The 72089-nt window shown below is 36.0% G+C and overlaps 1 long non-coding RNA gene across 1 annotated transcript; it reads right to left on the reverse strand.

Moving 5' to 3' along the window:
* Positions 1 to 19959: 19959 nt before the first annotated feature.
* Positions 19960 to 42663, reverse strand: LOC149801138 (uncharacterized). The gene is made up of 5 exons (XR_016420442.1): positions 41657 to 42663; positions 41022 to 41143; positions 30179 to 30293; positions 20698 to 20804; positions 19960 to 20245 (listed from the first exon to the last, which is right to left on the reverse strand). It is a non-coding gene; the product is annotated as an uncharacterized LOC149801138 (long non-coding RNA).
* Positions 42664 to 72089: the final 29426 nt, after the last annotated feature.

Below are 72089 nucleotides of genomic sequence, written 5' to 3' on the forward strand. Positions count from 1 at the left end.
CAGTGGCATCAAGAAGGCTCTAGGCCCTACAGTGAAAGGGGTCGCTCCCTTGAAATCCCTGACGGGAGAGAAGATCACAGACCGTGGGCAACAGATGGCCAGATGGGTGGAGCACTACTCAGAACTATACTCCCGAGAAACGTCAGTCACTGATGCAGCCCTCAGCAGCATAAAGAATCTGCCCACCATGGAAGAGCTCGACAAAGTGCCAACCTTAGAGGAGCTCAGCAAAGCAATCGACTGCCTTCCAAACGACAAAGCACCAGGTAGTGACAGCATCCCACCCGAAGCTATCAAATGTGGAAAACCAGCATTGATTAAACCACTGCACGAGCTACTTTGCCACTGCTGGGAGGAAGGAGTAGTCCCCCAAGACATGCGTGATGCCACAATTGTGACCCTTTACAAAAACAAGGGCGACCGCAGTGACTGTAATAATTACAGAGGGATCTCGCTCTTGAGTATTGTTGGTAAAGTGTACGCCCGCATCATACTCAACAGGCTGCAGTTGCTGGCAGACCGTGTGTACCCAGAATCACAGTGCGGCTTCAGAGCAGGCAGGTCGACGACAGACATGATCTTCTCCCTACGACAACTCCAAGAGAAGAGCAGAGAGCAAGGTCAACCACTCTACATGATGTTCATCGACCTCACCAAGGCCTTTGACTTGGTCAGCAGGAAGGGCCTTTTTGAACTTCTGAGTAAGATCGGTTGCTCCCCAAAACTCCTCAGCATGATAATCTCTTTCCATGCAGATATGAAGGGAACAGTCCTGTATGATGGATCCTCCTCAACCTCCTTCCCAATTAACAGTGGTGTGAAGCAGGGCTGCGTGCTGGCACCAACACTTTTTGGGATCTTCTTCTCGATGCTCCTGTCCTACGCCTTCGACACGTCCACGGATGGCATATATCTACACACCAGGTCCGACGGGAGGCTGTTCAACCTGGCACGACTGCGCTCAAAGACCAAAGTGAGAGCTGTTCTCATCAGGGAGATGCTTTTTGCAGATGACGCAGCTCTTGTGGCCCACACTGAGGAAGCCCTCCAGAGACTGGGAGACCGTTTTGCTGTTGCCTGCACGCAGTTTGGTCTCACCATCAGCTTGGAAAAAACAAATGTCAGCGTGCAAGATACCACCATTGCCCCTTCAATCAAAATCAACGGTGTCACCCTGGAAGCAGTCAACAACTTTACCTACCTAGGGTCAACCATCAGCAACACTCTCTCGATTGATATGGAGCTGGACAGAAGGCTTGGAAAGGCAAATACCATCATGGCTCGATTAACGAAGAGGGTGTGGGAAAACAACGCGCTGACAGAGCACACCAAGGTCCGAGTCTACCAGGCCTGCGTTCTCAGCACCCTTCTATATGGAAGTGAGACCTGGAGTACCTACATGAGGCAAGAACGCCGGCTCAACTCCTTCCATATACGGTGCCTAAAACGCATCCTGAAAATCAGCTGGCAAGACCGTGTTCCACACAACGAGATCCTGCAGCGTGCAAGTACCCCCAGCATGTACTCCCTGCTAATTAAACGCCGCCTTCGATGGCTGGGTCACGTCCGACGCATGGAGGATGGAAGGCTGTCAAAGGACATCTTATATGGACAGCTGGCCACTGGCATGAGAAGAGTCGGACGCCCCTCACTCCGTTTCAAAGATGTGTGCAAGAGGGACATGAAGGCATTAAACATTTCACCCGATTGCTGGGAAGATCTGGCCGAGGACCGAGGCACCTGGAGACTGATGGTAAACAAAGGCATATCAGTCGCTGATGCGAGGAGGGGCCAGTTGGCGGCAGAGAAACGTAAGAGAAAGAAGAACGCAGCAGCAACCACAGTAACGCAGACTTCCCAGTATGTCTGCACCAACTGCAATAGGGACTGTCACTCACGTATAGGCCTGCACAGCCACAGCAGACGATGCCAACAGAGACAGACAACACCCCAAGGGCGCTATTCGCATGGTCTTTAGAGACCGAGTCGCCAATGATGATTCCTCTTCCTCTTCTCTCTCTCTCTCTCTCTCTCTCTCTCTCTCTCTCTCTCTCTCTCTCTCTCTCTCTCTCTCTCTCTCTCTCCAGCCTCTCTTTGTATGAGGCCGAATTTCTCTTTCCTCAAATTTCAGTGTCCCTCAACTTCCAGACATCCGTCCCTTGGACAATTTATAACGAGAAATACTTTTTATTTCCCGACACTAAGAACTTCTTGCCTCCCTGTAGAAACTCAGACTGCCTACTGTCGCGAGGGAAAATACTTAAAGCATTGAATTTCGTCTGCGAAACGCACACCCCTCGTTTAGCTCAGCCATTCAGGATTAACTTTATCCACGTTCCGCATTTATGAATAATCATTTCTGGAAAAGCCTATTTTAAGACACTTATTTCCAAATGGCACAAATCGTCTATGGGTTGTATCCACGTTTTCGTTTCTCCTCCAGTTAACCCCGAGTTAATATATCTGTGAGATAGTTATCCCAACGGATTCTAATTAAAAATCCTTCATGCCCCCAAACAAGAGCATCAAATCCATCGCAGGCTAGCGATTCATCCCCGGTGTAGCTCATACGTCAAAGTAAAGTGTAACGTGTCACGCTGATCGCGACAATATTGACTCCTGTATGTGCTGCAATAACTATTTGTGCGGTAAAACTATGGAATACTGTGTAGAATGAAAACATTAATTCCATGATCATGCTGTTTTCTGTGGTGCTAAACATATGAAAGATGTGCAGAAGATGTCACAAAAACCGGAATAAAACAACACAAAAGAATTATAACTTTCATAATGGTCAAAAGCTGAGAAACCAAACAGAAGAAGAAGCAGAAAAGCAAAAAGTTAACTCAGAGATACAATGTCGGGTAAATGTCTGCTAACAAAATAAATGCTAGGCGTCGTGCACTGGGCTTACAAAAATAGCAGATGAGATATTGTAAGTAATGAAATAAAGAAGTGGAATAAATTACAATGCACCGGTAATATGTCCTTGTGTAAATTACAATGCACCGGTAATATGTCCTTGTGTATGTCCATGCATGAATAACGGGTACAATGCACCGGTAATATGTCCTTGTGTATGTTCATGCATGAATAACGGGTACAATGCACCGGTAATATGTCCTTGTGTATGTCCATGCATGAATAACGGGTACAATGCACCGGTAATATGTCCTTGTGTATGTCCATGCATGAATAACGGGTACAATGCACCGGTAATATGTCCTTGTGTATGTTCATGCATGAATAACGGGATATAGTTTCATTGGAAGAAAGTTTGTAAAGAAATTTACAAATTCTGTTTTCTGTTTCCTTTTCTTGTTGAAGACACAGTAATGATTTAGTAAGATTTCAAAAAAGTATAAATGTATTTATCAACCTATCTATCTATCTTTAATCTGAATTATTTCCTGTGTTAATTTAATACAGGTAGAAGATGTGTTACATTGTGCACAGAACTTAATATAAAATATGGGTTCTGTCATAAAAGCTTGCAAAGTTTCATATTAGAAACTGTAATGTTTATTCTCGCAATTTAAAAGCCACAGTAGTATTAGTGTTGTGCCTGATGGTATTGTCGATGCGGTTGCTTTTACTACTAAACCGTCTTTGTATCCTTATGGGCAGGTAGACCTTCTCTTTAGTTCCAATTAGAAAAGAAATACCGTCGACACTTCCATCCAGATAAAAAAAATCCCTTAATCTATCAACACAGTTCAACTCAAGTTTCGTATATATTTCAATGACAAATCTTGAAATCCGCCGCAGTTTGGCGCTTTGACAGACCTGGTCTCATGCAAGTTACAAATTAGTCAAAAGAACAAAACAACTCTTAAATTAATCATCAGCACGTTGTTTCACCATATTGTGATCTTCTAGCCACGCGGTAGCTCAGTGGTTAGCGGGTCGGACTCATGACTGAAAGGACGCGGGTTTGAATCCTACAATCGGATAGGCCCGAATCGTCTACCGTGGTGTGTCCTTGGGCAATGCTCTTTACTAAATTGCCTCGGAACAGAATTGTCAAACTGTGTTGCTATGCTGTAAAACACCAAACACCAACATTGTGGTATATTTTAACTTTCCATTTTCCAGTCCATCAATTTCAGGCGACCACGCATTTTGACATATCATTTGAAAACTAACAGGATTTTATAAATTTCTACACTGGTCATTTCTAATTAAAAGCAGTTACTGGTCAGTCTGACAGTTTCACGGACTAATCTGGTGTATTTGTCTGCAATGACAAGAATTTGGTGTTCTTGAAATGTTGTAATAGTTATGCACACATTTTGTGATTTGTTCCCATCTGAAATACAATTACAGTTCTTAGTACCAAACACGGTATGTGTTTCTAGATCGCATATAACTCAAACAGTATAATTACTCTTTCTTTACTGTAATTATAAACAATTATTAACATGGAAATTAACCACCTGTTTTAAACCTATTTACGCAATGGAATATATATTTCTTTTCATTTTATGTTAGGTCGTGGTTTTCCAAGAACAATTACTGTGATAATTCACCTGAGTGAATTACGATAAATAATATCACGGTCGAGTGGATAAAAGGATAATCGTGAAGTTCGAAGTTATATTTAGAAATGCATACGTATCCATCCGAGAGGTAAAATGGTTGCCTTCTGCTAAACAAGACTCGAGTTCAAATCAAATAAGGCGCAACTTATTTTATATCTTAATGTGCTATTTTACATTGAATTGGGAAGGAGAATTATGTAACTGTTTAAACTTTCTGTGTCAATAATCACGAAACACAACTAAAAATAAACGGCAAACACAACCGAAAATAAACGGCAAACAGGGGATTGAACAATAAATTTGCTATTTCAATCTGTTATACAGTACAACTTGCTAGCCAATACATTTTAGCATAAAATAAAAAGGAAATTGTCTAGCTACGCGCGAATGACGGATATATTTCATCTCATATGGGAAAAGATGGCAGAAGGGATAACATTCCCGTTATTCATTCGTTATATTACAAACATTGATGACTGATATATGTGTATGTATATATATATATATATATATATATATATATATATATATATATATATATATATATATATATATATATATTGTTGTTAAGGGGGTTTAACGCCCTTTTTCAGCACATGATAGGCTATGCATGGCGGCCAGTATTAATGGTGGAGGAAGAACCCTGGAAAACCCCGGGAAGAACCACCGACCCACGAGAAGCTACTGGCAAGCTTTCGCACATACCCACATTGGCTGAATCCTCGACTCGAACCCACGCAGACAGAGTTGAGATGGCAGTGATTCGGAACGGTGAGCGCTTTAGATCACTCGGCCACTCGGGGCCCTGATATTTGGAAATAGTTAAACTTATACTAAATCTGAATCACAGTTATCTGGAGCTATAGTTTGGGGCCTCCAAATATCTGATTCTTTTGTCTTCTTCTGGTTTTATAACGAAAAATTCAAACAGGACCTTTCTATCTTGTCAGGAAAAGGCTAACGACACGTTGTACATAACTACTGCATTCAACGTTTAGCAAGGTATAGACGTAAACATGTACAATTTTTGTTTCCTTTTTTGCAAATTAAATAGGTGAAATCACCAATAAATACATGGAAGGGCACGGAAATGGCACATCCATGAGTTTTCCAATATGAGTATTAAAGAATGGAGGAAACAATAACACTAGGTACCGTCTTCTGCGAAGCCTATATTACCATCATTGATTCATGACTGCCCAGTATATTCAGTCTACAAACAACATAGAAATATAAGCGGATAAATCTTATGTCGCTTCAGTGAGTAACTACAAAGTCATTAAATAGGTCTGTTTTGTAGTAGCAAGTTGAAACAATAAAGTAACGGATCTAACCTTTTTTTATTACACTTCATCATTTAACTTGTCAGCGAGCGGCGTAAAAGAGGAAATGGCAACCAGAAAATGAAGGTGGAAGCGTTGCTGCAAAGCCCTTCTTGACAGATAATTAACACACTAACATATCAAGTGTTTTCCTCATCTCGCCTTCTGTCATGTGTTCCACGATAGCATCTCTTTATCACCTCCCTCCTGCCATCAATCAATTCAATTCACAAAATATCACCTTGAAACAAAAGAAAAAAAAAGAAGTATAAAAAGATAGAACCAAGCACTTGTTAACTAACTATAATTACGGTTGCAGCAAAGAAAGACTAAAAAAGAAGCAAACCTAATACAAGTTCAAAGCAATCTCTTACTACGGACCCGGGGGGGGGGGCGCTTTTTAATCTCCATTGAGAAGTCGTTAAAGAAAATGCTGGTTTTCTTAATTTGACAAGAATTTAATGACTAAAGCTGAAATCGTGTGTGAGATTGCAAGGTATGTGCTTGCGATTTGCATAAACACAGAATAGAAACTATATGCAGAACAAAAGCATTATCAATGAAAGAACACACAATATTCAGAATGTTGTAAATCCACGTTGTTTTCAGTCTGGTCAAAAGTGGAGAAACACCAAGAGATATTTTGATAGACACCAACCTATGTAGCTTGGTCTATAGACTTTACAACCCTTACAGTCTACATACATGGCTGAAACTATCGTAAGGCTGACATTGAAGTAAACCCACCAATATTTCCGTAATCTTCCATTATTGCATATATCACTTTTTAGTGAATTTTAGCCAACAACTTGTGCTCGATTCTGAATCTGTACTTACTGGTCTTATATGTTTTAATTTATAGTTTATTTTAGGTTTCATCAATTTTAATTTATAGTTCATTTTAGGTTTTATCAATTTTAACTTCTTTACTATTCATCTTTAATCTGGTAGTACTCCATACTTACATTTATTATGAATTGTTTATCTTTCTATTTGTTTTCTTGTTGCAATTTTTTTATATACATTGTTAGCAACTAACTTTTTATGGGTATAATATAGAGCCATATGTCTGTCACTGTGTCCTCAAACTCATACATGGCATATGTATGTCACAGTGTCCTTAAACCCATGCATTTCATATATCCTGAATCTCTATATGGAATCTTGAACTCAGCTCAATAAACGTTTGGTGAAAAGGGAAGTTTTTTCTAACCTATCACGCTTAAGGAAAGCAAGATGACGCAATAAAGAAATAGAAAGGAAGTTCGCATGATTACCATTAATCTCATTCTATTAATAGCTTTCACTGCTGTCTGGTTCCCGCATAATGAAGATATCAAGCTGTGAATAGATTATGCATAGACTGTGTTACGGTTGATCAGTATATGAACTATTAACATAAAGTAAAGATGCATATTTTCTGTTTCATGCAAAGAAAACTATTTGTTCTATGCTAATTGTCTTGTGCAAAACAAAACGTCTGCTTGTATAAAAAGAAGTTTTACATTGTATAATCACGCAAATAGTTTTGAGCACGCACAGGAGATCGTATTCCACGTGTTCCATATATATGTATGTATGAATGCATGTATGTAGGTATGTACGTACGTACGTACGTATGTATGTATGTATGTATGTATGTATGTATGTATGTATGTATACACGAAGTTGGTTAGACGATATTGTTTAGGCAGTGATAATGAAAGGGTGACACAAGATCAAGCCTCGGTCATTCAGTATGGTCGCTGATTCGGTAATATTTGTGTTTGTATTTCCTAGATGGAACGAGAAAACGTCACACACAAACACGCACACACGCACACACACACACACACATGTGTGTGTGTGTGTATTCGCTTTCAGCTCTCAAATAGTACTACTTTTGAAGATAAACATCAGTCTCTTCTCCCATTCAACCATCATCCAAAGCATTGCATTTGGAACATCACCTACTGCCAGGCACTGAGAATACGTTGTATTTTCTTCGACGATAAAAATATTCGACAATAAGCCCAGAACAGTTGTCTGAAAAGTTGATGAAGGGTGTTTACGATAGAGACATGATAGCGAAAAAATAAACTCTGGGTTTACAAATTACAAACGTTTGCGCTGACGGAACATGACGGGATTAAATAATCATCAGCTAGACTGAAATTTAATCAAGGGGTTGATGTACGAATCATAGTTGACGGGCGGCAAACTATATATTGCCATTTCATCGATGGAGTTCAAACCAATTAGAAATGATATCCACAATTTCGAAGTAAATCTTCTTAAATCAGGTTAATTCTCATGTAAGGGTTTGTAACGTCAACATTTTCTTTAGTGTTTATTGTTCATCTTGTTAGCATCAGTTTCGTAAGATTGACATCGACAAAGATTCTAAGTCTAGTTAACAAAGTTAATTTTGCACTGATGATAGACAATTTGTTTACAATTATCGTAGTCATTTTCCGACACAAGCAGTCCCTTGTTCAATCCATTGCATTGGCATTGGCCATGTGACTCGTATTCTTCATATAGCTATTACGACTCTATGGTCTTAAAATAAGTAATAGAATAGAGCGAAAAGCAACATGCTTTGTAAAATTCAACAAATAATTTATTTCCATAGAATGCAAAATGAAAATGTAAAAAGGATTTACGATATTGTGAACTCGACCTCCAATATTCCTAGAATTGCAAACACTAGTCCTACTGAATACAATTCTGAATAATCTTAGCCTTATTCCAAATAACTTCCAACATTGACGATGTTGATAAGCGTGTCTAATTTGCTAATGTACCAACTATAAGATGTGCCAACTGTCTTTTGGTGAATCACAGTAATATAATCCAAGGTTTCCTTGTTTGAATTTACTTTAATTCAGAGTCAATGTCACTTCCCAAGAATATTATAGAGAATTTTTTATTTCCAGCGAAGAATAATTTGAATTAAACAATTTCAGCTCAAATCAAACACTAAAGATCTTATAGCTCGAATAAATAATTTTCCCCATAAACGAGATTATAACGCAATCTACCTAGGTCACAATTAACATTTTCTAAAAACAACTAGTACCTAGCGGTGAAAGTGCATCTGCTATTAAATTGTATTTTCCGTTTATTTTGCCTGATGACAATATTGTATTTCTGCAACACCAAACTCAATCTTAATAATCTCTGCTTTTTGTTATTCATCTTGCTGATACTAAGCACAGAAGGAACTGTATACACTTTAAAGTGTTAAAGTGTTGCAAAGCCAACATCAGAGGCAAACATTCCTTCTTGACTGTAGAACAATTTCTCTGGTAATTATTTAATTTCTTTGATAAAAAGCACACTGGATGATCTACACTATTTATGACTTGTTGAATTAATACTGTACCAACCCCAAAATCACTTGCCTCAACAGACATTTGAAATGATTGGCTGAAATGTTGAGCTGAAAGATCTGGTGCGCTCATAAGTATGGCCTTTAACTTGTCAAAAGTCTAATGACAATTTTCAGACCAATAAAACTTGGTTTTCTTACTCAAAAAATTTGCGAGGGGTTAAAAAATTAATGAAATATTGGAGCAAATGTCGGATAATATCCAGCCATACCTAATCTCACCAGTTGCTTTTTTCTGATAGGCATAAGGAATCAAAAGATAGCCTTGACATTAGCATATATAGGTTTAACGTGTCCATGTCCCACGATATATCCTATAATTGTAACACAAGCACGGAAAATATCACTTTTGGATAAATAAATTGTCAAATTTGCATAACTGAGTCAATCAAAAAAACTTCCGAATCGTCTCTATGTGATCTTTTCAAGTATTATTGTAGATGATGACGTCATCGATATGAATATCACAATAATCTTGATCAGATATAGTCATATTCATTAATTGTAGCAATGCACGCGAACCATTCATCCAAAACGGCATTACATTATTTTGATAAAGTCCATCTGGAGTTACGAATGCCAAAATTTACTTAAATTATCCGTCAAAAGTATTTGCTAGAATCCTTTCAAGAAGCAAACTTAATGACATGTTTGGCATTTTCGATTTTATCAATGTACTCGTCGATTCTTGGCATGAAAATGATTGTGTTTTGGTCACAAAATTAACGTTTCTGTAGTAAGTGCACACGCGGAAAGTTTTATCTGGGTTCGGTACAAGAATACATGGTGAACTCCAATCAGTTTTGCTAGGTTTTATAAAATCATTCTCCAGAAATTACTGGCTTTTTCTTTTCCAACAGTCTTGCTTGAGAGGGTTCATTCTGTGTGTGTGTGTGTGGAATTTCGTTGTCATGGTAGATTGTATTTGTTCCTATTGAAGCATCTAGGAAGTAGTGCTCATATTCAAGTCATATATGTTTAGTTCATTCTCTTTTTTTTTTTTTGGGGGGGGGGTCAATTTTACTCGGTTCTATGAAATTATTTTCCATATATTATTAATGATATAATTCAAATCAAGTACTTTCTTTTCAACTGTACAAGGTCCATAGTACCTAGCCTAAAGAGTTTTTGAGGTAAAGACTAGAGAGCGAGAATTCTATCGCCAGGGTGAAAACTCTTTTCCTTTTTTTTTTTTATCATAGTTTCGTTTTTGACTCAGTGGAGAGCAGATTAGTGCTTGTAACTTCACAAGCCGTTGACAACTTGTATTCAAAATTAGGAAGATAATCGCGAAGATTAATTTCTGCATTTATATTTGAAAGATGTTTCTCTTTTAACAACTTTCAAACGTTCACGGACAGTGTGTCCAAAACCTAGTTTAGGGAACTAAATCTAAAAGATTCTTGTACTGATTCCCTAACTGCAAACAAAAGTAAATGAATACCTTCGTCCCAATATCAAAACAATATGGCTGAATCATATTTTTCAATGTTTGATGAAATCTCTCTAAATCCCCCTGGCTTTCAGGGTGATAGGCAGAAGACTTAAATTGCTGAATGCCTAAGTCGTACAGAACTTGCTGGAAAATTCCAGACATAAAATTTAACCCTTCATCAGACTTGACAAGTTTCTGCAGGACAAACTGAGTAAAGAAAAACTTTATCAATGCCTTTACTTTGATTAAGGTCAACAAGTATTGGTTGCATGGCTTGGTCTTAGACAAGGGACCGACACAGTCTACTATTATTTTATTAAATGATTGATCAAATTCAGGGATGAGTTGCAGATTCGCCTTAGATGTCTTCTGACTTGGTTTTCCTACGTTGTTATTTCCAGAGAAGAAGAATTTAAATTAAATAATTTCAGCCCAGATCAAACACTGGAATTTAGAGTTTTGCGTTGTTGAACTTTGTACTCAGGAGAAAGGTAGAGTTTTCCGTTGTTGAACTGTGGATTGTGTTCCGTTGTTATGGTTTAGTTTATTAGAGATGGAAGCAAGGATGGCGTTAGGGGCGGGTGAGACAGGACCTGAAGCGACGGGAAGGAGGGCCACATTGCACGGAGTTTGCGGTGATTTTTGCCAATAGGGGCGCCGTTGCGTCCTAAGCAAACTTGCCACGGCCATGAGTGAAAGAAAGGGTGTGAACTATGTTCTGAGAGATTCAATCATTAATTTGCTTTATAAATAAATATCTCATTCATTTGATTGTGTTAAGTGTCTTCTCTAGATTCAAATCCATCCGAATCCTCGTGTTACCATTTGGTGAAAGATAAACATTAAATGTGATTTTCAGTATGTATTAACCAGGGTGCATAGAAACACCGTAACACAGTGTAAACACCAAATTTCCGTTAAATTATATTGTGTATACCAGAGTTTGTCATAGACATTGTATTTATAATTCATTACTTTGATAATTTACTATCATTTATGTAATGTAGTAATGTGACTTTTGTCACTGACGAAACGTAATGCAATAGCAAATTTTACAAGAACTGAAGAACCAATTAAGAAGAAAATGTAAATTGCCGAAAAAGACGCGAATTTCCATAGTTATGAAAGAATCATTGCGTAATTTTTAAGCAATTAAAGTTTAAAGCTTAATATTAACAATTGCTTAAAGTTTGTATACATGTTTGTTGGGGTGTATACATATATATATATATATACATATATATATACATATATACATATATATATACATATATATATACATATATATATATATATATATATATATATATATATATATATATATATATATATATATATACATATATATATATATATATATATATATATATATATATATATATATATATATATATATATATATATATATATATAGATATAGATATAGATATATATATAGATATAGATATATATATAGATATAGATATAGATATATATATAGATATAGATATATACATAGATATATATATATATACATAGATATATATATATATATATATACATATATATATATACATATATATATATATATATATATATATATATATATATATATATATATATATATATACATATATATATATGCATATATATACATATATATACATATATATATACATATATATATATATACATATATATATACATATATATACACGTTTTAGGTGCGTTGTGGGCAGTCATCCCGAAAGTGGGTTTACGGGAAGGACATGATATAGTTTACATTTCAAATCAAAATACATATACATAGGTTGTATTTCTTACATAGTAATTATGTATATGTTGAAAATAAGTATATACACTTATGTTATAGTCCTATTCATGTTTTCGGTTCGTGGGCAGATATATATATTTCATGGGCAGTTTTGACCTTTAGGTTGAAGATGACAAAGTAACTGCCCAAAAATACGTTCACGAAGAACAAACATATAGCATTCTGCCCGTGAATACGGTCACGGGAACAATATATAGCGTACTGCCCACGAATACGTTCACAAGTAACAAATATATAGCATGACTTTCCGGTGTGCGCGCGCAAAATGGTTGTCAAGACACGACGATAAACATTAATCTATTAAAGCATCCTTTGCAATGGCCAGCGTACATATAGCGGACGTGAGGTTCGTTTTTCACAGCTTGTTTGAAATAAATGGATGATTATATATCCAGTGTAACAACTTGTCTTGACAGCTTATGGATGCTAATGTTTGACATTTATTGTGAAGATGATTGTTCACTGCTTGTTGATGAATTCGTAGCTTCTGTTAATCGATGCTATAGCTCAATTTAACTGTCATACACTGATATGTTTAAGTCTGCTTGCACAGTTAACTATGCAGAGTTATGGAAATATAACAAATTGGTTTTAATAACTTTCAGAGTTTGTTTTACTATTACTCAATATTTGTTTCAAGTACTATAAAGGCTGTGATAGGTTGGGTGGCTTAGATTACAAATCAGGCCCTTCTCACTTGGGGGTGGGGGTGGGGGGGGGGTACTGCCCATTATGAATATTACTGGTCCTAGATGTCCAACCTGATATTTATGACATATAGGTTCAACATCTTACTGCCAGCAGAAATGGTGTTCTGTAGTATTTTTCCCAGTCAATAGTTTATGGATATATTATGTCATGTACTATGCTTGTTTAATTCTCTCATCTCAGTTCTGACGTTACCATTGAATGCTATAATGTTCCCAGACATCCGGTATTCTTGGTTATTAAAATTATATATATACACAGATAACTGAAGGTGAGTTCTCATTATTCCCTAACAATTGTAATTAGTGGGGCTGTAGCAATTGATGGTCTGAGAATTCAAGTTAACTGGTTCAAAACTTGGGTAAACAACAAACTGTTTTCTTCCTTTGACAGGCATCATAAAGTTTTGCATCTTTGTCTCTCTGATGACTGTGGTACACAAGTTACAGACTTTGCCTTAGAATGAGCCTGATTTTTGATACTTGTTACTGAATGGGGTGGGGTAGGGAAGTAACAAAATTATTAAAGGTGGAATGTATGCAAACCATGCTGGAAATAGATATGTGCCAGCAACTGCAACATGTAAGCTTCAATCAATTTGGAAACTATAAGCTTTATCCTGTAAATATTAACAGTTCACACCCTGTATAAAAGGTGATTTTGTGTTTGATTAACTGGAACTGTTAATTTATTATGTTAAGGAATTTATTGTTTTAACCCTAGTAAATGTAATATAATTAGGTCAAAAGTTCCAGTTTGTTTATTGTTTCCAGAGTTGATTATTGTAACTGGAAGAACCTGTTTCTAAGTGTTAAATGAAACGAAAGAGATATTGTTTACTCAAGTGATATAAAATAAAAGTTTAAAATGAACTGAAAGAAATATTGTTTATTCAAGTGATACAAAATAGATGCAAAAGTGTATATTCATTAAGAAGTGTATTGTCAATTGCAAATAAATGAAGATTTATCTTATTTTGTTCTTTACTTGTGTACAAAATTATACCTGGATTGGGCAATAATTACTTGGACTCCATTTGGAAAAGAAAAATCTATATGTCCTAAATACCTAATGTTCATATCATAATGCTCTTTTAATGGATGATTATGCTTTTCAGCTGACGTTACCATATTGCCAAGTGAACTAATAGTATGGCCTTCGGTGTGGCCCACTAATCACATTTGTAAATGAATTATGCATACAATAGAGAAATAGCTCTTAAAATATCTTATGAGTTGAACAATGTGTGTACAGAAATAAACATGAAGCAAATCTTTGAACTTGTATGCCACACATGCAAGTGAATTGGTGGTTTTCATATGTAACTTGTGTACTCTTATGGCTTTTGTCTATATTACTTTTAGCCATTTCTATTCACACACCAGAACACAACCTTTTTTGTCTGATTCAGGTACTAATGCAAAACTTATTTCAGCTGTAACTGAAGTATACAGAATTTTTCCTGACGTTGAGGCCTACTGTGTAGACAGTATAGCTGTAAGTCATCAAATCAAATGGAAGACAACAGTGTGCAGTTGAAGAAAATGATATATACCCAGTACCATTTAGAGTTATCTTAAAGAAAAGTCACAATGCACACTGATACAAGTAGTTTTAGAAAATGCATTTGTTCCACATACATTTTAACTTAACCCAAAAGTTCAGTCTCTTGCCTAAAATTCAATCAGATGTATGCATTTATTCCATAAAACACAAAGATATAATGAACCAAATCATTTTCATTATTGAGTTAGGTAGTAGGCTATGTTAAAGAGTGCAATCACTTTATCGATTTTTTTTTCCATTACATTTTTATTTATTATAAAATGACATTTCTTAGTGGAGTGCTAGCAACTGTAACTTGAGGAATATTTTGTACATGCTGGCCTAAGTGTCATGAATATACTGTGCTACATTTTGCTTTATTAGGTATAATACTATCATGAGACTTGCTTGATTAAATCCTGAATTTGTCAGTTACACTTACAAGTCCACTGGTAGAATTTAAAATCTGTGACAGTTTGGGAACTTTTTTTTGCAGTAACTGCAAATCACTTTGCCTTCACAGTCAATGAATTCAAGCCATTGATAATTGTCAAACCATTGTGACTGAAAATGTGATTGTCTCTTAGTTGTGTCCTATTTGATAATTTTGCTGCCACAGAGTCTGGATTGTGTCTCTGAAGAAATAGTTCATCTAGACTCTGTTGCAGTATTACATTTTATATGTTCAATTTAATGAATTTTCTTTCTTTGAATCATTCTTATGTCATAACTTGCGAAAATAGTTTAGTTAACAATATTTATTCAAACAGAAAAGATAACCTCACTTGACAAATCATCCTACTAAAGTGATCATGGCATACACTTTTATCTTTGAAATTCAAATATTGCCCACTCGTTAATTAACATAACTAATATTGCACATTGAAGGTGATCATATGTATCATCAGTTTTAAAAAAATAAAGACATAATACTATCATTTAATCACTGCATACAGGAAACAGACACTTGTGTCTGTAAAATGCCTTTCATTGGATTACTTTGGTTTATTAAAACCAAACAGCAATCCACTCAGGATTTTCTAGGATAGATACAGAGAATATATTATGGTCATTCAGAACGCTATCAATACATCAGACCAGATTGTTTTTATTATTATTTAGGCAAAATAACTTAGTAAGTCAGATGGCAAACATGAGGATGGTGATAGGTTATGTGGAATTTGCATTGAATCATCTGATCCCAGAAGATTTGATACAATGTCACTGGCTGTGGTAATCATCAAGTGCAGTTGCACGGCACCATAAGACTTATCAAGATACCATAAGCTAGAAAGATGAAGAAAATGAAAAACGATGACCCAAAGACAAATCCTGCAAACTGTGTGCAAAAATGATTCCACAGATTATAGATGAAAACTTTACTATATTTAGCTTCAAGATATTAATAAATTCGGATTACTTCCTCCAGTCTGCTACAGTAATTCATGCCCATTGCACTCATAAATTGATTATAGTCCTTGCAGTATTTTGTGTGGGCCACAATATTTTAATTGATGCAGCTGATGCTCCATTCTTCAGTTCAGTGTTGATTCAAACATAGCAATGTCCCTTTGGGATGTGTGCATAAATAAAGAATGCCTGTCCCTTCATTACCACACTTGTTGAATTTATCGTGTCTCTCTGAAAACTGTACCATGTGAGAAAGAATTTTATAAACAAACTGGACATAAGTATTGCTAGACATATACTCAGACCTGAGACTTCATAAAAGACTGCTTACTTGTGAGGCATTATTAGTGCTAGGGCTTGAGGTAATAACTTGCTATATGTTTGGTAAGGCAAAATAAGGGGCCTTATGACTTAAATTGAAACTGTGAAAAAACAAAAGGTTCAAATGCAATAAACTTTTGTTTTTCCTCATTTGTTATATTACAGTGCCATGAAAGGTCATTTCTTTTATCTTTTTAATCCCTTGCCAATTTTAAGTCATCATCACTAACCAAGTCTCTAAATCAATTCTTGGCATATTTAGCTAAAATGGTGTCTACTGTTCCATTATATCACTGATTGTTTAGCTTGCTTGTATGGAGCTTAACACCATTTTTCAGGACATCATAGACTTTACATGGCAGCCAACATATTTATTGGAAGAAATCAACACACATAACGCTACTGGCAAGCTTTCTCATATACACACATTGGTTGGACTAGAGAGAGTTGATTAGTGATGTGTATGCCTAGACCATTCTATAATCCAGGGCCCCATGATTGAATACAGCTTAAAGAAATTAACCCTAATTCAATTTCCTTGTTGCATTTAAATCATAACACCCACCATGCAAAGTGACACATGTCTCAAGATTTTCAAATTTGTATATGTTTTGCAACTTTTAATTCTGAGTTGATGCATGTGGATGTGGAAATTCAGTTACTGAATACTTAGCTACTTATATAAGGAGCTCTCACACTGGTAAAAGCATGCAATTGGGATTGTATTTGCAAGAGGGCAATTAATTGTTCAAAATACTGTTTTAGCTAACTACATATGCGAAGGGTTGATGTATAAAAAAGAGGATCAAGAAATCCTAGCTGGTAAAGATAATTGTATCCAACTTGACAGAAAGTGAGAAGGCCTTTTAATTTTGTACAGCAGTTTCATTAAGGAACCAACTATAATACCATTAGAAGTTTATGAGCAGCAAAAACCACATTTAGGACCAACTAGACATCAAAACCATATGCATAGTTCCATTTACGGCCAACCAGACATCAAATAGGTCATCTAGTGAAAGCACAATGTCAAAATGACCAGCCATCTAGGAGAAGTAGCAAGGAAGGGGTTTTCCAGATGCCCATTAAAACAGCCATATTGGAGGTTAGATTGGCACTATTTTCATTTACGTCCAACTAGACATAAGAAGTCTTTCACTGATATGACGATTCATTCAGGAGAAGTAGTTATACCAAGATTTTCAGGATGGCCACATTGGTGGCCTTATAGGATGTCTGTACAGCACCATAATTCTCATTCAGGACCTGCTAGACATCAACATAAGTATTTTGTACACATGTTGCCACGCTGACACAATTATCCATTCAGAAGTAGCGATAAAAAGTTTCTTAATATGGCTACTGTGGCAACCACATTGTATGTGTGAGTGGCACCATCTTGTTTTTTCTTCCAGATATTTTCACACAAATATCATATTTAAAGATAACATGAATTCATACAAGATCTTGTCAGTTTATTTCATAACAGATTTTTCCCTCATATTAATATAATCTTTAGAAAACATTTATACATTATAGTTCTAGAAATTTTTCATGCTCTCAGAAACTATTAAAATCACAGCAGAAAGTGTTATGTTATATCTTTATTCAGCACTGAAAAATATTTATGAACTCTTAAAGTTTTTTCCCCTATATTAACTTAATTTAATGAAGATTTTCAGACTATAACCTTTCCATTGGATTTATTTTTTCAAACATGGCGTAAAAAGTATGTTATAGTAACCAATTTTTACATTGCCTTCACCATTGCAGAAATCTCTATAATCAATTTCCTAGTAAAGAAAAGCCAAGAAAATAAATGGACAGTTAATATTCACTTCAGGATCACAGACCTGAGGCAAATATGTCATTGTTAAATCAAACATTTTTATTGTGTTTCCTTAGACCTAAATATATATATATACTTGCTGTTACTCTAAACGAAGGCTGGTGATCCAGTTGATAACCTTTTGGGGGTTTTAAGGATGTCTTTAAAATTAAGGCCTTAAAAATGTTGAGATCTTATATTAAAAATGACAATTTGAGCCTTGCAGATTCATGTCCACAGGTGCCCAAATAAAAAAAAAAGGGGGGGGTACAAGGGGCAAGCTTGTTGGTGTGTTATAAAATAACTGACTTATCATCGGTGTGCTGACAGGTGATGTGTAATTAAATCACTGTTGTAATATTAATAATGAGTGAGTCTGCACAAAGGAATTTCATACAGCTAAACTAGCTCAACAACTAGAGGCAATTAAGAAATATATCCACATTCGTGATTCTGTCAAATGGCAGATACAACAGCATCAGGAAGCTCAAGTGGCATTTACAGAAGGTAAAGAGCCGCTATACTTGTTATCCTTTTAGGGATGTGCTTGGATTTTGCCCTCAAGCTGGAGCAGTCATAGGATATATAATAAATCGCCACGGTCGGAATTTATCCCCAAGCTGGGGTAATCGATGGGTAAAGTCTTATCCACAGTCGGGGTTTTATTCAAGCTTCAGGTGCAAGTTTTTGTGCATCTCCATGCCCTTGCATAAAACACAGTTACACATTTTTTTATATAGATATTTTTCAGTTGTAGACAGGAATAATAAGTATTTGCGAGTGTTTGAAATGAATGGGTTCATTATGAATTGAGTGGCACTACATTTCAAAAGCAAAATTGGATTGAAATGCAAGAACTGTAGTACGGAATTAGTGTTGGTTCTGGATCGTAGAATGGAATTGTGTGTGTGTGATTGGATTTTTAACGTAGCTTGAATAATTTTTCAGTCATATTGCTACGATGTCTGCAGTGTGGCAGTTTATAGTGATGTATAGCACTGGGGCATCATGCTGCAAACATGTAGTATGATGTTGCACCCAGTCACATTATCCTGACACCAGGCCGATCAGTCCTAACACTAACCTCTTAATGCTGAGCATCTAGCGAGGTAGCTGTTAATACCATTTTTGTAAGTCTTTGGTATGACTTGGCTGGGGTTTGAACCCATGACCTCCCGCTTCTGAGGCGGACGCTCTAACCACTAGGACACCGGAGTGGTCAGAATGGAATTGTAACAATTACAACGGAAGCAATTTGTTTATGCTTGTTGGGGCATTCCTCACTGATGGCTGTCAGTGACATCATCATGGGAATGTGTAACAGCCACATTTTGTAAGAACAAGGTGTAGTTGGTGAACAATACAGACACTTTTCTGCCATTTCCACTGGCATCATCTCATATGATGTTATTTAAAAAAACTTCCTACAACATACTCACAACATATAAAACCTATATGCAAATCTGATGAAAGCTGCTTGTGTTTCTGAAACACATATTCCATACTGGTGGCAAGAATGTCCAAATCTACATTACAAAAATGAAAACATTACCATCCATCTAGGAGTTGCAAATGTATGAAATCCTCTTGTTGGGTAGTTTTACTAACAGGCTTTACAGCAGGGCCTTCCATTAGATTTAAATGTGGCAGGTAAGTTGACAAAGTAGGGTGGGGGGTTGGGGGGACCTACCCCAATGGGGATAATTCATTTTTTTTTTAAAGTAGCATGGTGTAAAGTAAAAGTAGATGGGCTGATAAGGAATCCACTGAATTTACAGGCTAAAGGTTCAGACATTTGTTTTTAAGAGAAAAATGAAAGAAGGAAACAATACAACAGATATTTTAATATGACTTTAATGTTTATTTTCTAGATTTAATTAAGATTATGAATCAGAATCAGTCTCCAACTCCACTGTAAAGTTTATCTATTACTTCTTCTGCTCAGGCACCTGCAAATTAAAACAAAATTGTAATGCTTAAATAAAGTCATATCATCTCAGCACTAGTTACATATGCAGAAGTCATGTTAATCAGCATTATAAAAATGTATGAAATTTTCTTCACTGCACTTGTGCTTCCCTTACTATCGTTAAGCCATGATACAAGATAACTTTGCACTTACTTGTCATTTCTGGCAAGTGGATGGTGCAATCAATTTGCACAAAGATGAATTTATTTCATCCAAATATTTCATGTGAATAAAAATTCCAAATGGAGGCACTTGTCCGATCAGACAAGATATATGCATATTGTAGTTAGCTGGACTCTAGCTCTGATAGTCCTGGGCAATAGGATAAGCTGATTTTGTTATCAGTTTAGAAATGCATCCGCTTTGCAAATACTATGCTTTAAAAGACGAAACTGAATCCAATATTGATGAAATAAGAGTCATTTGGATTACCTTGTTTTTTATCATTCTGCGTTGGTTGGGTGCATATTTGAGGGTCTCTGATATGGTCTCTTCCATTCCATTTGCCTTTGCTTTGCCATTAGTTTTCAAGCAGGCTTCTGCATGAGTAATACAATGTTTTAAAATAAGTTTCACAACAAAGGATGCATTGCATTTTTCTAAATGCCAGCAATAATCAATGGAATATTTTTAAAACATGTACTTTGAAATGTGTCTCAAGTTACTTTACCAATTCATTTAAAAATCTCTGGCAAGTCACATGAAAAACACAATTTAAATCAAGCCATACTTACTTATCAAAGACTTTCTCATTCACATCCTTTACCTCACACAATAAATATCAGCAACACCAACATTAAATTCACACAATCAGTACAAAACCTAGGTGTTACTCTGGACAGTACTCTCACATTGCACCAACATGTCATGAACATATGCAAGGCTGCGTATCTTGAGCTGAGACGCATCAGCTCCATTCTCAGATATCTTTCAGTTGATGCCACTAAAACACTTGTGTGTTCATTACTGCTTTCAAGACTGGACTATGGTAACTCAATTCTGTCTGGTTCATCTTAATATCTACTGCAGAGACTTCAAAAAGTTCAAAACATAGCTGCTTGGATCATACTTAGAGTACCACAATCAGAGCACACCTCCCCGCTGCTCTGTACCCAACACTGGCTATCCATTCGATCCAGAATCAAACACAACATTAGTTCTCTGTGCTACGTTTCACTGACAGACTCTAGTCCAACATACCTATCCGACCTCACCTATGTGTACACACAAGCAAGATACTTACACTCCTCTTCCGACAATCATATACTCATTATTCTCACTATGAAAACAAAGTCACATGGACAGCATTCTTTTGCATACCAGGGCCCAGCAACATGGAATGAATTGCCCACTGAACTTAGACACAAAGACGCAGTGATCCCATTCAAGAGTGCTCTCAAAACTACTTATTCTGACTACAAAAACAAACTTAATGACTTAATAATGTTAACTACCTTAAATATTCTCAGCATGTTTTTTATGTTTTCTAATTTCATGGTGTTTGTTTTTGTAATCATATCATTGTGTATGTTTTTATGTTGTCTAATGTTGCAAAGCGCTTAGAGCTTCTAAAGATTAGGCGCTATACAAAGTCCTCATTATTATTATTATTATATTTAGCTTGGATGAATATTTTTTAAATCAGTGGCCATAACTAAAAAATGGGATTTTGTTTTATGATCATAAAAGTATGTTGGACACCATCCATGATGTACAATGCTGTCTGACATTTCTATGCACCTAAGGTTTCCATCTCAAATATTAAAGCAAAATGCATACAGAATTTGACAGATTGATGAAAATAAAAAAAAGCAATGCTTACCATTTGAAAAGAGGCAATTGTCACTAGAATATTCTATTCAAAATGATATTAATTTTGGACACAGGGGATACCACCCCCATGTTTTCCTGACTCGTGATATGTCGGCCTATTCTGTGCACAGCTTTAAAAGATGTAATGTTTATCCATCGAGCTATAGAAATGAAATACATTTACTGTAGACTGTTTCTGTCAGCAGTTAAGTTGAGTAATTAGGTCAGGTTTATAGCTAGTTTACAAAATTCAATGTAGAATGCCAATAAATGACAAGATGTATTTTTGCAAACTAAAGTGATCTTGAAAAAAGATTAGTAAAGTTTAACATTTTATAAAAAATAAGCTATTATGTGGAAAAGAAACAACAATGAAATAGGATGCAATGTGTTTACGTCTAGTTTTGGAAGGTACCGTCTCTAAGGTACCGTCATAATTGTACCGTAGTTTAATGGGTGGAAAGGCCATTGAAAGGTAAGGGCAGTGCGGAGACCATCGAGTATGTTCCAGAATAGCTGAATCTTTGTAGATACATAGATCCATTCATAACTTCAGTCCGCAAGCGAAACACTGTACTTCGTATCCCAATCCTGACTCGGGTCCGAAGTAGACAAATCTTGTTCTAGCTAAAACATACGAAGAAGGTAATCCTTCCCTATCCGTAGGCCATTTTTGAAACATGTCCAATCGACGGGCACAATCACAATAGTCAGGTAAGAAGACTGGAAAATGGTAGGGTTTGAACTTGGAGTTCTCACTGGATTTCTCACTCGATTCTTGCTGTGGCGAAGTCATCCTTCTGGTGGGTGGCTATCCTCTTACAACCAATGTTTTATACCGACATGTCCATACGGCAAAGTAAAGTGGGTGGGAAGCCGCACTCGCTTCTGCTACACGATTTGATAGACTTTTTCCAAGGGTCGACTGACGATGTGGTGTGTGGGTAAACGTACAATCTTGTTGGGTTGATAGGTGGTCACTATCTCTAGACTGCAAGGCTTCTTTCAATATGCCAAAGTTGACCACTCGACTGGTACGATAATTCAGAGTAAGTCCTTTCACTTTACACTTCGTGTGCACTTCTCCTTGTTTGGCCCAGTATTCGCAGCCGTAATTTTTGGGACCACCACTAACGAAACTTAGAATCTTGTCATCGGGGTGCTTGTCTGTCCAGGCTCCTAAACGGTCTCCTTCGATGTCAGGGTGCTGTTGACTCGGGTGATCGATATAAATGCAACTGTCCATGTCAAAGTACAAGACACGTTCCCCTAACAGTTCTAAAGCTTCGTACAATTTTAAGCGAGCATGAGCTGTCATGTAAGCTGCAATGATGACATTTCCAAAGGGGTCATCTTCTACAAAGTTCAGATCTTCTTCATAATTCACCAAGATCAAATCCTCACGAACGACGTCCACGTGTTTCATGAATTTGGCTTTGTCGTGAATCATCTGAAAGTAGCGGGAAGGTTCGGTCAAATACTCCGTCTTGGGTAAACACGGTCATTGTGCCATTTTACCCCACAAGCAATTTAACATCACTTTGGCAAACGATCGCCTGCCTTCGTTTTTCTCAATGTGATCTGAAGTAATGCCTTCTTGTGCCCAGAATTTCTCTCTGAATGTCTTTTGGTCTTCGGGAGTGTGACACCAGGACAGATAGCCACTGGCTTCTTGCTCAGTTTCAAAAAGGCATCCACGTAGTCTGCGAAAATGCCTTTCTGCGTGGGGTCACCCTTGTGGAATTATTGTGTCTTGGGAAAGTGGCAAATTTCGTACACTTCTAACAGTTGGTATCCCATGTTCAGAGCTTTGAACAATTCTACGCTGACCCATGTCCCCGTCAAGGCCCGTTCTTCCTGGGTGTGATGACAAGGTTGATCTTGGTTGCACGTTTCAGCACAAGTACGGCACAAAGGAAACATAAGTTTGCTTTGGCAATGGCGAGGTAAGACGGGATGGTATAGGTTCGTGGGAGGCAAAACTTTGCACTTGATCAAGCCTTCGTATTGTCGAATGTTTTTTAGGTCGATGTGTTCGGTGAACAATTGTGGGTGCCCTGCAGGAAAGCAACAATATTTGCACACGTAGGGATACAGTGAACACACGTCCAAGTATATGATTTCTTCTCCTTTCTCTTCGTCAGCTTGGTACAGCAAACAGGTGGCATTGGTCCTTCCTCCGTACAAACTATTACTTGGGTTCAGGGGGTCCATGAACTGGTAACTTTCCATGAGGCGTTTAAACTCGGGATCGGTGTTCAAACGGTGATTGTATTTGTGTTCCCACATTTCCACCACTTGGTATCCTTCCTGTTCTAACTTTAGGCGTGGCTGACAAATGGCCTGGTACAAGTCTTCCATGGTTCGTTTTAAGAACTGATTTTTAGTGCCGCGGTCAGGGTAACAGACGGGACATCCGTGAAATAAGCAACCGTTAAACTCGTACATGATCTTGGGGTTTTCTAAGTCCCAGCCATTGACCGAATGCATTCCGATGATCTTTCGCCCTGTCCGTTGCGGGCATGCTGAATCCATTTGTCTTCCTTGTCGCACAAGTAATGCAACCAGCATGGGGCTTTGACCGAGTATTGACGTTTGACATAGTTGGTCGTTTGAGGACTGATGACAGCCACAGTGTTTTCAAGCATGAATCGTTGTCGGTAGACTAAGGAACACGCTTTGGCAATGGTGCAAGCCTCTTTTAAATGATCAACCCCTCCGTGTTCCATGAACAGTTCTCGAAATTTTCCACAGCATCGCCGTAAAATGTCCATGTCGGAACGACGATACTTTAGCATTTCTTCCTGAAAGTCGAAAGGGTCGGAGGCGTGAGCCTGGTACCAAGCGTAGAAAGTTTCTCGTTCGGTACGCATGTTGTCAGGGTCGTAATAGTGAGCCTGAGGCAAATGGGGTAGAACGGCGTGTTGATTGGCTTCTGTATTGAAAAAGTGTGGAAAGTACCCTTTAGCCATTTCTGTCATTCCAAACATTTTAGGCATTCGACTCAAAGGCATGGCTAAGTAGCTCATCGAATCTTTAAACTGCACTTGTCCCACTTGCATGAAAATGATTTTGGCTCCGTTCAAAGTGATTTTAGGACGCTCGATGCCACGTTCCGTATAACATCTCAAAAGAAACTATCCATCATATCCGGAGAAATTGTGAGCCATCACCGTGGCATGACAATGACAATCTCCATAATAATGTTCGATGTCCTCTTGGCTCCACGTCTTGTCGATGGGGTCTAAGACCCATTGTGTGAAATCGGCTAGTGTGTTCGGTCCTTGAAAGATTTTTTCACGCCCTCCAGGAATCTTACTGCAGTGAGGGCAATAACTCAAGATAGGTTCTTGAATCACTTCTCGCACGCTCGATGAGCCACGCAGAAATTAGGAATGTGAATACTGATCTCTTGCATGCATTCGAAATCGAAAAAGATGAAATTGCCTTTCTTCTTCTTGTGACCATCCTCTTTCTCTGGTTGGGATTGGTATTTTTGTATGTAGCATTGGTGTTCCAAGTCCACAATGCAGTGACAAATGTGACATTTTTTCTTTCCTGAACATACGTGTGCCTTGGTACTGTTGATACATAGACCTTGTCCACACATTGGGCACAATCTCAGGAGTTGACAAGCACATTTCTTCTGTGAACCTTGCATCTTCAGATGTTGTTGGTAACAGGCAGGGCTGACAAATGTGCGCAGACAAGCAGGACAATGCACTGGTTCTTGCCCTTCGCTCAGACAGGGTTGAGAGGCCAAACATCCTGAGCATTTCGATCCACAATGTTTGTGTTGCTCTCGATTATTATAACCATCATAAGTCACATTTCTCACAGTAATATTTGTATCCCAGGAATCCAGTGATAGTGGTAATGGTATCGAAATGGTCATCGTGATGATAGAGGTGAATGTATTTTCCATCCTTAAAGTCTTTCCCTCGAAACAACAGAGACCCGCGCACTTCTTGAGGGTGCACTTTCAAGGTGTATCGTGGAGCTAGGGCATCTTGCAATTTTTGCATCTCAGGAATGCCACAGGATGTGTCTTTGGACAGGCATGCTTGTTGTAACAGAAGTTCTGCTTCATTTCGTTGTTTGGCTCGGTTCGATTTTCGAATGTTCTCCCAGGCTCTTTTCCATTCTACCGTGTCGTTCTTGTCGGCATAGGTTCATCCCACCACGATGGCTCGGGCTAAACACATGTGGTCTTGAAAATTGTTAATTTGGACAAGACTTGTTTTGGTAATGCGAAGGTTGTTGACCAATAAGGTCTTTCTGCATTGTCCGGTCCCTTGAGGAGGAGAGACGTGGGTCATGTCCAGTGTGGCTTTTCCATCGGTGATGTCAAACTGGTCATTAGATTGTTGCACGTGTTGAATCTTGTCCATGACTTTGGAAGTGGTCAATTCTGCAGGGCTGCTAAACTCGATCCAAACGGGATTTCAAGCCGTCATGTTGTATGGAAAGTCTCAAGCGATCATCTTCTTTGGGTTGACATTGTCGCTTGAGTGTGGTGAGCAAAGAATCCCACATGTCGGTGATGAACCCTTTTGCTTTCTCTAACAGTACTTCAGACTTGAAATCTTTAAACTTCACTGTGTATTTGTAAGCCGTAGTTCTAAATTTTCTAGAGGGACGCTTTTCCGTCTCTCGAATGTCATAGTACTTTTCAGGGTTGACTAAGGGTGGTAAACTTTGTTTAGAGGGTTTGGATTCTGGTTCACTCATGTCCTCTTCAAAATCACTGGCATGAATTTGTGCCAAGACTTCAGCCCTAGTACGAGGCGATAGATCACGTTTCTGCCTCTTACTTTCTTCTTCTTTCTTCTCAAATGAATTGGATCATTTCATCTCGATAGCAAAAAGTCAAATGACTAAAGTTTAAACACCATGGATTAATTTATAGTCATAGCAGACCAGCGTATATAAAGGGTATGTGTCTTGTCCTTTCACTATTCATTTCACTCTCAAACTGAGCACAACAATGGAAGAGACTACCAAGATTGAACGTTTCATCAGAGCTTTGCGAGGGGTCATTAGAAAATTCTCTTCAGACCAGCCGAGGGACTACTCTCCTTCCTTTCAAGATAAAAGTCAAGATACTTGCTATATCTGTCAGAAGAAAGGGCATTGGTCTTCAGAGTGTCCAGACCGTCAAAAAAGAAAAAAAAGGGGTTAGAAGAGACAAAAGTCAAGATACCTGTTATTATTGTCAAGAAAAAGGACATTGGTCACCAGACTGCCCAAAAAAGAAACAAGAGGAGTCAGAAGAAGAGAGGGATTCTTCAGAGGAAGAGGAAGAAGAAGAGGAAGAAAACAGACAGGTGAAGAAAAAGAAACAGGAGAAGAAAAGAAGGGAAGAAAGTGAGGAGGAAGAGGAGGAAAAGACTATGACGGTGAAGAAATTAAAAAAACAGAGAGTGAACAATGAGACAGAATAAGTCTATGAACTTTTTAAAGTGCTCTGTTGTGAATTGTGAATTGTAAATATTTATAAAAGAATAAATTAATTATAAAAGGTAAGTGTCTTTGGGTTTTGATTTTAAAATAAGAACCTACACTCACGCACACTCATACACAGACAGGTACTATTGGGTAAAATGTTTTTTTTTAGTTATTGGCAATTGAAAGCCTATCTCTTTTCGAGAGACGTGGATGGCCCTGAAAAGGGCCTTTTTTGGTGCAAGGGGTGAGTTTAAACAATCAACTTTAACTGTCTTAAGCCTTTGCCATGGCCAAGGCCTACTTCTGGACTGCGTACTGTTGATGATGATTTCGTTGAAATCACTAAGGATGGTGCAGTAGGCGTAGTCACAGGGTTGGAGTGTTTAGCTTGGGAAGGTCGTATTCTCTTCGGCCGTAATAAAGAAGTCTGATACATCTGTTTCAGACTTCTTAACTAAAATGTCTAACAGTACCGTGACCGTTTGATTTTGACACCCTTGTTTCTTTGCTGCTGCGTCTTCTTCTTCTTGTTTTTTTCTTACCTCTTCTTCTTGCTGCTGTTGCTGTAGGAGAAAAGCTTGTTCCGCTTCCTTTTGCTGTTGTATAAATTTCTCCAATTCTTCTTTCTGTCTCTGTCTAAAATTTTCCATGTGCGGTAATGAAGGAGAAGGTGACGAAGGTTCAGGAACAAATTCTTGCAAGGTAAAAAAATCCACAAAATCCCAATTCACCTCTTCTGAAAGTAAGTCTGGGTTCCCTTGGGTAGTCTCCACCATCAGTGCACCCAAACTGATCGTTTTCTGAGTTTCCGTCATGTTGAAAAACTGTCGCTTAGATTGACTACGCACAGGCGCTAGCGAATCTATATAGACTATGTGACGTCACAGACTGCTCTCTTCGGATTGGACGTGGGCTGACTGAATTTTGTAACGCGTGTTTGGATTGGTCAACAAACTCAATCCGTTTCAATCCTTCCTCCCCCTATAAATAAGTACAGTTCACTGCATTCCTTCACCTGTTACTCAGCACCCCAACATGTGGACCGATGTACAATCTTCAACGCTTGTGTCTTCGATGATGTTCCGGACGGACATATCAATGTATGTCCGATCCAACTGGACAGTTATCCACAGGACAGACACCAGCCTGTGGATGCGAAGAATCTTATGTGGAGCATCAAGGATGCCTCAAAAGAGTCTTAATCTATGGTCCTGCAGTCAGGCACAGCCTAAGGTCAAGAAGAAGATGTCACAGATGCCCTTTATGTTAAGGGTATATTAACATAAAACCAAAGGCCCTTTTCAGGGCCATTCCTATCTCTCGAAAAGATCTTGACTTTCAATTGCCTACCCCTTTTTTTATTTTTTTGTTTAAAAAAATAATAAAAAAATAGAGACCCCTCCCTGTTTCAATTTTCGCCTGTTCCATTTTCATAGACCCATCAGGTCGGGACCTTATTAAAATAGGGTCCCGACCCTGTTCCATTTCCCCTAGTCCCAAGACAGTCCCACGATTTATTCCCCATGTTCAATTTCCCTTGTCCCTAGAGTGAATAGTTTTTTTTCTTTCTCCCATGTTAAATTCCCCTTGTCCCTAGAATGGATATTTTTTTTTTTTCTCCCATGTTAAATTACATAGTCCCCAGAGTGGATATACCCTTTTTAACATGGAAGTTCCCTAGTCCCTAGACCGTCCCTATTCACTACTACCATTGTCATTACCAGCCTGAAACCAAATTTAATGCCATTTGTATAAATTCATTTCAAATAAATATTATGATATAGTTGAAGTGTAAAGTCAAGCAAGTATTCTGTTTGCAGATTTTACATTTTAGATATTATAGTAAAGTCATATTTTCTCTTGTTTAGTAAACTTTATTGCAACTGGTTCCAAAATAGTAAATCTTATTTAATGTTCATTCACCAGAATAGGTATTAATACAATCCCGAATTAACTGTATGGTACTAAAATATACCCTGATCTTGTGTGAGATTGTAATATACAGAACTATACCTCAAGACAACAATAATATATTGAATTTATATTGTATCAAGACTGTCATGGTTATGAACTCCAACTTTATTCAGGTTTTTTCATAATAAATGATCATCTTGTGCTATGGTTGAAAAGAAATCAAAGTTCAGTTTAACTCCATTCTCTCCACATTTGTAAGTTGTTAAGAGGCATACTCATCCTCAGTGTTATAGTAAAATGTAATCTTATTTGGATCAATCTTGGTGGTGTAATATATGAATGGAGAAAGAATATTATCATCCAGATTAAAATATGTTTTATTCAGACTCTACTAAAATTTTTAGTTGGATATGGGTTACGGAGCCTGATGTGTACGAACAAAGCAATGTGTACCATGACCTTTTTAATTTAACATTTTAAACTCCTGCAGAAGAAAGAGATTTTTTAGATCCATTAATCTGTATTAACAAAAACATTTCTTCAGTATGATTTTCAATTACTTAGTATTGACAAAACTCATATTTTAAAGTTGTTGTTTTTTTGTGTTTGGTTTGGCCTTTTATGGTAAACCAACACAAGTAAGTTATTTAGTGCCAAGGCACTTTAAGTATAGTGCCTTGCCCAAGGACACACCATGGTAGCTAACCCAGGTTGGTCTGATGGTAGAATTTGAACCTACCTTATTTCACAGGTCCAGAAAGCTAACCACTGAGCCACTACAGCTCCCCATCTTATAGTGGAATGCTGGTATACTTTATGATCAAGAAGGATGGGTTGGGGTATGCATGTTGCATCTGAAAAAAGTGATGGAATTTTTGTTTACATAATATTTTAGTCATACAATATGAATCATTTTCTATAGATTTAAGATGTATCAGATCAAGTTAAGAAAAATCATATATTCTGTTTCCTGGGAATGTACTAAAATTCACTGTTATTGTTTGATTTTTTGGTAGTAAGCTTACTTGGTATTTTTTTCTTTTTAACTTGAATACCTAATTTGTTAACATCCTATTCTAAATCTTCAGAGTTCTGTCTATTAAGTGACAACTGTTGATACATGTAGGGAAGTTTTTGTTTATATCTTTTGATTTTTGTGATTCTGGAAGTTGCAGTATTTGTTGTTGTATTATAACCATTTCAGTAATTTAATGAATGCAGAGTATACTGCTCTATAAATGAAATTTAAGTGAAAATAATGTAAAAGTATGTTTCACTGCAAATATAAATTGTTTAAAATAATATATCATTTATCATATGACTATTCAATTGTGGTAACTAGTATTCCATCCAATATCTATATATTAAAATATGTCTTTTCATACAGCTGGTGATCATTTAGATACAAGTCCAATTGAACATAATCAAATTATCAGTGCAGGTGTTTTTATTAGTAGTAGTATTGCAAGTATAAGTGTTAGTATTAAGATTTCATATACAGGTATGATAAGTGTATCATAATGTTTAAATGATGCTCCTTGTTACAACATAAAATATGTTCATTGAAACAAATGGTTCACTGGTAAATTGGCAGCAAAGGTCTTCACTGAATTATGCTGCATAAACTATTTTACAATAAAACATATATGATGCATCTCAATTATGATGAATGTGAGGAGGAGGATTAATAATAATGCAATTTAAGTTATCTTCATAACATAAGTTCTAGCAGATGTGTAATTTTTATGTGGTTCATCATCAGTTTGAAACTGGTCTGTGATTTCTGGATCTGGACATACCTGGTCCCCTGCTGTTGTGCTGCTATGGTCTTTACAGTTCATTAGGATATCAGTTACACTTGGTTTACATTTAGAACCCCATGGGATGGAATGCCCAGTTTGAAACTGAGAGAATGGTTAATTATCCATAATATAACTCCTGCAGTTATTATTAGGTTTGATATCAAGGTCTTTCTTTAAAAGCTTTTCAACTCAGGTTCTGTTCTACCATACAGATAAATAAAGTCAAATTCAAGGCTTTCAGATTTGTCCAGTTTGTTTCATGTGTTGCGGCAGACAGACTGTATATTGCCACTGTACCATATAAATATCAGTGCTTAGTCTGCTCTCAGTTGCTGTGGTTTGATTAGTTACAAGTGTCATCACATGTGACTAATTATTGACCAATGTAATGAAACTTGTATAATTAGAAGGCTGTATTTAAAAACTCTAAAGATCTTAAAAAGAAAATTGGATCGGGGTAAGTAAAACCTTTTACTTTGACCATTTGGCTAGAAAATAATTTTCAATAAGTTTAAATTGGATAATAGTAATATAATAATTAATTACACAAATCAGAATAAAAGCTATTTGCATATCCCCTTACAGCTGTTGCTTTTTCATAGTACTAAGTAGAATAAAGTATAGTTAAGACAGATAACTTTAAGCTAGAATTAAACTCAAATAAATTGCAAGAAATCAAAACAAACCCAGGATTAAAACTAAAGAAATATCCCGTCATATATACCTTACATCAAATAAAGAAACTCAAGATGGATAACAACAAAATTAATGTCACATCATCAAATAGTTATCTCAGCTGCCTGGTCAACCTAAAGGCAGATAAACTAAGGCAAACTTACTCCGAAGCAGTCTCATCCCCCCTAAGAGAAAAACGACAGATACAGTTCTTAACGCCAATTTTCAACTCGACCCCAACTGACTCGATGAGTAGACTCTACCTGTCACCAAGCGTAAACGAGAATGTGGACAATCTACCGAGTAACCGCAAAACTACATCCGACATGAGTACCCAAACTGAGGAACAATACTCAACAAGCACAAAAACAACCCAGACCACGCTGGTTAAAAACACTAGCAGCCAGGGGACTCAAACTGAGAACCTACTAGATGAAACAGAACGCCCTCACCCTACCACAAATAAAGCAGTCACACACGACTCAACAAAAGGTAAGAATAATAGGAAAACCAAATCCCAAATACCAGTTAGAAAGAATAAGGAACACACTAACTGTCAGAATACAAGACCCAGCAAGCCGGTTATGGACAACGAAACAAAGTCAGCTAAAGAGACAAACACCAGGGGAAAAAAGACCAGTCTGCAAAATATCCAAAACAAGAAACACCCCGCTGAACTGACTCTCTTCGTCAAGAAGTAAATTCCAAAATAACGAAGTTAGCCTTTAAAACCATAGCATGGCAATTGAACAAACATCACCAAGGAGAATTCACGCTTAAAAGCACTAGAGACGACTTGCTGATAATCAAATGCACCACTGAACAACAGATTGCCAAATATATGGAAATTGAAAGAATAGACCAAATAAATGTTCAGGTCACTAGACACAACAGAACAAAACAACACATAGACCCAAACCCCCCAAAAACACACAACAAAGGAGTCATATACGTATCAACTCAAAATAAAACCAATGAAATAGTAGACTACATAAGGAGTAAAGGAGAGGAAGTAGAGAAAGCAATCCGCCTAAAAACAAGAAGGGGAAAGGATAGCACTGCAGTGGTACTCTTTTTTAAGGGCGCCACCCCAGAAACTATCAAAATAGCCGAAAAACTCGAGGCTAAAAAAATTTTTGCTTTCAAAAACAAACCACGGTTCTGTGGCAACTGCAAAAATTGGGGGCATTACTCTAAGAGTTGCGGAAACCTATTCCGGTGCAATCAATGTGGTCTTCACCACCCAGACCGGAAAACATGTAGCGCCACCAATCAGCACTGCGCTAACTGTAGTGGTAACCACAAACCAAACCACGCAGAATGCCCCAGGGCTCTTAGAGAAGCCCTAATAGTCGAATATATGATCTCCCATGGGGTAAACTATAAGCAGGCCAAAACAAAAATCAGGATACCAAAAACAAAATAAATAGGTAGCACCCTCACTGGTAGGAAACACGCATAAAACGAAAACAACAGTAAATTAAACAAACTATTAAGACTTTTTGCACTAGAGATGGATTCCAGAGCAGAAATCAAAATATGGCAATGGAATGCACGCGGCCTTAGGGCCCACGCTGACCAACTAAATAACAAAATACTTGAACAGGAAAGAAAACCAGATGTTATATGCATACAGGAAACCCACCTAAATGATACCTCACGTATCCCAAACATCATAGGCTACAACACCAAATACCTAAAGCATCGATCCCCCACAGCAAGAGGAGGGGGGTTAGCAACCTTTGTTAGAGATGGAATTACATCAGAAATGCATAAATTAACAGATAGTAGACCGCCCAATGACTTCGAAATACAGATAGTCAAAATAACCGCTCAAACTAAGCAGGTACTAATCGTTAACCTCTATGAAACAAATGAGCAGCGCAATTTAAGTGCAGACGAAACAATCAAAATGATTAAAGACTGTGGAGAATGGGTGGTAATATGCAGGGACTTCAATGCGCACAATGAACTATGGGGGAGTCAAAAGACGGACATTAAAGGAAAAATTGTAGAAAAATGGGCACAAAAATGCAACTTAGTTTTTCTAAACAACGGAATGCACACCCGGATAGATGACAGAACAGGCCACACATCAGCAATAGACCTATCTCTATGCACACCAAGATTAACAGGCATTTCTGATTGGCAAGTTGATGAAAGCGACCCTATGGGAAGTGACCATTACCTTATAAATATAGAAATACAAATTAGAATACCTCAAAATAAAGCGTCCTTCACACCAAGATGGAAATACGAACAGGCCAACTGGATTAGGTTCAAACAGATAGGTGACTCAATTGACCCAGAAACCATATATCACCGGGACATTGACACCTTTAATGACAAATTAATAGAAACCATTAACACAATGGCCCAAGAAACAATTCCTAAAACTAAAGGAGTAGCACCCAAACCCACGGTGCCCTGGTGGAATAATGAATGTAAAATAGCAATTAAAGAGAAAAAAAGAGCTCTAAACAAATTCAAAAGAACTAAAAATAATAGGGACTTTAACTACTACAAGGAAAAGGAAAAAACTGCCAAACAAACTATTATGATAGCTAAACAAAACTCATGGAGAGAATTCTGCTCAAAACTAGATATTAACACAAAATCGAAGGAGGTGTGGCAAAGAATTAAAAAAATGAGAGGCAAAACTAAATCAATAACCCCCAACATACCTGGACAAAACAACAAACATAAGGCAGAATTATTCGCAAACTATTTCGCCAACATGTGTAGCAATACCAACTTAGAGGATAAGTTTAAAAATCATAAAAGGCAATTTGAGGAAAGCAACTCTGACAACATAAAGGAAGCAGGAAATAATGACGGCCCACTAAACCTTCCGTTTACAGAAGCCGAATGGAGAAAGGCCCTCGCCGGCAAAAAGACCACATCCCCCGGGGAGGATACTTTGGGGTATGAAATGTACAAGAACCTACCCAAAAAACTTGTCACAATTGCACTTAACCTCATTAATAAAATATGGGAAACCGGTACCATACCTATAAGATGGAAAAAGGCAGTAGTGGTCCCGATTCTTAAGCCTGGAAAACCCTCAAGCGATATAAAATCATACAGGCCCATATCACTAACAGACAATATATGTAAAATAATGGAAACTATGGTAAACAACAGGCTGAAATACCATTTAGAAAGCAAAGGACTACTAGCTAATACACAGAGCGGGTTTCGCAACTACCGAAGCACAATAGACCAACTCATGAGACTAGAAACCGCTGTCAAATTAGCATCTAGAGAAAAATTTTAAAAATCCAGATATGTTACAGCCATCTTCTTAGACATGGAAAAAGCATATGATCTAATGTGGACTAAGGGACTGATAAGTAAACTTAAACCATACGGAATAACTGGCAATATATACAAATTTATTGCTAACTTCCTAACCGATAGAAAGATACAAGTCAGACTAGGACAAGACTACTCCGAACGATACAAACTGGAAAATGGCACGCCACAATGAAGCGTAATCAGCCCAACTTTATTTAATATAATGATAAACGACCTGGAAACAGCGGTAAAACCCAACCACCTTGACTTATCCCAATTCGCCGATGACAGCGCCGTATGGAAAACTGGCAACCCAGCCAGCAGAGAAACGACCAAGCACTTACAAAAAGGACTAAACGATATAGGAAATTGGACAGATAAATGGGGATTTAAATTGTCACCTCTAAAAACAGTAGGCATAGTTTTCAATCCGGGAGGTGGCCACCCCCCACCCACTCCAAACTTAACCCTAAAGGGGGTACCCATCAAATTCGAAAAACAAGCGACACTCCTAGGTATGGTATTCGACCACGAACTCACGTGGGCAGCTCATATCCAAGAACTCGTAACGAAGTGCAAACGAGACATCAACCTCCACAGAAACCTCAGAGGGGTGAATTGGGGGGTTGATCAAAAAACACTCGTTACCCTATATAGAGCACTTATAAGAGCAAAATTGGACTACGGTTGCCAGGTATATGGAGCGGCGAGCGCCACGTTACTAAAGAAACTAGACACAGTCCAATCAAAAGCGCTAAGGGTATGCACCGGCGTCCTAAATGGTACCCCCACACAAGATATCCTAATAATAGTAGGAGAACCCCCGCTAGACCTAAGGCGGAAGGAATTGATGCTGCGATACTCGACTCGAATATCAATACACCAACCCAACCACCTCACGCTACAAGCCCTCTTAGCATGCGACAAACCATTCGATACAAAAGGAAAAAATAAAAAAATACCTAGTGGGAAAATAATTATAGAATTAAAAAGGAAATTTCAAATCGCAAATATCAACCCAGAAAAAATAAGGTATTACCCAGACCCCCCGTGGACCTGTCCCACACCACAAATAGATCTTAGCTTACGTAAACTAGGACAAAAACAAAATGACCCGATAGGACTAAGAGCATCAATACTAACGTACATTGACAACAAATACGAGACATACACGCAAATCTTCGCAGATGGATCAAAAACCAAAAATCCAAATAAAACTGCAGCAGGGATAGTGATCCCAAAATTAGATGTCGCCGTTGGAAAAAGACTCCCAGACCAATGCGCTATATACACGGTAGAATTCATGGCAATACTAATGGCATTAACATACGTCAAAACATACCCCACAACTAAGGCAGTCATTCTAAGCGACTCTTACAGTGTACTACAATCGTTAGCAACAGACCAATCCAAGAGCAGACCTAATATGATTAATCATGCAAGATCGATACTTAAAGAGATTGAAAAAAACAACAAACACGTTGAATTCGTATGGATACCCTCTCACATCCATAATCCCAGGCAATGACAAAGCAGATGCAGAAGCAAAAAACGCCACAAACGAACCAAAAGCCCAAAATATAGCATACAGCGTCACTGAAATCAATAACATGGGACAAGATCAATGACATGTGGCAAGAGCTATGGGAAAAATCGGATGCAAACAGTCTAATAAACACGATGATGAAAAAAGTAAGTAGAAAAGTCGAAAGTCCGACCTTCAAAAATCCATACGATATAACAATAATAAATAGAATAAGAACAGGTAAAACACTATTGGCAGGATGCGCAGGGAAACACATAAAAAGGGGACCAACCGAAAACTGCCCCTACTGCCCAACTCCAGAAACAATCGCACACTTAATAAATATATGCCCCAAATACAACCAGGAAAGGGCCGAACTAAAATCTCAACAGGAACAAATAGGAGAACGGTGGACATACCCGGAGTTACTTGTGGCAAAAAACAATAACATAGGAATGACCTATAATAACATCATGACATTCATTAACAAAATAGGCAAAAGGGGACAAATCTAAACCGAATGAAGGGTTGGGTATAAAGAGAGACCATGTAAAGAAATTAAAACCAATAAACCTAAAAGATCGAACCAAAAAAGAAAAAAACCAATCAAAATATTAAAAATCACTGTTTGGGAATTGTGACGGCCAGCTCGGGCTAGTGGGTTCACAGACTGACACCGCTGCTCATAACCCGAACAATAAAAACCAGATAAGGACGAATATTACAAAATCACTGTTTTGGAATTATAATGGCATGCTAGGCCCCGTAGGTTCAAAAAAAAAAAAAAAAAAAAGAAAAAAAGGAAAAAAAAAAAAAAAAAAAAAAAAAACAAAACAAAAATATTAAAAAGTAAATCAAAGACCAGTCAAAATATTACAAATCACTGTTTGGGAATTGTGACGGCCGGCTCGGTATCGTGGGTTCACAGACTGGCACAGCCGATCATAACCCGAACAATAAAAACCAGATAAGGACAAAATATTACAAAATCACTGTTTCGGAATTATAACGGCATGCTAGGTCCCGTAGGATCAAAAAAAAATAAAAAAAATATAAAAAAATAAAAATAAAAAAAATATACATTAAAATAAATCACAAATAGCTAAGCTAAACAAAAATAACAGGTAAATAGCCAAGTGGTCAAAGCGAAGGGAAACAAAGGCAATCAAACCACCTCCCTCGAAGAAAACATCTCACGGCGAACATGGCAGTATCAAAAGGACGAGAAGATCAAAATAGAAACGGACACGGGATAAGGCAGAAAGAGCTGAAATAAAGAAGAGCAGGAAAAGGCACAGGATGAAGTTAAACGTCCTAAGGCAGTAAAAGAAGAAAGAACAGGACACTTGCAGACCTTGGGGAATGAAGGCAGAAACAATGAAAAGAGTATGCCTCAAATAATCAAACCACCCCCACCCCCCAGTATGAAAAGAATTGCCTTCCCAAAATCAAACAAAAGAAATAAGGCCACCCCCCCCCCACATCTACTTATAAGTGTGAATGAGAAAGTGAGCGTGAATGTGTGTTGTCGGGATATGTGGGGAAAAGCAGAAAAACGAACAAAAATGTCTATAGCCATCACACAAATATAGCATACACACTCCCTACCCACCTTTTTTTTCTTTTCTTTTCTTTTTTTTTTTCTTTTTTACAAACAAATTTTACCACATAGGGCTTTCATTCTGACCCACGAAAGCCCTCTTTTGACCAACAACTTACTGGCCCTGAAACACACTGATTGGTTTAAAGCCACACGTACGAAATACTTAACCAAATTGAGATCTCCAAAACAAAATAAAGGGCTACTAAAAGCCTACTAGATGTGAAAAAATTTTCGGAAAAATCAAGTACGCAAAGTACACAAAATTTAATAGACCTTACAAAAGATAGGAAAATTCACAACTCAGGAATATCTGAAGCGTATGTGACAATCACATGTTTGGCAAGATAGTACAGGAATAGCCCAATAAATATAGGGAACTGGGCATTGATTGCAACGAAAATTTCATAATACTGCTGCTGGTGTGCTTCGGTTACTGCCTGAAATGAGAGAGGAAGGAGATGCAGGTTGCAGAAACAGACCACCAACGGAGTACAACGATGGAGAAGGTTGCAGCGATGAGAGCCTGGGCGGGACCTTTTGGGGCACCTGGGCTTCGGCTTGCTTGCTTGGGGGCATTGTATAAGTTAATCGCTAAATTCAAAAAGTACACAAACGTGTACAAACTAAACAGTCGCACATACCGAAAGGTGCACGTGACTTTAATCCAATGAATGAATGAAATGTGTGCTAGAGGGTAGGGTTAGCAGTTATACTCCCAATTATGTTTGTGATGAGCAAAAGCAGCTGCACAAATTTGAGCTTTTAGTTTGGTTCTGGTAGGGTCAAAGGATGCAGGTACATTTTACATTCATTTTTTACTAGAAATAGCTATTTTCAATATTTTTCTGTGACAAGGCAACTAAAAGAATCAGTATGTGCCTTATGCATGAATAAAGTTCACTAGTACTATAACAAATTAGCATACTTTTCATCACCCCTCTACCATCAAGATTTTTTTATATTTACCTCTGTAGCAGACACAAATAAAAGTCGGCAGCTCATTTGCAGACTAAGTTACGCATATGATCTCCAATGCTCATCTAACTGTGACAGGCAGTCACCAACAAGCCAACCTATTTCCATGCCTAACTCAAAGTAAATCTGAACCACATTATAGATTTAGCTTATGTGTAAATTTATAAATGCTAGGCTTGTGATAATTAGGTTCATGCCTTCTACCTTAAAAATTAGAGGGATGTCAAAATACGAAACTATCCAGTGAGACCTATGATGTTAATTTTAATCCCTATGGGATTTGTGACGTAAAAAACCCAAATGCTTTATGTATTAAAAGGTAACTAATGGGGGCAGGATCTGCAGTGAATCAATGGTTAGTATGCTAGACTCCTGATAAAAATGTTTGTGTTAAAATCCTGTTATCAAGTCAACCAGGTTACCTACTGCAATGTACCCTTGCCTTACTCCAATTCCCTCAGTACTCAGTAAACAACTAGTGTTGCTGTACATAACAAAACCAGTCCATATTGATTTTACATATTTTACTAAATCCTGACAAAAATAATTCTCTAAATAAAGAATGATTAATATGTGATGGTCTCACATGTAATCAAACTCTTCCAAGCTTTTAATGATATGAACCGATTTATCAATGTTTATCAAATTTGCATGAAAAACTATTTCTTATTTGTCATCAAATATGTTCAATGTTTTGATCATATAAGCATTTCTGCTACATTAGATCAAAATAATCTTTTTGTCAGAAATAGAGCCCTTATAGTATTTGCAAGGTCAACCAATCAGATGCAGAATTTGAGTTTAATATGAATGAATATTTTTTTTACAAAATTGCTCTTTTGCTATATCTTGATGAGATAAATCTATTCACCAAGTCTGATGAAATTAATGAGAAATAGTTTTAAGAGCAGTAGCAAGAATGGCTAGTGAGATGTAGAACCACCACATTATATGCATAGATTTTGCTTATAGCCTCAGACATACAAGCAAATAATTAAACAAGTCAGATCTAAATTGGATCATAAACACTGTTGTGCAAATCATAAGAAACTCTGCCAATCAGATGCAAGGTCACTTCACTACCATACCTTTATCACACTCATAATAAGCATCATTGTGAAACTTGACTCTATAAGCCCAATGGCCAAGCATGATCAAACTTGAATCAGCAGTAGTGGTTATAACCTCATGTATTTGTATGCATCTTCACTTCTTCAATCTAGATCTCATTTATATAAGCATGTATTCTACGTTTAGTAAAAACTGCACTACATGTATAAATATTGCATGCGGTGGTAACATACTCAGATGAAAGATCACCTTATTATTATTAATGGTTAACACTCATCAAACTTCAAGGACAACTTAATGATTTTAGCCTATATTGTGGAAGTATGGCTTTTAGGCTGGTTAAAAAACTCAACTAATCTTATACATGATCACATGTATATACTTGGATTTTGCTCATTATTAGATTTATCCAAGATGTTGATTTAAGCCCAAAACCAAGTTTTATATAAACAAATTGATCAGAACTATGGACTCCAAAGTAGCTAATTTCTTACTGTTGAAAGACAGAAGGGGATGTGAAATAAATAACACACTCTGGACCATTACATAAACCCACTTAGCCTTTTGACCAGTTGAGATAAAATATCAACAATAATGTTAAATAAGATTGATAAATTATGTTTTCTCACATTACCTCTAGCCCTTTTCAACATGGATGGTATTTTTCTTCCACATATGTCAGCTCTTAATTAGTGGCCCTTTCCCATCATGAATGTTGTAGGTGAAACTCTCAGAATTAGGCTTTTTAATTTATATCTGTAGAAGAAAAAAACTATTGGTCTGCATATATCAATGTCACCATTTCTGTATTAGATTAAAATACCATGTGTGTGTGTGTGTGTGTGTGTGTGTGTGTGTGTTAATTTTAGAATTTAAGCAAACTTGTCTCCATGTGTTTATTTTAAAACTGATGATGATAACACATAACAGGTTCAATGGATAAAATGTTATTTCTTACTTCTTACAACTGCTCATTATATCTGAATTTACATTCAATGTTTGTTTTAATTAACATATTTGGGATATTGGGCAAATTATTTATTTTGTAGTTTATCATTATATCATTTACCAGTCTTTTATCATTCAAATATGTAATATAGTACCATTATACTGACTTCATATTCTATATGATATCCCAGCAATACATATTAAGCAGATAAGTGCAAATAAAAATGTTCAGAATGTAAAATTTACTCCAAGCTCAAAGAAGATCAGCAAAAGATAATATCCAACAAATTACCAAACAAAAAGCGAAGTTAACGCAGTTACCTTTATTATGACGTCTCCAACACCAACGGTACTGTACAGCTACGTCTTCTGAGTTTTACCGTCATCTTGTCTTTCAAACCAGAATTAATTTCTTGAGCTCTTACAAAATGAAGAAACTTTTAAATACTATAATTTAAGCAGCTTCTTTACATGCCATCAGATAAATTATGGCACAGTGTTATGTCTGTCAGCAAAACGCAACTTCACATTTGGACGGCGCGCTGTGTGGGCATCGCCGACACAGCAACTGACATGAATTCTCTATTAGCAGACAATGATTCGGAATAAATCCTTCGCAAATCTAACATTCTCGATTTTTCATAGTTCCACTTTTCATTGTTGCATCTGTTTGATTGTACAATTGCTAATGATGTTCAATGAATCAACTTCAATTCATCTGCTGTCTGAAATCCCGGTTCAGTTGGTATTTTCTTCCGCGCATGATGCCGTGTAAATAAAGATACGGTCGACATTCAAAGTGGTTTAGGTTAATTTATTATTTTTCTTTATTAAGGTCATTTGCAGAAAGTGTTTCGCTAGGGTGAGAAAAAAAAATATAACAAAAAGAAAACTTTCTTTTCCAACGCTAATACTGTATATATTTCAATTTGTGATTGATGCTATAAATAAAAAAAAAATGATAATAAAGCATTTTAGCCCGTGGCTTCGGCACGGCACTCGTTTTTGTGGGTTTTTTAAAATGTTGTTAGTGTTGTTTTGGGGTTGTTTTTTGTGTGTGTACCACACTAAAAAACATACCAGGTATTAGGCCTAACGTAGGAAAAGAAATTATCCTCTATTTATTACTATTCTTACTGTCAAATGACGCAAAAGTGATCAAATTGCTATTAAGATTTTGTTTTGTATAACACTTACCGCTCGTTTTCCTCGAGATAAAGCAGCCACTTCAAAATGATTATAAAATCTGTGACAGATGAAAAACGTGGTTTAAATAATTCGTAATCGCCTGCCTTAAAATACTGTAGGAATTTGCTAATGTATTTCATGGCCCTCGTTTGAATAGATACCAACGATCATGTATATCGACCAAATTTTGTATATTCCTGCCCACAATCATGTATTTTGTATTAAACCGTATATTACACGAGCGCTCTGTGGCAAACTCGGGGGGGGGGGTCTCTATTATACCCAGAGGCGTAGCTATGATATTTTGCGCCCGGGGACGAACTATAAAATTGGCGCCCCAGCCCCCTCCCCGTTTAATCACATTTTTGAATATTACCCTTGTTTACTTATTATAATGTAACGTTGTAAGCCTCATTTTGGCGCCCCTGTACCTTGGCGCCCGGGGACATATGTACTCCCCTTCCCCCCCCCCCCCCTACGCCTCTGATTATACCTGCTGTATCAGTTGAGAAATATATTGAACAGATCAGGCCCCAATACTCTCGCTCTGAAAAACATTAAAATAATTATATGCAGAATATCGGTAGGTCTCCCTCTTGCCGAAAATGTCAGCACCATATATATTTTGCAAGTAATGTAATGGGTATAATAACACACACACACACACACACACACTTTTTTGGGAGTGGGGGGGGGGGGGCAACGGACAGATGCCCCCATTTCCCAAAAAAAATAAGAAGTATTTTATATTTGTGTATTTCCCCCTCAGATGTGTTCTACGTTTTATTAAAACAAAATTTTATATAAAAAATTTAGTTTTTAGAATTTTTGATGGGGTATTTATGTTTCCATAGTGTTATCTAAAGGGTTGTTCGTCCGAGTCTGGTTTCCCTCACCTTGCTCGAAGTTCATTCCCTTGAAATGTTTTGTAACCTTTGCTATATGTCGCCTAGGTCTCAGTGTTTGCTATATGTAATGGTGTTATATTGTGTGTATGCTATATTTTCTTTATGTTTGAGACAGCAAGTATAGATCAAATATCTTTCCCAGTTGTATTTCTTCCTTTATGATGTTATATTGTATCTTTTAATTTGTTTTATGGTTTTCTAATTTTGACGATGGAATGGTGTACTATTTAGACTTTGTTTAAAAAAAATAATTTCCTATTTTATTATTCGAGTGATAATATGTGTCGTTCCTCATAATAGTCTTTAAAGCTGTTGATAGGTAGGTTACGCTCGATCCAAGGTTCACGCTTCTTTATTCTCTATGTGTTTTTCCTGGGTCGCGTTAGGCCTCCTTTATTTAGTTTATCTGATTATGCTTTATTAAAAGATCCAAACGTATTTATGAGACCACATTATTCTATAGTGGTCAACCATGCAGTGCGGGAGAAGTTAGTAGGGTTTTAAACTAAGTGTTATACAGTATGTATTTGTGTCTTTATTTTGTCTGTTTATGTTCTACATTGGGTGTTTTCAAAGACTCATGATGGGCCTATACACTTCACTGAGCCCTGTGACTTAGCCCCATGATGTCATCGCCATTTACTTCCCCCTTATATTTTCCCTGTATCCCTTCCTATATATGTCTTTAGAATTTTCTTTCAGAGAAAGAAGAAAAAAAATTAAATTACAAAATTCTTTTATTTTTTTCTTTCTTCCTTTCTTCCCTTTTCTCTTTTAAAAAAAAAAAGTTATATGGGTTTCTTTGAAATATTTGAAATAGAATTTGAAATTTTCTTTGAAATATGGCTGTTGTGGGGTGCGAGGAGGGGGTATGGGTATGGCATCAGCTCGCAATTGCGCTACGCGACCCTTCGGTCTGTAATACCTATTCCTCCCTCCCCCTCTCTCCCCCAATTCCAACATCAATTGCGTTATATCAACCTGATGGTAAGTATCTATTCGTCGTAAGACGTATTGAGTTCTTGTTGTGGTTAATATTCTTATTTTTACCACGTATCTTATTTAAAAATCTTTATCACCTGTCCACAGGATATCATCGTAGTTACTATATAGTCTATACATTTTAGAACGATTTTGTTTTCGTAGTCTAAATCTATGAATAAAATGTTATTTTTGTTATACTTATATTTTTTGCAAATTTTCATTATTAACTTTATCCTATTATGTTTAGATTTATCACATTGGACAATCGTATGTAGTTTGGTGAAGTTCGCTGTTTTACATAAAGGGCATTTCGGCATTATCCTCAGCATACGATGTTTGATTGTTTCTTCGCCTGTTAGCCAGGTGTTGTGCAGGTATTTAAAAATTATACTTTGTGTTTTGACAGATCTTATTTTCCCCAATTTTTCCAATTTTTTGTCCAATTTACCCCCTCAGTTGTCCTGCTCTACTCTACATTTTATATTTTTGGTTACCTCCTCCCTAATCCAAGCGTGACTTTTACTTATTAAATTTTGCATAAATCTGTTTTGTCTCTATATTTTAAAATTAGTTCTCATATGTTTGCGTGGCACTTCGATTTTTTTATATTAATTTGTTATTTTTGTATATCTCTGGTCGGTTTCTCAAGGTGAAGCCGAACCAGTAGATGTACGGTGCTTCTCACGCTGTAGCCGGGTCTGAGTGCATTTTTTTTTAATCTATTGATTATGTTAGTTAATTATAGTAGTAGAGGGCTCGGCAACCCCAAGCCCCCTCTACTTTTGGCCCTATATAATGTCTCTTTTTTTACATGATGCATTTTATGATTCCATATATAATCTATTATTTCGTTGTCTGTTTTGTTTAAAATTGTATTATCCATATCTATGGATTTAATTATGTAGTTAATATTTGAGTATAAATAAGTCTTGGCCACTTGGGCCCGCTCCATGATAGGTAATGGCGCCATGGCCAGATTTTCACATTTTCTCTTATTTTATTGATAATATGTTCATAATTTTCTACAGCTTCTTTTTTTTATTACCAAAGTAAACCCGTAGAGCCTTTACAGTGTCTCTCAGTAAGTGTGTGTGTGTGTGTGTGGGGGCGATAATCCAGGGTGGTTGCCCCTCCAGTTAACTATTTTTAAGATTTCGTGCTTGTTGTGGTTTATTTTGGAACCCGACGCTTATAGCATTTCCCCTCTCTTATAAAGATGTTGCAATCATATGCATGTTAGAGCATTTTTTAATTCTTTTTTAGGTTTGGTATTTGTATGCCTTGTATAATCAGGGGCGGATTAAGGCTCACTGGTGCCCTAAGCACTGACAAATCTTGGCGCGCCCCTCTTTTCCACGTACACCTGAGAAGATAACCCTAGGGTGTACCATGATCAAGAAACAGAACATCATGATCAATTTGCACTAGTTGTATCAGTTTTTTTTACAAATCTTCATTCTTTTTTCTTTCTTTCTTTTCACCCTTTTCTCAACTTTGTGGTGCCCCCTTTGGCCCTGGTGTCCTATGCACGTGCTTAGTCTGCTTAATGGTTAATACGCCCCTGCTTGCACATCTGGGTTGTTTCTTATCGTGTGACGTAGGATTTATATTGCCATTACGTATTCTAGCATTGATAGTGGACATCCTTGTATCACTGATCGCTGTATTTCAAATTCTTTCGTGCATTTCCCGTTTAATTATCCCAGTGTGTAGGATTTTGGTCCATTTTGGAAATTGGGTCCGAAACCAAATTTTTTAAAAACATTCTTTATACAGTTTTGTTCAAATCAGTCGAAAGCTTTCTCCTGGTCGAAGAGTACCATAGCACTCATCACACCAGTTTCATTTATGTAGTTAATTATAGTTTTAATGTTTAAAATATTGTTTTGTATATCCCTCCCCCACAAGTTTGATTTACATTAATTATCTTGTTTATCCTACCCTTTACTGTATTTGTTAAAATCCTACTTAAAATCTTATAGTCCGTGTTTAAAAGTGATATAGGCCTCCAGTTTTTAATCTCGTCTCTATTCCCTTTCCCTTTGTATACAATTGTGATAACTCCCTCCCTCATAGATTTAGTCATTTTATTTTTACTTAAAACTATATTATTATACAAAGCGTTTAAGATCGGCGTCAGTTCACCGTGGAACTTTTGGTAGAATTCCACGATGAGTCCATCTTTCCCTGGTGACTTTTGTGAGTGTTGATATACTTTTTGTGATTTCTTCATCTGAGATGACATCATCACATTGGTCTCTATGTACTGCTGATGTCATCTCACAGTCGACATTTTTTAAGTAGCTGTCGATTGTGCTGAAGTATATGTTCTGTGTGGTGTGTGGTGTATAGTTCTTTATAATATTTGGAAATATTATTTAGGATATCTTCTTTTACAGTATGGGTTACATTTTTTATTTTGATATTGTTTAAAATTGTATCACCCCCTTTTCTAAATTCTTCTCGCTTATATACGTTTTTTGCCTCGTTGTAGATCTCTGTAAATTTTCCCGCCCTTATTATTCTCCCCTGATTTTCGTCTTCTTCAACGATTTTAATTTTGTCTGTCAATCGTTTTTTTTTTCTTTCTCCATCGTCGTTTGTTGTTTTGCTTAGTTCTAATTTGAGTTCGTGGTTGTCTTTTTTTTCTGGGGTTTTTCCGCCCTCTATTTGAGTACTGAATATTTATTCCTTTTATTTTGTTTTTTAAAACATCCCAATCAATTATTATATTAATATTTTCTTCATTTTTGACGGTTTCAATTTCTTTTTTTAATTATTATTTCGACATATTCTTTGTCATTTAAAATCTTATTATTTAGTTTCCATAGTCCTGACCCACATTTTTCTATTTTTTTCATTTTTAGGTCAATAGTGAGCATGAAATGGTCTGATAGCTTTTGGTTGGTTATTGCAGTATTAATATATATTAATGGATCATAAAAATTTCCGTAAAATTTATCAATCCTGCTAGACTGGTTTAATTTATAGTTACCCAGTTGAAATCTCCCCCTATGATTAGATTTTCCATCGAATATTGTTGTAGGTAGGTGTATAAGTTTTCTTTAAAATTAGTTTCTTATTTCTATTAGCTGGCATGTACACATTTATAATATGCCAATTAAACATTTTAACACGTAGCAACCGTCCCTTAAAAAATTCCCCCCTCCTCAAACCTTTCCCAGCTTTTTAAAAATATTATTGTTGCAACCAACTGTAATATCATTATTTGCAAAATTGTTGCATATCTTTATTGCGTTAAGTTTGTCTTCTACTAAAATTTCGAACTCTGGCTTAATTCTATAGTGTGTTTCTTGTATCATTATTACACCAAAGTTTGTTTCTTTGGCTACTTTGTCTGCTTTCGCTTTGTCTATCCCATTGCTGTTGATAGTAGCGATCCGGAAATTTGTTTCTTCCATTTTTGCTTTACTCCCAGGTGCCGCATCACTTTTATATAGAATTTAATTGTATATATTTCAGTTAAAGTTATTATATTCCATTTGTTTTTGTACACACACACCAGCACGCTCGACAAAGAGCGCTTGAGTAATATACAGTTTGATACATCCTACATGGTAGTGGGCAGGAATACATATAGGTCGTTATCCTTCTCGACCGAAGTAGTAACATTGTTCCAATGCTAACACTCGACGTCCTCGATTTGTGCTTCATCGTATTTGCAGTCTATACACTTAAAGTTACAATGGAAAAGTGTACATGAACATATTTATACCATAGACAGAGCCTTGAAGTACTACTTTTTTCGGTCTAAAACTGTCCCAAAAAAAAAAGAAAAAAAACCCAGCATGTAATAGTTCATTTCGATACAGTTGCACAGAGCATTTGACGTTCATTTTGATGTCAATATATATTGATATCGATTAAGTGCGATTTGTTTTCAAAGCTGCTTTATTGCTGGTAGTGCTTCTGTTTTCAAGTTCGATATATAATATACCCATGGAGCAGTAGTAATACAGAAATCAGAACAACAACCATCATCATCATCATCGGGAGTATTATTATCGTATATGTTGGTCACATCGATGATCATTAATAAAAAGCGGTTGAAATATGAACAATATTCCATCTCTTCAAATAGCAAATAACTAAGCAAAGTGTGTGTGTGTGTGTGTGTGTGTGTGTGTGTGTGTAATTTTTAACGTAGCTTTAAAAAAAAATGCAATCATATCGCTACCATGTCTGCATTGTGACAGTTTATAATGATGTCTAGCAATGTGGCATCATGCCACAAACATACAGCATTTTGTCCCACCCAGTCACATTATCCTCACACCAATATCTTAATGATGGGCGCCAAAAGAGGCAGCTGCTAGTACCATTTTTATGTCTTTAGTGTGATTCGGCAGGGGTTTGAATCCGCGACCTCTCGCATCCAAGGCGGACGCTCTGTACAGACACTGCACCACCTGAGCGATCGCTTAGCAAAGAATGTACGATACTGTTTCCTGTAACAACTCGACCTGGAGACCCACCTGACGGAAAATGAAAGCGCATTATAACGTTATAATATACGAATCCGGAATTTTTTTTGATTATTATAATTTTCAAGAAAGTTAGTGCCTTTTAGCATTTGACAAAGTGTGCTTGCAGTTGCATACTAAGGGGAGGGGGAGTTTACAACATACTTCGATGCTGACTACTGATTTGAAGCATAAAATTAAAACTAAACAACAGCATAACATGTTTATATATCTTATTAAATACGTCTTCATTTGTCTTTCCGTGCGCCAAAATGCCTTCCTACACGAACATGTTCCATATAGGTAAATAAGTTGTACCAATCGTAAACAACCACCGATTTCGACATATATGATATCAATTTATAGGTTTCTCATCAGTTTAAATCGATCTGTGCAAAAAAAAAAAAAAAAAAAAAAAATAATTAAAAAAAATGTGTGAAAATGAATAATAAAAAAAGTTGCTATTTGTGACTCATTGTCGCTTGCGACTTTACCGATCTTCGTATCCTTGATGCTTCCATCCTTCCCGTTTAGGGATGGTAGCACCTACTTGGATGCTAATACTATAGATTTGAAGCATATAATTAAAGCTGTACAACAGTAAATAATATGTTTATGTATCTTCTTATTAAGTACGTCTTCATAATGTATGTTCGTGCGCCCAATGCCTTCCTCTACGAACGGTTTCGATATACACGAATAAGTCATACCAATAGTAAATAAACACCGATTTTGACAAATTTCATATTAATATATAGGTTTCTTATCTGTCTAACTCGATCTGTGCCAACAGACATGTGTGAACATGCAGAATACAAAAAAGTGTACTTTTTACTGAATATTGGGTTCGACTTTACTGATCTTCATATCCTTGCTACGTTCATATACCGTTCCCGTTCTGCGATGGTAGCACATACGTCCATGCTAATACTATAGATCTGAAGCATAGAATTAAAGCTGTACATAATTATAAAATATGTGTATGTATCTTATTAAGCACGTCTTTATCTGTCTTTCCGTGTGCCTACATCTGACCTATACGAAAGTTTTCCATATGGGCGAATAAGTCATACCAATCGCAAAGAACGATTTTGACACGTTTGATATCAGTTGATAAATTTTTATCAGTCTAAATAGATCTGTGCCAATATAAATGGGTGAAAATGCAAAATAGAAAAGTTGGTATTTTTCACTCAGTATCGCTTGCAACGTTACCGATCATCGTATCCTTGCTACGTCCATCTGCCATTCCCGTTTTGCGATCGTATCACATTTTTTCGATGCTAATTCTATAAACCTGACACATATAATAAAAGCTGTTCAACGGTAAATAATGTGTATGCGTCTTATGAAGTACGTCTTCATTTGTACGTCCTTGCGTTTAGTGCCTTCCTAACCGAATATTTTCCATATAGGCGAATAAGTCATACCAATCGCAAACAACCAACGATGTTGACAAGTTTGATATCAATTGATACGTTTCTCATGATTCTAAGTCGATCTCTGCCAATAGACATGTGTGAAAATGCAAAATAAAAAAGATTGTTCTTTTTACTGAATATCGGGTGCGACATTACCGATCTTCATATCCTTGGTACGTGAAACTACCATTGCCGTTTTGCGATTGTACCACATATTTCGATACTAATACTACAAATTTGAAGAATATAATTAAAGCTGTACAACAGTAAATCATATGTGTGTGTATCTTATTAAGTACGTCTTCATTTGTCTGTCTTTTCTCCTAATGTCTTCTATACGATCGTTTAACAAACAGGTGAATAAGTCATTACAATAGTAATAAACACCGATTTAGCAAAATTTGATATCAATTGTTAGGTTTCTCGTCAGTCTAAATCGATATGTGCCAACAGAAATGTGTGAAAATGAAAATAAAATAGTTTGTATTTTTGACTCGATATCGGTTGCGACTTATACGTGCCTCTACCATTGCAGTTTGCCACGGTACCACATATTTCAATTTTAATATTATAGATCTCAAACATATAAGGAAAGCTATACAACAATATATAATATGTGTATGCATCTTATAAAGTACATCTTTGTGTGTCTGTATGTCCGCTCAATGTCTTCCTCAATGAGCGTTTTCCATATAGGCAAATAAGTTATAACATTAGTAATTTTTTAAAAACGCGATTTAGACGAATTTGATATCAATTGATAGGTTTCTCATCAGTCTAAATTGATCTGTGAAATATATAAATGTGTGAAAATGCAAGTAAAAAAGTTGATATTTTTTACTTGGTGTCGCTTGCGATATTACGGATCATCAACGGATCATCATATTCTATATTCTACCTACGTGCCTCTACCCTTGCCGCTTTGAGATGGTACCATATAATTCGATGATAATCATTTGAATGTTAGTGCTCCTAGATCTTTACAACACGAACGTTTATCTTAGAGTCGAATAAGTCATACCAATCGTAAGCACACACAGATTTTGACAAATCTGGTATTATTTGGTAGGTTTCTCATCAGTCTAAATTGATCTATGCCTACAGAAATGTGTGAAAATGCAACCTAGAAAAGTTTATATATTTTACCCAGTATCCTTTGCGACTTTACCATTACCAATCTTCATATCCTTGTTACGTGCCTCTAGTATTGCTGTTTTGCGATGGTATCACATACCTCGATGCTGATACTAGTGATATGAAGCATATACTTAAGCAATAAAACAGTAAAAAATTATGTGTATGTATCTTATTAAGTACATCTTCATTTCTCTGTCCGTGCGCCTATATCCTTGCAACATGATCGTTTTCTATAAGGCTAAATATGTCATGTTAATCGTAAAAAAAGCATCAAAGATTTGGACCTATTTGATATCCAGTCATTGGTTTCTCATTAGTCTAAAACGACCCGTGTCAATATAAATGTGTGAAAATGCTACCTTGAAAGTTGCCTTTTTTGTCTCGGTATTGCTTGCGACTTACCGATCTTCATATCTTTGCTACCCGCTTCTACCCTTGCCGTTTTTTGATGGTTTGTATATAACCAAATAAGTCATGCCAATTGTAAAGAACCACCGATGTTAACACATTTGATATTAGTTTATAGGTTTCTCATCCTCCAAATCTTTCTGTTTTTAAGAAACGTTTTTCTAATTCAACTAATGGGTCATCACGCTAAAATTACGCTACTGACAAATGTCACCTTAATATCCTACATACTAAACTTAGACAAGCAGGTAGTCTCCTGAAATCCGACCTTTACATGGTGAATTTAGTTAACTCTTTCACGTGTGCATGTGCTTATGATAATGAAGAAGTTGAACACTTTGTCTATTGCCCCTTACCTAATGCCAAAGATCCCAGCTCTTTCGCTCTACCTTTCAATACACTTCTTGGTTAAGTCTAGATTTATCATTGAAAAGTGACGTGACTACTCACCTACAATAAGATGTCTTTCTGCTTGTGTGATGACCCGTTAGTTAAATTAGAGAAACGTTTCTTAAAAATAGAAAGATTTGGAGGATTTCGGATATCATCAGGCAGAGAGTTCTAAAGACGAATCGTATATGGTAAAAGGTCGTGTGAAAATATAAAGTTTGGTTGAGATTGGTGTGATACTTTGAGAGTAACGTAGACGATAATTAGATGCCTCATATCTCCTTTGTGGAAGAAGTTCGTTTAAATAGTTAGGTACTTGAGTATTTATAATCGAATACATAATGCATAATCTCTTCATTTTCCTTCGTTGTGCAAACCAAGCAGTTTCCGCATAAAGAGACTATCTAGAAGAATTAATGGGTATAGATCTGGAACGATCCGTGCATCTTCCATCTGATTTTCCCCCCTTTATTCTGATCTTTCCGAATCTTCAATAGAACAATTATCCCAGACTCCAGAAGTATATTCTAAGGTTGGACTTATGAATAGTGTATATAATTTAGCTGAAGTCAACAATTAGTCTGCATTTAGACGGTAGTGTTTTATCTCCTTTCTTATACATCGGTATGTCATACGCTAGCTTGCACTGTGTTAGGAACACGCTGGCTGGGAGTGATTTATTTAAATGTATTTGCAATGGAACATACATTTCTTCAACTATACTTGTACAAGTTTATTACTTATTGGATTGGTTCCAGCGGTTTTGTTTAGGTCAAGACTAGTTACTACATCTATAATTTCTTGTTTATATATAATGATGGCAGAAATAAAAGTTTCATTTCTAACTTCAAAATGCGGTAACTGTTTATCATAATTTTTTAAACGTGTAACATATCAAACTTCCGAGTTCAACAGGTCGCACTTCTCCTGATCACTTGTTGCAAATTTAGATGATCATTTCGTACGTTTCAGTGGAGGTAATAGGTTCCATGTCTTTGTAGAATGTACTTGTTATCTCATTATTTTCCAATAAGGTCGAGGATTTGATCCGATGGCAGGGGTTGAACCTGCATCCTTTCGGTCGCAGGTCTGAGACGCTAACCAATGAGCCAATGTTGCTCCTCTTAAGATTAATATACCCATATGATATTTTCCAGTATCATACGTAACTATATGATACGTTTAATAACACCCAGTAACTCAGCAAATGCCGGCATGACGACATATGAATTGAAGGTGTAATGACGAATGCAATTTAAAGTCAATTATGTAACCTATTTTTATGCTTTTTATTGAATATCATTTCTGTCATGTGATACACATAACATAATCTTACATTTAAGTTTATTTAAAATGAAATTTATGAAATTCGTTAAATAGTTTCAATCTTTTGCGACTCTCGTGAAAAGATCCTTCATTGCTGTTCATGTAATTTTACATGTCATTATATTTCTTTATTGATTTGCACTTTGGTTACAAAAGAGACAACTTTTGCAATTTAAAACTTATTTCATCTATACTACACTAGTATAGCTCATGAAATGAAGGCAGTTTACTTGGCCTCTAATTCATCTATAGGGAATGATACCTGCGGGAGACTGCTCTATCTGACCAGTGTGTAACTATGGAAACGGTAATTTAGTGACCTCTTCTCCAGCCTCGAGCTTTAGGTTAAGACTGAAATTCGCTGTCTTATGTAATGTTCTGTATCTGTAGTTTAAAGCTGGGAGAATTATACAAAGAGAATAGCAAGTAAACCCTTCTGTAAATGGAGCAAACTCGCACTTTTACACTGTAAAACTAATTTATCTTACAATCATTTATGAATAATTAAAAATTACTGAGTAGTAACTAAGAATATATAAATTCTTTAGATGGAGACCCAAATTTCATTTTTTAAATTATCGTATTTTTTATGTTTACTTTCCAGATACATTTTTAAAAAAATTCTCAAGAAAATATGAAATCTGACAAAAGATAACGAAAGTCTTATTATTTTGATTTTTTGTAAAGAGCAAAGAAAGAAAACTATTAATGACATAAGCTTTCATCATGACATATACACACTAGCCTCCACAGAAGTACCTTTATGACAGTACGGTTAACATAGAAATAAATATGCATATACAGTTGTAAACTTTCCCGATTTATGACTAAACATTTATACTGTGATAGGGTATTCTTAGTAAGTAAAATGTGTATTATACAATGAATGAATAGGAGGTATTCGATGAATGGACTGCACGCATTTCAGGTGCAGTGGCTACTCAAGATTATTTACTGATGCACAAACTAGTTATAGTTGTCATACTGGTTGTCATTCCAGGGATACTGACAGTCAGTGATTTCCACCTTGTAAAATCTTTCCTCTAGGGCGGACAATAATAATAGTTTCTGAAGCTGATTTTATTAGCAATGGTTTGCAAAATAACAACAAATATCCTTGTGTTTTATCAACTCATTATGGTTCCGCTGCTTTGGTAGAACAAAAAGGAATGTTCTTTATTGTTTTATGAATTTTATGCCCTGTGACAATGGCCAACATTTTGTAGGTCACGATCACTTTGGCATAAACTTATTTTATGCATGGCAGTTGGAAACTACGAAAATCTTCTTAGAGGCGAGCTGTATAATCGGCAGTTACATTGTTATTCTGAAAGAGTTCTGATAACTAAATAAATAAGTAAATAAATAAAAACACCATCTTTTATCATTAAAAGTTGCCAAGTGTTGTTTATACATTGTACGTGGCGTAATTCGTAAGTTTACTCGGCATATTTTCAACTCGGTAACGCCTGGTAACGGTCATACTTTTACCTAAATATGTGGGTCCTTTGAGAGCATCGTAAATGTATGGAGGAAAAGAAATAATTGTATTTTATGCTCATCTCAAAAGATTTGTTTGTATTTCTGCGAAATAGTCATGCCTAACCAGATAATAGCACAGACCCCTCCCCATTGTAACTACAAAGCCTTGAGCAAGTGCGAAGTTACCAGTTAATTTTATTGTTTGTTTCTATTTTTCAAGTTGTCTTCGTGTGTGTGCGCGTAAATTGAAAGCTTGTTATTACCAGTCAATATCGTCAATCATATTTGCTCCATTATTCCATGCAGATAAGAAAGGAACTAATTTTGTGTTGAATTTGTGCCCCCCCCCCCCATCCCACCCCGCCCCGGCACGGTACAATAAACAAACACTTGATTGAAAATAAAATAAAATTAACTAACCTTGCATTGTTATAATGTATTCCTTCTTTTTTCATCATGCGAAATTTACAGACCAAAATATATCAACGAACTCCGTAAATGTAGCGGATGCCGGCATGCGTATGCATCCTTACTGTGTGTGTATCGCTAATGTCAGATAAAAAAAAATATCGCAAAAGAGACGAAAATATCACCAGATTGCTTGAAGGCGCCTGCCATTCACGCATGATAAGTTTCAAGGTGCAAACGGACCAAGATTATATTGTATCCAGGTTAACTATACGACGATATCTCGCAAATAAAAAAAAAATCATTATTTTAAAGAACATACAATGTGAGTGCAAATGATAATCTTTCGCAGGTATGAGTTACGAAAGTATCATGGGGGGGGGGGGCACCAGACAGATGACCCCCACCACATAAAAAATAAAGTGTTTTCATGTACTCTTGTATACCCCAAGATGTGTGTGCTTGTTTAAAGTTTAAAAAAGGAATTTTGATCAAACTTTTAGTTTATAATTAGTCCTAGTGTTTTCTAAAGGGTAGTAGTCTGAAACATGGGTCTTGTTCCCATTTTCAGATTTTATATCCTTGATTTTTAGTGATCTTTGTCAAGAATTTTCTATGTTCCGTGTATGCTATGTGTATCAATGCTATGGTGTGTGTATGCTATATAGTCTGTGTGTAGGGACAGCAATACTATGTCAAATTTGTCTCTGTTGTCTTAATATATATTTTTCTATGGACTTTTCAAATTTATTTGTTTGTCCTGGTATAAATTTAGTTGCTTTTGAATTAATTTGCAATTTAGAATTCCGGCGAGATGAACGGTATACTACCATTTGAAATTAAAATAAAACCTTTTGTTTTATGTGATTGACTATGGTGTGGTGTTTCTCACATTAAAGTCTATTTTCAAAATGAGGTAGGTTGTATTCGAGTCAGGGTCCGCACTTTCTTTCTTTATTTATTTGTGTTTCTCCCGATTCGAGTTAGGCCTCCTCTCTAGTATTTAATTTATAATGTAAAAGAAGTAAATATCCAACCCAAAACCCCTTAGGAAGCTTTATACATTTACTGGTTTGGTTTTAGCATGAAAAACATAAGTGACATCTACAAAAATAATAAACTGGTAAAAAGACTAGAAACAACAAGGACCTTTAGAAGTATAAAGGAACTTTTATGTAAATATAGGGAAAATGAGGAACTTTGGGGAATTGAAACTAAGGAAACATATAATTGGATAAGGGAAAATTTAACCTCTAAAATTAAAAATAAAGTAGAGGAGGAAATATCTCGGTTAATTGGGACAGACCTTAGAGGTACTGGACCAACATCGGCTCTCCAAAAATACAAAGCTTGATATTCAAATATCTACACGACATATGCATACATGTAAATTATCTCATGTGCAAATGTGCGAACTTCACAAAATATCATGCGATGGCACAGTGCGAGTTTAGGAAACAAGACAGGATACAATTAATTATGGAGATATCCAAGAAATAAAAATACAGAAGAAACCAAGTTTTATATCAAGACGGCAACTTTAACAAAACTTTAATAGGAAAAATAACAGATAACATAACTAAAACCATGATGGCGTGTGACCAAGTCATAAACATAAAAAAAATGAATAGGCAAATTTTTTTGTAATCCTTTCAAATTAATTAGAAAAAAGAACTTCTAGGAAGATTTGTGAATGGGAGGGACGGGGCTGCAAAGGGTGAAAAGAAGGGGAGGGAGATGGGGCAATGGATAATCTCCCCTTAAAGGGGACCATCACAAAGTGAACCCTTGCCCTCATACCCCCACCCCGGATTGGAATCTGCTGTAGCCGCCACCCTTTTAGATTCTTATAAATTTTCCTAAACAGCTTCAGTTTCTTTTTATTATCCATTACAATTAAAATTAAATAATTAAATAGACTTTAATTATATTACGTAAACTATCACAAATCCTAATTATCGGGACAGAGAAACTATATGGGAAAAGAACGAGATAATGACGTCATGGGGCTATGAAAGAGTCGGGAAAAACACCTCATATAGGAAACTTTACATACATACACGAAAACAAAGGATCTAATAAGTCTCTCTTCTAATTCTATTTGCTCAAAATGTGCAGCTGTCGCACTGCACGGTAAATCCCCACTGTGTGTGTGTATGTGTGTGTGTGTGTGTGTGTGTGTGGGAAGAACAACCATTTTTAGAGATTTTGGCAGAAATCCAATAAATAATTTGAGACGGCCTAACTCTAGGTGGGAGAAATACAAGCAAATAAAAAAGTGTATGGACTCCAACTCGAGTACAGCGGATTTCAATTTACAAATCCAATATGTGAATAATGACACAATATATTTGCACACAGAACACATTAAGTTTTTTTTTTCTTAATTAAATTATAATACACCGTTACTTAGCCAAAATTCAAAAATATATTAAATAAATAAAAATAAACCTTTTCTTGATCCGATTATAAGGTCCTAAGATTACTGGGGAGATTTGGGAAAAAATAAAGGCTATCCCAACATGGAAGCAAAATATAGCATACACAAACTATAGCATATATATATATAGCACACACGGGATATAGGCGACCTCTAGCCAAGGTCAACCAAGAGTATAGGGAAGGGATTTCAAGTCAGGTGATGGAAAGATGGAAACCTATTCGGAAAAACAACCCTATAGATAAAACTAGGTTTTAAAAGAAATACCCCGTTAAAAAGGAGAATTAAATTTTTTTGACCTAAATTCTTTTGCATAATATAAAACATACAACACATGCGGGGGGGGGGGATAAATACACATAAAACACTATAATTTTTTGGAAAAGTGGGGTGGGGGGTCTGTCTGGTGCCGGCCCCCCCCCCCCAGTACTTCGTCTTGTGGGGATAAATGTACGTCATTTCCTGCTGGCGTCCTCTATAGGTGGAAAATCGTATCTAAGTAACAGTGATGTATACTTTTATTTCGAGAAATTAAATTATTTTTTCTGTACACTTTATAGGTTTTTTTTTGGTTCTTTTTGTTCAAGTATAACTACTTTTAATCATGTTATGCAAATCTGATGTATAAAGAAAAATGTTGGTGCATGGCCGGTAACTTTTATACGTCATGGCAACGGAAAATAAATTCCGCGCATGCGCATTTTGTGTGGGAGCACCAAAAAAAAACCCACACAAAAACAAGCAATTTACTAAAACAAGCCATTACGTGAGAACTTGGCCTGAAAAGAGCAAATATAGGTACTATAAAATATTGCTAGTCTCGGATTTGACAAGCCTTAGTTTTTTATACTGATGAAACATTTTTCAGTAGAATTTTTTTTCCTACAGTTTAAATGCCTAATTTTACTGTTTATAATCATACATGTTCAAATGTACTGGTCACATATAACAATATCGTCGAAATATTAACTGATACCATGCTGGATTTATATAGAATGTCTAAATAATCATAAAACTAAAGGTGTAATTGATTATAACCAATATATATTTTTTGCAATAACAAGATAATGAGATCCGAACATTGACCAAACAGTACTTAGAGAAATTCAATATCGATTAGTTCATCCTCAACCTCCAACTGATATACTTTATTGCAAGGGGTAAATGGTACCGTATTGAAAGACGTGTTAGGATAAAAGATACCGTTGTTAAAGAATATCCTGACCGACTGAGATCTTAACATCGTACATCATAGCTGCAAACAGTGCAAGCCAATATACACATTTGCATTATGCTCACGCAAGAAATATTGTATCAACCAAATGGGTTTCTTGACCGAGCGATGTCAAGCCCTTGCGCGAATCCCGCTACGAGTCATAGGTTTCCCCGATTCAAAGGAATCCTGTACAACTACTTCTGCAAACTGGAAAGTCCAACGCGTCCAATCTATCAGTAATGTTACTCTAATTAATACATGACCACAAATCCCAACTTCCCAATTGTATGTCAATGTCACAACTGCAAAGCTTCTCTTCGTTAACTTTCCGTAACTTACCGCCAGTATTTCACGCCGTGAAACTATACAACTCAACAACCTAATACAGGGAACCGTTTTTACTACGCCACCTTAGGCCTTTTAAATCATGATTTTTAGCTTCATTTCGCCTGTAACTTTGTAACATATTTACCACCACAGCAACAATAAATGGCGCCCGCCGACGGCGGAACAGTCCTTTTCTGTTGATTCCATTGTATAATTTACCAATCTCCAGTCATAAATACTGCACCTGGAGTCACACGATCAATTCACGCAATTAGATTTGAATAGGGACTACTGAGTGACAGGGATACTCATGCGGCTCTTACCTGAATTCACCAAAAGTAAACCATGTCATCTTGAAACTCACTTACACTTCACTCCGTAACGTTTGCCCCTAGTAATTGGCTAATTATTTTGGTCTAAAGACTATAATCCCAGCACCGACTTCCCATATTCAAGCAAGTATATAAGGAATCCTTAAAATGGAGAGCGGTAAACAAATGCGCATACTCCAAAATATATTACAATATTATACATACCTTGGAATTTTATTAACTATTTTTGTTTGCATATTTTCATTGCACTCGTGGATGGGTAATGTGATTTTGCGTTCTGCCTTGCTTATAAAATGTATTGTCTTTGGTCAACAAAAGTTGATTTAGAGAGGATAAGAAAAGAAGTTTTGTTAAACGATGATGGAATTAAATAAACACTGGGGACAATATCGTACGTTGCACATAAATCGCAGAGATTAATTGAGATTTTGCTTAACGGTCAATCAGTCCGCACTCGAAGTAGGGAAATAAGCGAATAGTGCAAAAGCCGACCATTGTCTGATAATCGACGTACATCTGCCACAGCCATATATTGTAAAAATCCCATTACTACAGGTAAAAAAGAATTAACTACAACTGCTTCTTTGGGGCGTCATGTGTGACCAGTGTATATTAGTACTGTGTTAGAAAAATATTGCGACAAACCAAAGTAAAGAAAACAGTCACTTTTATCAATCAGTCCATATCGTTTTACAAATTATACTGAATAACTGACTTCAGTAGAACTCAGAAGAATGTATTCCTGTAAGCACATCACGATTGCGGTGTTTGTACATTTATATAAAGTGGGATCATTTTACAAGCAAAGTATACATTTAAAAATTAACACTACAAATGAGACAACGCTTAAGTACATACGGATTATAATCGTGAGATGGCAAAGAATGGTTCATATGTTGAGAGGTAACCAATACACCAACAAAATAAGAGTTTGTAAGAACATCTTATTTCCTTCTTAGATATACTTAGCCATAATGCAAATTGTTTCCTAATATGAAACATGTAAACATATTCCGACCATGCTGGAAACAAAAATAGTAAATTTAATTTAGTTCAGCGTAAACTGTAAGTTAGTTCTTTCCTTTTGGCATGGTGTCTGAATAAAAAAGTATATTTCTCAAATTTGCTAACCACTACACTGTCATTATGTAATTAGATACCTAATTGATGTACCATGGTTGTATACATATATCTATAAATATATATAGTTTTGTGGACATGTACGGTTGAATAATACCATCCCGTGTTTGTGTAGGGAAATGCGTACATCACAATCGCACTCGTAAATTTGAATCAATACCATCTCATGAATGGTTAGGGGCCGTCCATTTAGTATGTACGCATAGAGGGGGGGGGTAACCCAAATGCATAGGCTTGAGCATGGAGGTATACTGATAATATATGTACGCATTTAAGAGGGGGGGGGGGGGCGCTGAAACCTCGAAAATAAGTTGTATAATACGTAACCTGTTCGACTTGGTTCAGTAGGCTTTTGCATTTTAGCGGACATAAGACAAACTTGTCCCACCCAGTCACACTATCCTGACACCATGCCGACTAATCCGAACACTAACCTCTTAATGATCGGCACCAAAAGAGGCAGCTGCTAGTACCATTTTTATGTCTTTAGTATGATTCGGCCGGGGTTTGAATACGCGACCCCTCGCATCCGAGGCGGACGCTCTATAGACACATTGCACCATCGGAGAAGTCGCTTAGTAAAGAATGTACGATACTGGTTCCTGTTTTTCATGACAACTCGACCTGGAGACCTATCTGATGGAAAATGAAGGCGCATTATAAGGTTATAATATACGAGTCCATAAATACATAAATATTTTTAAATTATAATTTTCGAGCAATTAGTGTCTCTTAGCATTTAACAAAGTCTGCTTGCAGTAGCGTACTAAGGGGAGGGGGGTTACAACATACTTCGATGCTAATACTACTGATTTCAAGCATAAAATTAAAGCTAAACAACAGCATATAACATGTTTACATATATTATTAAGTACGTCTTCATTTGTCTTTCCGTGCGCCAAATACCTTCCAACACAAAGATTTTCCATATAGGTAAATTAGTTGTACCAATCTTAAACAACCATATATTTCGACATATATAATATCAATGTATAGGTTCCTCATCAGTTTAAATCGATCTGTGCCAAAAAAAGTCGAGAAAATTAATAATAAAAAAGTTGGTATTTATGACTCATTATTGCTTGCGACTTTACCGATCTTCATATCCTTGATATGTGCATCTACCCTTCCCGTTTTGCGATAGTAGCACATACTTGGATGCTAATACTATAGATTTGAAGCATATAATTTAAGATGTACAACATTAAATAATATGTGTATGTATCTTATTAAGTACGGTTTCATATGTCTGTTTGTGCACCCGATGCCTTCCTATCCGAACGGTTTCCATATAGGTGAATAATTTATACCAATAGTAAACAAACACAGCTTTTGACAAATTTCATATTAATATATAGGTTCTCATCTGCCTAAATCGATTTGTGCCAATAGACGTGTGTGAAAATACAAAATAAAAAAGTTCCACTTTTTACGGAATATCGGGTGCGACTTTACCGATCTTCATATGCTTGCTACTTTAATACACCCTTCCCGTTTTGTGATTGTAGCACATACTTCGATGCTAATATTAGAGATCTGAAGTATAGAATTAAAACTATACAATATTATAAAATGTGTGTATATATCTTAATAAGCACGTCTTTATTTGTCTGTCCGTGCGCCTAGATCCGACCTATACGAAAGTTTTTCATATGGGCGAATAAGTCATAACAATCGCAAAAACAACGGTTTTGACACATTTGATATCAGATGACAAATTTGATTTTAATTGATATGTTTCTAATCATACTAAATCGATCTGTGCCAATAGACATGTGTGAAAATGCAAAATAGAAGGTTTTGTTCTTTTTACTGAATATCGGGTGCGACTTTACCGATCTGCATATCCTTGCTACGTGAATCTACCATTGCCGTTTTGCGATCGTACTACATATTTCGATGCTATTGCTATATATCTAAAGCATATAATTAAAGCCGTACAACTGTAAATAGTATGTGTATGTATCTTATTAAGTATATCTTCCTTTGTCTGTCATTTCGCCTAATGTCTTCCTATACGATCGTTTTCCATACAGGTGAATAACTCATAACAATAGTAAATAAACCCCGATTTTGACAAATTTGATATAAATTGATAGGTTTCGCATCAGTCTAAATCGATCTGTGATAGTAGAAATGTAAGAAAATGCAATATGAAAGTTTTGGTATATTTGACTCTGTATCGCTTGTGAATTTAACAATCTTCATAACCTTGATACGTGCATCTTCCATTGCCGTTTGTCTCGGTATCACACACTTCAATGTTTATAGTATAAATCTGAAGCATACAAGGAGAGCTATACAACAGTATATAATATGTGTATGAATCTTATTAAATACATCTTGATGTGTCTGTATGTCCGCCCAATGTCTTCCACAGCGAGCGTTTTCCATATTGTGTATTGTTCCACTTCCTATTTTTACACTACCTAATTTTGACCTAGTTTAATAAACACCCATTTCTACAGAGGACACATCTGTCGCAGCCTCGACATTTTTTTACACTTATCAGCATTGAGTCACTCGGACAAAAAGATTTGTCAAAAGTCATATCATTATTATTAATGAAGTGAAACAAGGACACATACGATGAAAAAAATAATACATTTCTCCAATTCACTTTTTTCCAACCAGGAAGTCCTCTTAAAATCTTTACCAACTATTCTGACAAGGCAAATACAATTCGTTCCATATCAATCATCCAGTCTGCTACTCAACATGTGTTAGCTATGTGACTCACAGCTGATAACTGCATCTCCATCACCTTTTTAGAATTGTGTTTTGTGTTTTACGTGAATATGTCATTACTGATTTTCTGAGGTGGTTCTTGGGTATTTTACTTTGGAGTAATGAACATGAAACACACGTTTATGGTATATTTCATAAATAAATCAGCATCCTCTACATTACTGCTAATTTAAATAAAATTACGTGTATTGCTATTAGGATGTTTCTCTCAAAAATAGGCAATTTTACTTTAATAGTAAATTTTCAAACGTCCATTAAACTAATCTTGATATTTAACTTATTTTGACAAATTAATTCTTTCTAAATGTCTTCTGTCTCCTATTATTTGCACTATTAGAGAAATAAGTTATGAAGTATGCAAAACAGTTTTGTACCTTAAACAGTACATGTACATTAAAGAATTGGGGTTCTGCATATTCACAATGCCATTTAATTATTGCAAGGATGTTGTACACTAAATCCAGTATTCTTTTATTATAAGTAAACAATTGTATTATTATACCATCATGATTTTCCCCCAATTTTATTCTTTCAGCTTTTCCAACAAAATATCTGTTCCAAAACAAATTTTTTGATAAATATAGGAACAAATTCTGAGTAAACACCATTTTTCTTTTGTTGTCATTGTTAATGGTAGACTGAGAGAAGAAAATGCAGCAGCATATAATATGAACTTAAGTGAAGTTATGAACTTACTAAGCCTGGATTTAAATAAATGGTATCACTTGTATTTCTAATGACAGCCACAATCCTCTTAGTTTGGGCTCAAGACCAGCAATAGTGAATAGAGGTATTTCGAAAGACATATAACAGCTCACTCATTATAATGTTACTAATTAGCATTATTGAAAACTTCTTAGATATCAAAATAAATAGTATATATGTATGGTGCTTGTTGGCGACATTGGCAGATTATTCACTCCACATCCTGGTTCCCGGGCAGTTTTGATCTCTCACAATAATAATCACGGGCATAGTGGCTCGTTACAAAGAAAATCAACAGATTTGGGTTCTAACCTGTAACACTATTAACATATTATATTGTTACAGGTTAGAACCCCATCCCTTGATTTTCTTTGTAACGACCCCCTGTCATCATGGGCAGTAAATTTGAAACATACTACTTCCGGGTCAATCTATTTTTAAGGTGCAATATATACTAGTACATAATGGGAGGTAACTCAAGTTGTGCTATTCAATTCAATTCATTAATGAAAAAATGGAAATAAATAGGTAAAAAGGCAATTATTTATTTTGCAGATGAATATTTATCGAATATTTAACATTCAGCAGCATAAATATGCATTTATTTTATTGATATTTGTGGCAAGAGTGCAGAAAAGGACGACGTGCTTCGTGGGCAGATGGAAATCTGCCCACGAACTTTTATCTGCCCACGAAACCGTCTGAGGACGACAAAACTGCCCACGACCCACCTTAAATAATAGTATATATACATATACATATATACATATATATATACATATATATATATATATATATATATATATATATATATATATATATATATATATATATATATATATATATATATACATATATATATACATATATACATACATATATACATATATATATATATATATATATATATATATATATATATATATATATATATATATATATATATATATATATACATATACATATATATACACATATATATATATATATATATATATATATATATATATATATATATATATATATATATATATATATATATATATATATATATATATATATATATATATATATATATATTCTTATTTTTTGCGCGGTGTTTCTGAGGAGGCGTCTGACACATAAGACATGCGTAGATTCCGGAAATGTGGTCCTTATGGCTTGGACCATCGTTCTTTCGTCGTCGGTCACAATGACAAGTGAAATCAAGCTTGTGTCTACTAATTTAATCATCATTTGCATGAAAAATGTCAAAAAAAAAGTAGGAGATTGTCATGTCTACTGTCTATGTACACAAAACTGTTTATAACAGGTTTTAGTCACATCCATGTCGGAGAGGTCCAATGTAGTGTCCATAACTAAAACAGTCCGGCCTGTGCAGCACATATTCCTTAGGTCGGTCATCCGTTTTGTCGTAGTAAATTACAAAGCATGTCGCGTTTTCGTTTGTGATTATTTGAGCATTATCAAAGGATTGTTGCATATAATCACGTTCTTAAGTTGCTGGATATGATCTGAAACATTGTGTCTAAGTCTGGCGTTATGTCCATTTGATTTTTCATACCAGTATGTCCGGTACTATGTCCCTCTGAGTTTTCATATTTCTTTGTGTCACGTATTTGTTGCAGTCCAGTCGGTCGTGATACATTTTCATGCTTCTTAAGCTTTATATACATCAAATGTGGTTTGTCTGTCTTAAACGTTTCATATCATTACAGTCTGGCGTTCGTAAATATTCTGGTGCTGGAGACTTTTACTTTACATGAGGACTTAGACCGGGAAACGTGACAATGTATTCTACTACATGCAGTGAACTGGTTAAACCCTTCCCCCATACCAAGCAACTCATTTCTTGAAAGGCTCATTTGCTTTTAGCACACACACCCTGATTTTAATGCAAAACAAGTCACCAAACCAGAATTGTAGGATAATTATTTATTACTGATGATAATAACTAACAAAAGAAATGGCTTACTGAAAAAGTTAACTCGCGTGATTTTTTATAATAGATAAAACAGGAAAAAATTACTCACTAGTATTACAGTGTAAATGAACCAATAAGTTAGTATCGCTGTTGCACACGTTGAAGAAGTGGGCACTAATAGTTATGGGCTTTTCTTATAGGAAGACTTTGGAAACACATACTATACATGACATGCTAGCATATAGGGGTGAAAGAAAGCTTTGTTGAAGACATTTTGCTGAGGACAGTATTAAGAAGGTCCTTATGGAGATACAACAAGGAAATACAGAAAAACACTGATTGGCAATCATGCCTGACCCAAAAATATTAAAATATAAACTGAAACATCAGCCCTCAATTCCAGAAAATCGTGAACATGATTAACTCGTACTCTTTGAGCAAGACGTATAGACTGTGCATACATTTTTTCCACGACAATAATCCTAAAAGGTGTGCAATGCGTAATTCGATGCCCAAAGAGTTTCATTTGGGTCTACAATATTAATACACTTGTATAATTTGAAAGCTAAAAGCGTAGTTTGTTTCTGTTTCATGATTAGCTATAACTCCTCTTTGAAAGATCTTTGGAAGTTATTCCAGTTTTCGCACTCTCCGATACAAGTTGTATCATTCAACTTGTCTTCAGTTGCAAACAAAAGGGCTAATATAGCCATATACTATTTTTTGTATAGTGTCTATATTTCGAAAACTTGCATCATATGTGGCATTATATAAAATAATAAAATTAAAGATTATTTTCTCTATCAAATATAAAACTAATTTAGTTCAAAGCAGAAACAGAACATACTTTGGCTGACACCTGCATGTGTCTTACACACACACACACACACACACACACACACACACACACACACACACACATCTATATATATATATGCTGTGTATATTTAAAATCGAGATCAAATTATTCAAAGTTGATATGACATGTACAGATAAAGGTTCCTGTTCTGCTGACATTCGGAATTAATAACACAATTACTTTTATTAGCCTTTCAGATAAAGTGTTGTATTTGATGTTAGGAAGAATTTTTGCTGAAACGTTATGCTCCGAGATGAACAGTTTTGCGTTCATGAAAGCCAACGATGCAATATGATTGGTGAATCAAAAGGTCAGCATGCCCTGACCTTGTATATGTGTCTTTCAGATGTTCGTTATGATGGGGATCTCGGATTTCATCAGACTTCATCTCTATTGCATACTACAATATTTACCTTTCTTGTACAGGCAACTAAATCTTTTCTAGCCTTTAATACTTTACAGTAAATATCTCTCAAAGGTTCTAGGCGGGTTGCATAAGAACTAAGACATAGATAGCACTGTGAAATTTCTGATCCCTTCCTTAAAACATTCTGAAGGTACTGTATGTGTTTTATTCACTTTTATATGATGCGTTATAACGAGATGTAAAATTCCCAGGGTTGACTTGTCATGTGGCATTCGATATAATACAATTAAAATGCATGTACATTGTTTTAAGGAAATTTTAAGTAAACTGCTAAACTAGAGATTCGCGCAGAATAAACTAAATCCTATTATATTTTAAAACGGATGCGTATTCCATTTGGGAAATAATTTAGTCTGTGAATGAGACTGAAAAAGAATGATTACGTACTTTGTATATTATATCATGTTATCCGTACATTCTAAGGAACCTTTGAGTTATTATTCCTGTTGGGAATTACGGTAACTTTATTAATGCAATTACCTTTGGGAATGCGCAAAACGTGTAAGACCCTGCCATAATGGTTCCTTGATAGAACAAGCTCACACGATTGGATGTTACGTTTGCTTCCTTGCGATTTACCACTGTACCTACAACTGCCTTTCACTAATAGGGCAAGAACAAAAAGGATCGAAGGAATCGGAAGAAATACAGGCTAATGAAACAACTGTACGAAAAGGCTATTTCGATATCACTGATTTAGGCAAGCATCGAAGCATAGCCAAGAACAATAAAGTGCATTTCATAATAAAATTAGGGTAACTTGAAATTTTGGGAACGGTAGTCTAGAGCAAGTATTGTAAAATAGATCTTGGCTTCTATTCGGCTGCCTTTATTTTGACAAACATTTCCCTGGAAGATTATAGGCGCTAGACATTACAAAACTTCGATTACATTTTCAGGGTTGGAATGGGGAAGAGAATCAAGACGAATTAGAACATAGGTGGGTTTTACTGGAGGATGGTCGGGAGTACCATTCCTGTTTACGAAAATGTTTTTCTTATCTATGCATGTGCTTATTTATCTGGCAGTAGACAATGTCCATGTCGTATTGTTTGACAAACTGCTAAATGAGCGACGCTGACGGTAATATTAATCGTATTTGGTTTTAATTGACATTCGCTGTTTTAAAATGTGTTGAGGTAACCCCAAGCAGTATAAAGTTCCAGGTCATGATATTTATAAATTAAATAAAACAGATATGACGATCAAGTCCATGGGATGCATCAATATGTCAGAAGCGAATGATTTCGTCCTATGTTATGACGTGTGCTTGAAACCTAATATTTTAACGTTATACTGATTTCGTCCTCTGTTATAACGTGTGCTTGAAACCTCATATTTTAACGTTATACTGATTTCGTCCTCTGTTATAACGCGTGCTTGAAACCTCATATTTTAACGTTATACTGATTTCATCCTCTGTTATAAGGCGTGCTTGAAACCTCATATTTTAACGTTATACTGATTTGGCGTTACTTTATTCATGATAATTTTAATAACTTTTTCAGTTTATCAACCATACGTGTCAACAAAACTAAAATGATTTCCTACATTGTTTATGTCTGTTTTATCATATGAATCACAAGCCAAAGATGGCCTTTTGCAGCTTGCACTGCTGCATATGTATTGTTTTGCAAAATATCTTTCTTTAGGACGCAATCCTATCAGAACTTGTTTAACTTTTGTCTGTATCTGTTCTCGGTATGGCGCTAAATCCGACACCACGTCACGTATAAACAACCGCTTCCTGTGCTAATCTAAAGTGGCAGAAGTTATATGTTTCTCTTCAAAACTATTAAAATGATACAATAACATACTAATTTTATGAACGTAGCATGCTTCGTATGAAATAAAATGAAGCATGCTTCATTTAAAGTAAATCCGTAGATATGTAAGAAATTGTATATTGTATTATGAAAAGTTCCTTCTGGTTTCGATAAAAATAACATAACGAATGTTCAAGACTTAAAATTCATTAGAATTAAGAACCGCAAAAGTCAACATCAACGATGTGATCCTAATTTTTCACACCTTTATGTTATTGTAATAATATACCGTATTTCATTTTATATAAGAGTTTATTTCTATTTTTCTCTCTCCCTCCTCCATTTCTCAATAAAAGAGTGAAGACAACAAGCTTTGTAAAATTTAACAAATAATTTATTTCCCTAGAAAAACAAGGTAAAAATGGAAAAAAAGACCTTACGGTTTTAAGAATCAAATCCAAAAAATCCAAGAATAATCCAAGAGTTAAAAATTATTAGTCCTAGTAATATAATGTTCTAATGAATTCAGTTCGATTCCCGACGAAAATCCAAAATGGAAGGCGATGACGTATACTGTATCCTGTATAGCACTGAAATGTCAACAGTTATTTGTTGAACCACAGGACATAATCCGGTGTTTTAATTCCGAATACAATTTCAATAAATGTCTTTGGCCAAGAATTATATATAAGCACTCAGATACTCTCCATTGAAAAGAATTAATCTCTTAGGATCCAAATAATCTGAAGAAAAATTAAAATACAACTTCAACTGGTCACAACATAAAAAACATCTTTCAGTGTCAAAGGTAAAAATGCCCAACTGGCTGGATCATTTCAAGAAAACGATTATTCAGTCTAAGTGAGACGCAAAATAGATATCCGTATGGGGGTCACGTGATCACGTTCTAGAAGCTATTTACATGTCTAAGGTCACGTACTCCAGTACAGCCTCGATTTCACTCTTATCAATTCCATATTACGAATGAATTAAAAAAATGTTGGTTACTTGATTCTCAATCAAGGCCAGGAACTAGGTTAGCTTTTAGATACAAAGTTCTATTATTAGGTATTTACGAAAAAAATAACAGTCAGGTCAAACTAATTTCTGGAAAATGTCAAATTCCAGTAAACAAAATTACATTACTTTAACATGTAATGAAATAAAATATAATTTAAAACTTACAAACAGACAATTAAATTAAATAAAATATAAATTAAATAAAATATACATAACTATAAAGTAAATCGCCGTCCATATATCATATTTTGTTTTTCTTATCATTGCATTATTGTATGCCAGTATTAATACGCCGTATTAATACGCCGTACTTCACCTCAACTGTCCGGATACCTAGTGTGTGTTTTGAAAAAATATGCCTTTTCAGAAAGAGGATAACTATGTATAATACTAATATTCCTAACATATATTTCCATACTTCTCCTTCGCTTTTGTTAAATTTTTAAGACTTCTGAGTGTCGTCTTAAGTATATAGTTAAAGGCAATCGAGAACACAAATTTATAGAACTGCGTTAAGAGGTTAGTGTTTGGACGGTCGGCCTGGTGCCATGAAAATGTAATTGGGTGGGACATGATTATACATGTCTTATACATGTCTGCGGCATGATACATCAGGGCTAGACATCACTAACTACAAACTGCACACTGCAGACATCTTAGTGATAAGACTAAAAGTGTTACCGTTACGTTAAAAATCACACACACACACACACAATCACACACACCCGTATACACACTGCTACAGAAACAATATGCTTTACTGAAATATATTCACAGTGAATATATTCTATATTTGAAAATTTATTCCTAGTGGAACATGGTGATTAAATATATATCTTCTTACCAATATGAAATATTGGAACCTTGTCTCCTGTTCAAGATAACGGTTTTATACACTTTATTATCTAATGCAGACATTTAATTGAATTTCTTTAAGATGATGTCGTACAACTACAAAGACACAGCGTGTTACTTTGTTTTCTTTCTTATCCGTAAGCGCCCAACATTAAAATATTACAAATGACCTAAAATATTTTTTCTAGTAGCTAGCCATAGAACAATTAGGTTAATTATCGCACAATAAACTTTGTTCAAGGATCGGTTCTGTGCAATATGTATGGGCTGTTGGGTTCTTTGAAATTTAAGGGTATATCTTTGATAACTTTTGAAATATTATGTCTCTGTGTAATTATGGAATATGAACCAGACCTAAGGCTTCCGTTGAATACAGCAGGCGCGGACACCCCTAGCACAACTAGCACGGACTCTCCATATCGTTTACCTGACCCTAATTGACCATTCAATACATCAAGCACGGACTTCCCAGATCGATTTTCTGACCCTACGCGTAATAGAGCTTTCTCTGAGTCGTGTCAACTGCACGTGTTTTATGTGATATGGATTTATCCAAATCTGTTTATACAATTGATCAGTCGACACTCACTAACAAGGCAATCGTGGACGCATTTTGTAAGTTCTATTAATCCGCGTATCTTAGAGGCTATGCAGCCAGTCACAACGGTGGTCGTACCATCAGCCACTGAGGCTACCATTGAACGACATCATAGCTCTTTGAGTCAGAATTTGGATGGGAAGGACTAGGTGTTTATCCGATTCCTACAAACCAGCATTCATGCACGATCGGGAGCGTCATTCCTAGAGAAACAGCATCCACATTATAAATACTGCAGTCCACTCTGCTGACCAAAAGAAG

The sequence above is a fragment of the Sinohyriopsis cumingii genome, chromosome 4 (assembly GCF_028554795.1).
Source record: "Sinohyriopsis cumingii isolate HCF-2022 chromosome 4, ASM2855479v2, whole genome shotgun sequence".
Classification (NCBI taxonomy): Eukaryota; Metazoa; Mollusca; class Bivalvia; order Unionida; family Unionidae; genus Sinohyriopsis; species Sinohyriopsis cumingii.